The sequence below is a fragment of the Arachis hypogaea genome, chromosome 17, assembly GCF_003086295.3.
Source record: "Arachis hypogaea cultivar Tifrunner chromosome 17, arahy.Tifrunner.gnm2.J5K5, whole genome shotgun sequence".
Taxonomy (NCBI): Eukaryota; Viridiplantae; Streptophyta; class Magnoliopsida; order Fabales; family Fabaceae; genus Arachis; species Arachis hypogaea.
This window is the reverse complement of record NC_092052.1, coordinates 48,829,955-48,902,043: the sequence shown is the minus strand read 5'-3', so window position 1 is coordinate 48,902,043 and position 72,089 is coordinate 48,829,955. Positions and strand designations below refer to the sequence as shown.

General features: G+C 36.3%; 3 protein-coding genes, 2 long non-coding RNA genes and 1 other non-coding gene across 10 annotated transcripts; all 6 read left to right on the top strand.

Moving 5' to 3' along the window:
- Positions 1 to 4,112: 4,112 nt before the first annotated feature.
- LOC112763271 (protein FAR1-RELATED SEQUENCE 5-like) lies at positions 4,113 to 6,374 on the top strand. Its single transcript, XM_025808987.1, has one exon. The coding sequence runs from the start codon at positions 4,113 to 4,115 to the stop codon at positions 6,372 to 6,374; it is 2,262 nt and encodes a 753-aa protein (XP_025664772.1).
- Positions 6,375 to 14,870: 8,496 nt separating this feature from the next.
- On the top strand, positions 14,871 to 17,343 carry LOC112766803 (probable polyamine transporter At3g13620). The gene has a single exon (XM_025812698.3). The coding sequence runs from the start codon at positions 15,256 to 15,258 to the stop codon at positions 16,627 to 16,629; it is 1,374 nt and encodes a 457-aa protein (XP_025668483.1). The 5' UTR covers positions 14,871 to 15,255; the 3' UTR covers positions 16,630 to 17,343.
- A 9,012-nt stretch (positions 17,344 to 26,355) lies between these two features.
- On the top strand, positions 26,356 to 29,927 carry LOC140180954 (uncharacterized). 2 transcript variants are annotated; one of them, XR_011875241.1, is made up of 4 exons: positions 26,356 to 26,653; positions 28,023 to 28,062; positions 28,550 to 28,671; positions 29,652 to 29,927. It is a non-coding gene; the product is annotated as an uncharacterized lncRNA (long non-coding RNA). The 2 variants fall into 2 exon arrangements; XR_011875242.1 differs by having other exon boundaries at positions 26,414 to 26,653; positions 27,966 to 28,062.
- A 1,758-nt stretch (positions 29,928 to 31,685) lies between these two features.
- LOC112765386 (uncharacterized) lies at positions 31,686 to 35,186 on the top strand. Of its 4 annotated transcripts, none has more exons than XR_003183716.3 (5): positions 31,686 to 32,042; positions 32,146 to 32,242; positions 34,266 to 34,380; positions 34,546 to 34,647; positions 34,769 to 35,186. XR_003183716.3 is itself a non-coding variant. In XM_025811286.3 (4 exons), the coding sequence occupies exons 1-4, from the start codon at positions 31,805 to 31,807 to the stop codon at positions 34,561 to 34,563; spliced, it is 468 nt and encodes a 155-aa protein (XP_025667071.1). In that variant the 5' UTR covers positions 31,686 to 31,804; the 3' UTR covers positions 34,564 to 35,186. The 4 variants fall into 4 exon arrangements, 2 of the variants coding, with proteins under 2 accessions (XP_025667071.1, XP_072078950.1); XR_003183717.3 differs by having other exon boundaries at positions 34,546 to 34,639; positions 34,769 to 35,115; XM_025811286.3 differs by having other exon boundaries at positions 34,546 to 35,186.
- LOC140180953 (uncharacterized) lies at positions 33,381 to 33,895 on the top strand. Its single transcript, XR_011875240.1, has 2 exons — positions 33,381 to 33,516; positions 33,730 to 33,895. It is a non-coding gene; the product is annotated as an uncharacterized lncRNA (long non-coding RNA).
- Positions 35,187 to 65,349: 30,163 nt separating the features above from the next.
- Positions 65,350 to 65,456, top strand: LOC112768310 (small nucleolar RNA R71). Its single transcript, XR_003185745.1, has one exon. It is a non-coding gene; the product is annotated as a small nucleolar RNA R71 (small nucleolar RNA).
- Positions 65,457 to 72,089: the final 6,633 nt, after the last annotated feature.

Below are 72,089 nucleotides of genomic sequence, written 5' to 3'. Positions count from 1 at the left end.
CCTTGCTATCTCTGGATTATGACTTAAGCATAAGACTCTGTATGGTAGGGTGTTACAGTGGGTGCTAAACACGTGTGCACTCCTTCAACCCTACGCACTTTCCTAATGAAATAACACATACATGGTTGGTATTTATACCAAACATAACAATGAATCAATGATAATGAGAAAATACACTATAGTTAAACTTGACCTCACCAATATTTGAGATTCTGTCGGAGGGCAACACAGAGACTCCAAGGGCATCCTGTTGTATGTTACCGGCAATGCATATGGTACTTTAATCGGTCCGATTCTATAACTCAGTACTCAACACTTCTGCGAATGCTGTAATTCTTCACACCCAACATTACTGCATCTCTGCTCTTGAATTTGTGGCCAACCCGAAATTCCACACCATCGTCTAAGTTGTAATCGTCTTCACCCATGTTGGAAAATGGAGTTTTCTCGTACATCGCCTCCAAATCCAATGTATGATAGTTACTGGGCATAGCTAATAAGCCACAACTAGATTTGGGACAGGCAGAAGATACCAAACTGATGATTCGACCAGCGTCTCTGGCACAAACTCCTCCTCATCGTATCTTCAGAAGAGCCACTATCATTTCTATCCGCAACATACTCCTTGTCGGAGTCCTCACCATCCATGTCTATGTCTTCCACTGGACTAGCAACGTGTAGCGGTGGTAGTGCGAGAGGTGGGATATCCTACACAAAATCCGAATGGCCAGACCCACCACCACCAAAATCGCCGACCTCCGCAGAAAACTCTATCACTTGTTCTACCATGATTCTCTCATAAATATCAAACATGAGGCGCACATGCTCATCGCCATGGAGTCAAAATATACGAAATTGAAAAATTCCATTTCCCATAGGTGCTAGCAACCTATACCCCACCCTTCCAATCTCTTTTCTCCTACTACCACCAACACTATTCAATATCAAACTCTTCAACTCAGAAAAAGAACTTACTCGCCGAGTGCGCAACATAATGGGATTATCAAACTCAAATATCACTTCAGTATCACTGTTTTTCATATGACAATTGGAATACACACTTACAATCACATATCCATTACTAATAGACATTTTGTCTTATTTTTTGGAAGAAAAACGAAAGAAAAGAAGTAAAATATTTGTGAAGAATGCAAAGAGTTGCACATCCTTTTATAACTCTTAAATATTTGTCGTAACGTATCTCGTTTACAGTGTAAATGTCATAACTTATCTTTTATTTTGTTTATCGTGTAAATGAAATAAAAATGCACGTATCTCATTTGAACTGTAAACGAAATAAAAATGCACGTATTTTATTTGAACTGTAAACAAAATATGCATGTCTCCTGTATATTATCATACATCGTTTATAATATAAATAAGATACGTGTATTTTTATTCGTTTACAAGATAAATAAAATAAAAGATAGAATAAATTTTTGTAAAAATACTATAAATTATATATTTTAGTAAGTAAAATATTTTTTATTTATTTAAAAAATTCTTTTATTCAACACATTTCTGTTTTTACGCACACACCGTATGCTTGTCAACCAAAAAAGAAAAAGAACAAGAACACACCATATGCGTGCCTCTCTGATTGACTTTTCATTTTTTAGTTTTTAACACTAATAATGAAACGCCAACTATTAAAATCTCCAAACTCTCACAGTCCACACCACAGTCACCTAAAAAAAAAACAAGGTCCGTTTCGTCTAAGTCTCTTTTTGTTTCGTGGCTTAGGATTCGGTGGTCCCAAAACCTTTGGACCACTTAATGGTTCCATTAGAAAACATGTTTTTAGAGTTTTTTTAACAATTGCTACATAGTCCTTGAACTAATTTTAATTATAAATTAACCCCATATATTTTATTTAATTATAGAAACTGTTTTTTATTTTATAAATTATTATTTTATCAATTATCTATTATATTTATTAACAATCAAATACAAAAACAACAATCAATTATATCCTCCATTGATCCTAATAAAGCTTTTGGTCATTCCAATCGATTAAAATATTAAATTTGATCTCGTGACGTTCGTCCATGGCTTCCAAATCGTGTTTCCTTGAAATTCAATCGATTGGTTTATCAAAACAATCGATTGAATGATAACTCAATCGATTAGATTACAGTGTATCACAAAACAATCGATTGAAAGTTATAAGGTAGAATGGTTTTCGTTTAAACCAATCCATTGTTTATACTTTTCAATCGAATGAATGCCTCAAAACAATCGATTGTTTTTGTTACTCAATTGATTGAATTCACGAAAACAACATGAATTTGTCAAATACAATCGATTGGAAAGTGATGACATTAAAGTTTTAGCCAAATTCAATCGATTGGTAATGTAATCCAACCGATTGGAAGGTGATGAAGTTGAATTTTTTGCCAACTTCAATCGATTGGTAATGCTACCCAATCGATTGAAATGTGTCATGCGACTATTTCAATCTTGTTATCTTTTTAGAAATTATCTTATTATTTATCTATCTTATCTTTAAAATTCTATCTTCAATTTTTGCTGTTTTATTTTGATGTAGATAAACTAATCTTATCTTTTCCTTAATATTAACATTATAAATTGGTGAATAATCCATCACTAATTATTCAATCCCACCATTGAAATCGTATATCATTTTCTTTGATTATAAAAAAATTAATTATTTTTCTTTGGAACATCCATCTGCTCAATATCCAATTTTTTTATTTTTTATCCGTCTATTTAATATCCACTATTTCTTCATCGTTAATCACCGTTGTAGCAATCAGCAAAGGTCCAATCAAGTTTTTCATTATAGTGTTCAAAAAATAAACCATCGTTTTGATTACAAAATCGATGTCAGTGAATAGAATCTCTAATTTTGCAATTATTCATATCGATACTTTATTCGTGAAATTATTTGTGTAAGAAAAAAATATTTTTTTATCTTTTATTAATTCATAGAAATTGAGAAATACTAAAAAGTAAATAGATGTTATTATTTTTTATTATTAATTAATTAGCTAGCAATCAGGGACGGACCTAGAGGAGGCGAGTAGTGGCCCGGACACCCCAAAATTTTAAGAAACTATACTTATCTATAACAATTTATATTAGGAATACAGAGAGTTGGGTGTCGATTATTTTTTCCTATTTTACCCCATGACAGAATGATGTAACTGCTTGTTAAGATATTCTTATTGGATGTAAATTATTGTTACAAATATTTTTATTAAGATATGTTTTGAAGGAATAAAAGTAGAATAGTTCAATAAAGATTAATATTCTTAAAAAATAAATTTACACTAATAATTTTTCTCTTCAAATTATTAGCGTACTTTTCTAATATACTCTAAGTACCTACACAATATATAATATCAATTAGCGTTCAAATTTAAGTTCTAATATTGTTATTAACGAGAGAGGTTTATTAATTTTTAAAAAAAAATTTACATACAATAAGTTTTGTATCAATATATCATGATTCATTTTAAAAATAATATTTATTCATCTAAGTTATAGAGTGTCTTGAAAAATCATATTTAAATAATTTTTTTATTTTTTAACTATTTTATATTTTTAGATTAAAAACTTTGTATTTTTTTATTCAAGCTTTATTTTTATATTTTATTTTAATTGTCTTATTCAAAACTATTAATATGAATTTTTATTTTGTAGGATAAATAAAAAGATGAGATTTTTTTAATAAATTAAATTATTAAAAAACTTACTTATTATAAAAGAAGTTAAGTATACTTCTTGATTATAAGAATACATATAATTCACTTTTGAATGTAATCACAATAAATATAAATTTATTCATTTTTTTAAAATTTACATTAATTATTAAAATTATAACATAATGAATGTACTCCTATACAAATTTATTCTTATTTTTGTGCTTTATTTTAATTTTGTTAAACAAAAAAGTTTAAATATTATTTACTTTTAATTTTTAACTTTTACCACAAATAAAAATATATGACTTTGTGTGTATTAAATAATTTTTTTCATTGGACATTTTTAAGATGTCAGGTATATTTACGGACACTGAGATGAATGAGCAATACCAGGAGGACGATGACTTTAACTAACAAGAAGAGCTAGTAAGTGACCAAGATATGATGGATGAACAGAATGAATTCGAACAAGATTTCAGAGATGAATTTACTGAGGGAGCATTTTTTTCTGAATCTGATATGTCAGAAGATATCCTTGAAGCCGCTTATGCGGTTGACTCCGTGCAAGACATTACAACTTTAAAATTTAGTGAGAATTTTGCGGAGGAAATTGGCAAATACCACTTTTCTACTTTGCAGCTTGCATTTGATTTTTATATGAAGTACTCAAAGTCGAAGGGCTTTAGTGCAAGGAAGAGCAAGACCTTCAAGAATAGTACTGGCAAGATTTACAAACAAAAGTTTGTATGTCATAGGCAAGGATTCAGGATGAAGAAATATTACACGATGGAAAAAAGAAAGAAGGAGCCTAGATTGGAAACAAGAACTGGATGTGAAGCCCGAATGGATGTTAAATTTGTACCAGAAAGTGGAAGGTGGCATATCTTTTATTTTTCTGACGAACACAACCATGATCTATTGGATACACAATTCAGTGCTATGTTGCCTGCCCACAAAAAAATGTCAGAGGCAGATATTATGCAAATGATGAACATGCTAAAGTCAGGGATTAGCACCTCACAGATATTTGGTCTTCTAGCTAGTCAAGCAGGCGGGTACGAATTTGTTGGCTATGGTCCTAGAGATATGTACAATGAGATTGCTCGGCAAAGGCGTCAAATTCCTGGTGATGCAGCACGAGTGTTGAAGAAGTTGGAGGATATGCGGTTAAAGGATCCACAATTATATTTCAAGGCATGTCACGATTCAAGAGGTTTGTTACATAATTTTTTCTGTTCTGATGGGATTAGCCAACTAGACTACCGACTCTTCGGGGATGTTATTGCTTTTGATGCTACGTACAAGAAGAACAAGTATAGTTGTCCATTAGTCATATTCAGCGGGGTTAACCACCACAACCAAACAATTATTTTTGCTGCTGCGTTAATTGCGGACGAAACTACTGATACATATATTTGGCTCCTGCGTCAGCTCATGTTTGCAATGAGGGGCAAGACCCCGACCTCAATCATAACTGATGGGGCCATGGCCATTAGGAATGCAGTAAGAGATGTATTTCCCGAAGTTAGACATAGATTATGCGCTTGGCACCTTATTCGAAATGCAACTAGCAATGTTGGAAATCCATCGTTTACATCTAAATTCAGAAAAATCATGTTAGGAGACTACGAAATTCCCGTGTTTAAGCGTAAGTGGGTTCAGCTTATTGAAGAATTTGGCATTGAGGATAAGCCGTGGGTGATCAACATGTACGAAGAGAAGCATATGTGGGCTACTGCATATCTAAGAGGAAAATTCTTTGCTGGCTTTAGAACTACATCAAGATGTGAAGGTTTACACTTAATTGTGGGAAGGTATGTAGGGTCGCGGTATGATTTGACAAGTTTTGTAGAGCATTTTCAAAGGTGTGTTGCATACATGCGCTTTAAAGAATTTAATGCTGATTATGAATCTACACGTGGGGTGCCCGTCATGCAAACTTGTATAGAGCTGCTAGAGAGATATGCTGCTGAGTTATACACTCATGAGATATTTCTTTTCTTTCGGCCATTTCTCTCTAGAGCTGGATCAATGCGGGTGCTAAACATAGATAATACTGATGATTGCATAAAGTACATTGTGTGTAAGCATGGGAGGCCCGATTTTATGTGGACCATTGATTTTTGTCAAGAAGAAATGATCTTCATGTGTACCTATTTAAGAATGGAGTCATTTGGTATTCCCTGCGAACATATTGTGAAAGTTATGGTTGACAGAGACATCTGTGAGATTCCCCGGTCATTGGTATTGGATAGATGGACAAAAAAGGTTACATCAGCACTCAATGATCCAAGTGGGTTCACCAGGGATGCTGTTGTTCTTAGTCGTCAAAGTGCCTTGGTGGAATTTTCTAAACAATTGGCTGCTGTTGCTGCTAAAGTACCAGAGAGATATGAAGAGACACGTGACATAATTATGGGATTGTACTCATCTTACAAGGCTGCAGACGAAGGCACTAATCAACCTCAGTCAGGTGTAGCTAGAAGTAGCGATCCGTATGTGCATCAAACCACTGGAGGCTCAGGACAACCATCTAAGAAGAAGAAGCGGCAACGTTGTAGTGTTTGTCAAATGGAAGGACATAAGAAGACAACATGTCCTTGGCAAAAGGACATTGACAACAATGTTACAGAAAATGAAGCTAACGGTTCGGACGATGGCGACATGTGTACCGAAGTGACGGCTAAGTTAGATAGTGATAATTAGCAACCTCCATAAACTTTAATATTTTTGGGTAGAAAATCAGTTCTGTATTTGTATTTTTTTTTTCTCACTATATTAATGAGATTTTATACATTCTTCCAATAGTCGTGCTTATACTTTCTAGATGTAATAATTGTCAAATAAATACCGGTTAGCGATAACGGGTAAACTGCCCCTCTCCCTTTTCGTTCACTCTCAGTCTCACTCTCACTGGCAAAATCCCTAATTTTCAGGGTTCTGAAAATCGGCCCGGACAGACCGGTCGAACAGGTTTAACCGCGAACCGGTTAAGCACGCGGTCCGATCCTCCTGTAATAACTGTTGGAGATAAAACCGCTGGATAACCGTTAAATCGAATGAGAACCGGTTGGTTGGGTCGAACCGGTTGAACTGTGAACCGCTATAAAAACTGATTCAGACAAATGTTAAAACCATCAATTTCCAAAACCACAATTAAATCGTCGAACCGGCCAGTAACCGGTCGGTCGAACCAAACCGTGACCCGGCCGGTAATTTGAAAAAGGAACAAAACGCTGGCGTTTCATTGTGCTGCACACTGACTAACCCTACCCAGACTCCATCTTCGAGATTCCAAACTCAAATCCAGATCCAGAACGCGCATCTGCCTCAGATCTCAGTGCCTCTCTCACAATCAGTCCAGGCTCCTCTCTTCGAGCTCCTGGTCGTTCGTCCAGCCACCGCCTGCTACCGCCACCGTCGGAACTTCGATTGGCCACCGCATGCTCCCTCACTTCCCCTCCATCGCGCCGCAGCCATCGCTACCTTCCTTCCCTTCCATCGCGCAGCCATCATGCGAACGTGGAAGCCTCTGTCGCGCAGGTTCCCCACTTCTCCTCCTCTTCCTCATTCAGATACAGGTATACAGCGCCCCACCCCCAAAACAGAAACCCTAGGTTACTCCCCCACTGCCGCAAGGGTCTCACTCAACACCGCCGTTGCGCTCAGGCACCATCGTGTCTTCGTCCGGTCGTCTGCGGCTCCACGCTTCTTCCTCATTCAACAATTGGTGCGTCTTCCTCGAGCTCACGAAGGCAATGGCTTCATTTTCTTTTTTATTTTTTGATCTGTTTTTATTATCTTTGCTCAGAACATTGATTCAATGATTTTTTTTGTGATTCTGCTAGAACATTGATTTTTTTTGGATTCTGTTAGTGCTACTCAAAATAAAATTTAAATCATCGATTAGCTCTGCTCCTGCGCTGTATTATACTATTTTCTTGTTTGGGATTGAATCATTGAATATTTAGTTAAATTAGCTCAGTTAATATTTGTTAAATTTAGACTGATTTAGTTGTTAACCTTGCTTTAGTTCTCAAGTTGCTTGCTGCTTCAATTTAAAGGGATTGTGAATTTTGGTTTAAGCTATGATTGAAGTTTCCTTCGTTTGGGTGTTCTTAGATGTTTCTTTCTTTGTTGCTTTGTTTTAAATGTTCCTATAGGTGTTGTGTTGTTGCTGTGTTTTAAATGTTCCTTTGACTCTTTGTTGTGTTGTTGCTGTGTTATATTTCTTTTTCTTGAATATTTGTATTGATTTGCTGTCCGAGGACCTGCACACCGACTTGCATTCTTGCAATGAAGCTTTCCATGTTAAAACTGTTTTTGCATACAAAATGAATGTGGTTTGATAATTTCTAATTGATATAACTTATTGTGGGATGAGCTAGAGATTACTTTGAAGGTGTTGGGAAGGAAAGGAGGTTATTGAGCAATTGGAGAGTTGATAGTGCTAGCCTTTTTTTTTTTTGCTATTAATCATTGTGCTGAACTTGTTAAAATTATTTCAATAAAATTTGGCATTGGTTGATCCTGGTTTAACTGTCTAATTTTGAGAATTTGTTGCATAGCGTATAGCCTCACTGTTTCCTTTCTAACTTCGATGATTAGTTTGCTTTCGATTCTTTTCTTGTTGCTGTTTGCATATGATTTCTTATAACTGTAAGATAATTTTGGGTACTTTAAGTTAACATCTATTTATTTGTTTTAGAGTTGGTCCAATGGAGGATAGCCAGGAAATTGAGGAGCAGGTGCAGGAAGAAGTGATTTCAAACAATGAAACTGAAAAGAAGCAGGGAACTCGTGATGAAATGCTTTCGCAGTACAGGTGATGTGTTAGGCTTGTCATTTTAGTGAATCTATTTGGTTCTCCATGTTCACGTAGTAGGATCTATTTGTCATGGAATCTATCGTATTTAGTAGAAATTGGTGGCTGCTGCTATTTTTAGCTTCTCACTTGTTACTGATTCAATGATTTATTTTTGTTTTGTTTTTGGTTTTGATTCACTGTTAGTGTTGATATTTACTGTTGTGTCTGTGATATTTTTGCAGTTTGATCATAGTATGAGGGATAAGATTAGTGAAACTGAAGGTGGAGGACAAATGTTATGTAATATTGTAATCATAATTTGATTAATCTAGCTTTTTAATTATAAATAGTATTTGTTATGATTGTTCCTTATTTTATAGAAGTTGCATCTACTATGTGATCAACTATTGTAATCATTTTTTGATTAATCTAGCTTTTTAATTATAATTTTGTATCACTGTGTGATCATATTGTTCATTATTTTTGTTTGAATTAATTAAAAAAACCGAATAGTTCTAACAAATAAATATGCAATAACTCATAAGTATTATAACCAAAGTATTATAATCTATCTAACAAATAAATACGCAATAACCAAAGTATTATAATCTATCTAGATTACTACTATTATCTTTATATCTCATAAGAACTGTGCATATTCCAAAACTCCTGGACCGATGCTATAATCTGTGACTTCTTATGGTTGATCCGACTCCGGAGTATATGCACCGCAGTTATCATGCGAATATCGTGATCCTCAAGCTACAATTTATTCATTATAAATTAGTACCAAAAAATAGGGATTAAATATTAGAGAGTTGTTTTATAAATGCTCACCTTATTGTTACCATTTGGCTTGAAATCATAAGTCATATCCATCCACTTCATCACCCAAGTTGTAGAGTTCATGCTTGAGGAACATTGAGGTATATCTTCTGGTCTTTTAATTTTGTAGTCATGAAATTGTTTATTATACTCTTGAATGCCATCATCCTTGTAAAAGTTCGACGTGATGACTTGCTCCAGTACGTGTGTCTGAGTTCATTTTACTGGTTAAATAATAAAAACAAAATAAGATCTAATAAGCTTATATAAAATTTTTCACGGACTTACTAGTGTCCTCATAACACGTTCACGATAGCGAATTCTGTCATCATTAAAATGGGTGTCCAGGTGATAGATTGTTCGGTCGCAAAGCGAGATTACCATTAGATACCAGTGGTCACCCTCTTGAATAGGAACATATATCTAGACCATAAAAATTTGCCCCTCAGTTATGTATGCTAATGATGAAAAACTATATCCAACAATGAATATTAAGAAAAAATTCTTACAAATTTTAAATCAGCAGTAGGTTGCATAAATTTATAAATATAGTCTTCCATCTTCTTCTTTAAATCTGTCTTGCTGAAGACATCCACCTAGTTCATTAATGCAAACCAATATAGTCTTTAGTACATGATAAAGTATGGTTCTATATCAGCATTACATTTGTAACTTATGATAAATGAAATTATCTTGTCAGGGGTTATAGAACATACCACAAATCTCGGTGGAAGTTGTCATGTTGTCTTGAAACTTATATCAGATTGTATATCAGTGCAGTTCAATGCCGCTAATTCAAGAATCTGAATCACAATCCAAATATATTACGAGATTATGCCCAGAACCGAACATAGATTAACTAATAGATTACTTGTGTACCTTATCAGTAATGGGTTTGTCAGGTATGAAATGTTCAAAGTCTGATCTAGTTGCTCTGATTGTATCTGTTACGACAAGTTCTTCACTGTATCAATTAAAAACCGAAACACATTAGACTGGCCCTCATTCATCGACAACAAAGATAATATCAAATTAACTTACGATGGATCTAGCGATGCTGAAAATATATATGCACATGTCTTTATCTGATCTTCCAAAAGACGCATGGTTGGAGTTGGCATAAATTGACACTGCATTGACTACAAATTTTAATACAAAAGTATTAGCAATTCATCACTAAACGTAATAATTAGCAGTGCCTATAAGAAACTAGATAATTTAAGTGGTAATTACGTTGGTAATGGAAAAGAAATAAACAGGTCTTCTATAGTCTTTTGTGGGTTGGCTCAGTGCATAAGACGCCTTCGATTTATTAACTGATTTGGGCTCAATCTTTGGCTTTCTAATTCCGCCTGGGTGAGTGAACGGTAATTTTTTCTGCGTCCCCATAATGCTCTTACCCTAAGAAAAAAATAGTTTCAGTATATTCTTATTATCATGTTAAGAATATATTACTCAAATAATAAGAGTTATGAAATTTTACTACACATGCATATACCTTTGACATATTTTTCTTTTTTGATGCGGATCTTATAGTTGGGGATACTGGTTTGTCCATATTGATCTTGATGTGGAACGGATCATCGTGAGTGAAAGACATATGATCCAGTACAGTAAGATCATCCTCATCGTCTGATATAGCCGTATGAATATCAATAGCCGAACTCTTAGCCTTCAATCTTGAGATTGGATGTGTGTTTTGTATAGAGAGCTTGGTCGGAGTCTCGGAATCATTGTTCAGACTGAGTTGTGATATCATTGTCTCAATGCGGCTTATAGATTCAAGGATTTTATCAATTATTTCGTCCCGAGCCATGTTTACAACTCTCATTGACTGCAAAAAAGAATGGTAAAAAAGGTTATAATATATAAATTATTTTACATAATATATATTAATTACTGTTTGTCACATCAAATTACCTTCATGCTAGAGAGGACCTTATCCACTTTACTAGACAAGTCTTGAACTTTATTTAGATCCTCGCTTTGAATAACATCATCATTAATAACTTGGTCATCCTGTAGAAAATAAAAAAAATAAAAGTTTAAATTACTCGTAATACATTATACTAGAAATTAAAAACCCATTAAGTCTTACCTTAGCACTAGGAATTATAGTTCCAAGTTGATCACCAAAATCAACTTTGATAACATCACAGTCCAGTGACATATTCTGTGTGTTACATGCATCATTGGAGACCCCCACTATATCTTCGTCAGAAGGAATATCCATGATTATTATCAACGGAAGAATATATTACGAGTAGACTTGGTTGAAAGGCAAATACTTAAAATAATTTGTTAGTGTATAAAAAATTAGTCGGATTGAACACATATATATACCCAAAAAAGATAACAAAATTTTAATTCTATCTTTTTAAAAATTTTTAAATCAACCGAATAATCTTAAAACTGTTTAAGATATCTTATCTTTTAATTAAAAACAAATACATTTCAAATTTTAAGTTAATTTTTATTTCCAATTTAAGAAATTAAATTTGATCAATTCATATAATTATATCTTATCTATAATTATTTTTAAGTAGCTAAATACTCAAATAATAATAATAATAATAATAATAATAATAATAATAATAATAATAATAATAATAAGATTAGACGCATCAGATTAATAACTAAATAAAACAAGATTCAAAACTGGTAGATAGGCCCACCAATCGATTGAAATAATAAAAGAGGATACTTCAATCGATTGCACTTAGAAAACAATCGATTGAAGCAGTAACTAAATCGACTCCAATCGATTACAACAACAACACAATCGATTAAATGAGAGGTGTGTGTATTATTCAATCGGTTGCATTAAAATCTAATCGATTGAAATAGTATATATAAGAGTACTCCAATCGATTTCACTGAATATTCAATCGATTGCAGTAAAAAAATCAATTGAATTAGCAATTGAGGGTACAACGATCGATTTTACTACCAAACCAATCGATTGGTTTCCATACACACTTGATTGCAAGCATTCTTCAATCAATTTAATACAAGAACTGATTGCAGCTTAAGTTCCTAGATTTACATGCATAGCTAAGATGTTTTTGGGTACTTTAACTTCTTTGAATAATAAGAAAGTTAGATTGCCATAATACTTTAAAAACAAAATAAGCTGATCAATAACTTATGCTTCTGTTGCAATAGTAGCAGCATCAAACATACCTAGGACTCTCAAAAGTGAAATGACACAATGAACAATAATATCTGGGACTCTCAAAAGTGAAATGACACATTTCATGATACAGTGAAGATAACACCTAGATTTTGTCCTACATTTTTTTTAACTCAAAAATATTAACTCCCATCCAAGCATCAATGGAGATCATAGGATGATGTGGAGTTCTAGATAACAATTTCTTCATGGTCCAGGCCTTGGGATGATGCCCCTTGGGTTTGTGATGCCCAGATTAGTGTATAGAATATCAATTGCTTCTCCTTGACGATTAATAGCTTCCGTTTGCCTGTCTTGACGCTGCCTCATATCAGCAAATTGCTCCTCTATATATACTCTCATGCTTCGCAATTCATCCATCAAATCTTGCATTGTTGGCGAAGGAGGGGGTGGTGGTGGGGGTGTCTGTGGTTGTGCTTGCACCTGGTCTTGTAGTTGTCCTTGGGCCTGAGGTTCTTAGGCATCCGGATCTCTTCCCATCTGTCTTAGAGTGCTATCATCAATCTTGGCTACATTAGTCAAGACGACACTTTTCTCTTCAGTCAAGTCAATTCCAAGCCATTTGAAAATCTTGGTCCAATGGCAAGCATATCCTAAACCAACACTTGATTTTCCTTTCTTCATTTCAAGCATATGATGAACCATAAAATAAGGCCAGTTTATCTCCTTTCCAGTCACCATAGCCCAAAGCACTAGAATATCTTCGTTAAACAAGATTCCATGATTATGTTTTCTTGGAATCAACATGTATGAAAACAAATACATCAATATACGCTGCTCATTGCCCAACCCACTGCAACTTATATTATCTCTAGCATCCATGTGTGGATTCTCATATTGTAAACTCTGCAAATCAACTAATCTGTTGTATTCACCCCATTCCTCATCTGCTGCAATACCTCCAGTAAATTTTGCCACGTGATAAACTAGACTCCATTGTTCAGTTAGTTCTTGCAAAGTAACTCTATAATGCTGTTTCCCTAAATCAAACTCAATCAGCGGCATTACCTCCTCACCCTCTTCATCAGGTTCAGGAACAACATAATTTAAAGTACTATAAACAGCCCTAACCAAGTGCGGGTAATAATCATCCCTAGTTTGTACAAAATCAATTAAGTACTGTGTTTGCAATACATTCTACACCAAATTATAATGTCTATCCTGAATGAACTCGGTTGTTATGTATCTGGGAGGAACAATTGTCCTGGACTCGAACTTCATAGTTGTTCAATGCCCTGCGAGACAGCAGCCACCTTGCCATGTAATGGGATGAAGCAATTAGTCTGGCGGGGGCAGAGCTTTCTCCCTCAACCCTGCCTCTTTTGGCGTTCTTAGTTCTGGCCATTATGGGGATACTGGTTTTGTGGGTTTTGTAGGGATTTTGATGAGGGTTGGAATTATGTATGTAGTTTGGAGTGGATGTGGGTGAGAATGGAGAAGAAGAAGACAGAAGCTTTCTGGATTTTAGAGAGAGGAGAGAGGTGTAGAAATGGCGTTCAAATGTTTAAAAGGGGGAGAGAGTGGGTGTGAATACGCAGGGTTATCTGCTTTAATACATAGCACGTTTTAAATTTCAATCGATTGGATTACATTAACAATCGATTGAATTTGGCAAAAAGTTCAATGTCATCACTTTTCAATCGATTGGATTGCATTACCAATCGATTGAATTTGGCAAAAAATTCAAAGTCATTACATTTCAATCGATTGAGTAGCATTACCAATCGATTGAAGTTGGCAAAAAATTCAACTTCATCACCTTCCAATCGATTGGATTACATTACCAATCGATTGAATTTGGCTAAAACTTCAATGTCATCACTTTCCAATCGATTGTATTTGGCAAATTCATGTTGTTTTCGTGAATTCAATCGATTGAGTAACAAAAATAATCGATTGTTTTGAGGCATTCATTCGATTGGAAAGTATAAACAATCGATTGGTTTAAGCGAAAACCATTCTACCTTACAACTTTCAATCGATTGTTTTGATAAACCAATCGATTGAATTTCAAGGAAACACGATTTGGAAGCCATGGACGAACGTCACGAGATCAAATTTAATATTTTAATCGATTGGAATGGCCAAAAGCTTTATTAGGATCAATGGAGGATATAATTGGTTGTTGTTTATGTATTTGATTGTTAATAAATATAATAGATAATTGATAAAATAATAATTTATAAAATAAAAAACAGTTTCTATAATTAAATAAAATATATGGGGTTAATTTGTAATTAAAATTAGTTCAAGGACTATGTAGCAATTGTTAAAAAAAACTCTAAAAACATGTTTTCTAATGGGACCATTAAGTGGTCCAAAGGTTTTGGGACCATCGAATCCTGAGCCTTGTTTCGTTAGTTTCCCACACTAATAACACAACACAAAATTAAGTTGAATTAGTCTAATAATTAATTTAGAAGAGTGCTAGGGGCCAACAATTTTTGTGAATTGTAACCATCAAATTGTCATCAATGATGGTTTTAATGGTGTGAGATTGGTGTAAAATTTTATCTAATAACTCACTTTTCTTTGCTGATTACATGCTGGCCAGAATTTAACAAAATTGCTGGCCCTAAACTTTGCTATTAATTTATTAGTCTGTTAAAATAAATGTTGAGAATTTATATTTTATTTTTTACATATAGTGATTTATAAGCAACGAATTAATTATAAGCGGCAGATTAATTTTTGATATGACAGAATAAAAAATACCACAAAAAAAAAAAAAAAACACAACACAGTTCGGTGAACCTTTCACAATGAGACGAGAAGAAAAAGAGGAACACCTTCCCTCTTCTTCCACAACCACCGCTAAGATCCCCAAGAAGCTCACCCTCGTACCTCTAATATTCCTCATCTACTTCCAGGTCGCCGGTGGACCCTACGGTGAAGAGCCCACCATCAAAGCCGCCGGCGCACTCATAGCCCTCCTTGGCTTCCTCATCTTCCCTTTCATATGGAGCGTCCCGGAAGCCCTCATAACCGCCGAGCTCACAACCGCGTACCCGGGAAACGGTGGCTTCGACTTGTGGGCCGAACGGGCCTTCGGGCCCTTCATGGGCTCAATGATGGGCACATGGAAGTTCCTCAGCGGCGTCTTCAACATCGCTTCGCTCCCCGTCCTCTGCGTCGACTACATCCAGAAGCTCTTGCCCGTCTTCTCATCCGGCTGGCCCCGCCACGTGGCAGTCGTTGGGTCCACCCTTGCCCTCTCCTTTCTCAACTACACGGGTCTCACCATCGTCGGATACGCCGCCGTTTTGCTCGCTCTGGTTGCCCTCTTCCCCTTCGTTCTCTTATCTCTCATCGCCATTCCCAAGATTCAACCTCACAGGTGGCTCAGTTTGGGGCAGAAAGGAGTCTCGAGAGACTGGAATTTATATTTCAACACACTGTTCTGGAATCTGAACTTTTGGGATAACGTTAGCACTTTGGCAGGGGAAGTTGATAAACCGCAAAAAACTTTCCCTTTGGCTCTTCTCGTTTCCGTTATCTTCACCTGCGTTTCGTACATCGTTCCATTGTTTGCGGTTACTGGAGCTGTTTCCGTTGACCAGAGTCAATGGAAAACAGGCTTCCATGCCCAGGCTGCGGAGATAATTGCGGGGAAGTGGCTCAAGATTTGGATCGAGGTGAGCGCAGTGCTGTCAGCAATTGGGCTTTTCGAGGCTCAATTGAGCAGCAGCGCTTTCCAGGTACTTGGAATGGCTGAGATCGGCATCATTCCGAGATTCTTCCGTGTTAGGTCTAAGTGGTTCAACACTCCGTGGCTGGGGATCTTGATTTCAATGGTGATAGCACTTGCGGTTTCTTCCATGGACTTCACTGACATTATTTCTTCCGATAATTTATTGTGTAGTTTGGGAATGTTGTTGGAATTCGCTTCTTTTCTTTGGCTGAGGTTGAAGTCACCGAATCTGAAGAGGCCTTATAGGATACCCATGAAGTTGCCGTTGCTGGTTCTCGTGTGTCTGGTTCCTTCGGGGTTCTTGGTGCTCATAATGGTAATAGCCACTAAGACTGTTTACTTGGTCAGTGGTGTTATGACTGTGGCTGGGATTGGTTTCTTTTTATTCATGAAATTGTGCAAGACAAAGACGTGGGTTGAGTTCAGTGACGGGCCAGTTTTATAGGAAGAAGAAGGAGGAAGTTCCGTACGGACTACTACATATAAAGAAATATAAATAATAGAAATAAAATAAATAAAATATAAATAAAAGACACTATTATCAGTATTTATCAATATTATTATCTTAAAATAATAGAGAAGATTCATATATATGAAAAGAGGTCTGCTACACATACAAGCCTTTCTTGCTTACAAGCTATACAAGTTGGTCTAAGTCCAAGAAAAAAGCACGCGCATCACTCCCTTAAAATCGAGCGTTCAACACACGCGTTCATTATGCTGTACTCTTCTTCTTCTTCCTTAATCAAAACACAAAACGTCAAGATTCAAGCGACATTCAAAACAAACTACGATTCTGAAGACACGTTACTCCTCGTAAAGAGTAGAAGAAATCAAGAAGAAAAGATATAAATCTCCATCAAAAATTACCAGAAAAAAATGAAGAAACATTACTCAAGGTACTGTTTTACTGTTCTTCTAGGTTTTTTTTTCTAGATTGTCTCTGCCATGTGCCTCATCCTTAACCAGCAAAACATTAAAAGATTTCAAGACTGTCTCCCTCATGTTTTGGGTGTATTTCTTAAATCCTTTGGATGTATTTCTGTAATCCTTTGGGTGTATTTCTGTAACCGTTTGAGTATATTTCTGTAATTCTTTCTGTAACCGTTTGGGTGTATTTCTGTAATCGTTTGGGTGTATTTTTGTAATCTTTTGGGTGTATTTCTGTAATCGTTTGGATGTATTTCTGAAGTTTCATTATCTTCAAAACAATTTCAAAGCTTGATTTCAGAAACCATGAAAATCGAAAAAAAACGAAGCAAGAAGAAGATCCAACAAATTTGGTAAGAAATTCGAAAAAAGAAACGAAATCTTTTGAAAAATGGAAGTTATATATTTGCGCGTTAATTGATTTGAATTAATTTAAAAGTCTGTTAAAGAGATTTGTAACATAAGCAGCGCGTTTAGTGGGTTTCGTTCTCTTCAGACTTGTAAAGCTTGTAAGCGGAAAACACTTGAATGTAGAGATTAATCCATACGAAAAAGATCGAATTTATTTTTTGCATATATAAAGAGAGAGAACAGTGTTTTATGGATTATGCTACCTGTACACTAAAATCAACACATTGATGTACAAATAGTATTTTTGATGTTTTATATATGGTGTTTGTTTCAGTACGATGATAAATTCATACGTACCGATACGATAAAATTGTGAACAAATTAGAACACCATACGTGCATTATATTTACCACGTCAACAATTAATTTTTTTGTTTTAAATATACTAGCAGCTCAACAAGCACTACCGTGCCTATTTAGCTGCCTTTTTATTGTTTTTAAAAGATTAATTTTTATATTTTTATTTTTAAAATTATAAATTTTATAAAATAATTTAAAAAGTAAGAATAAAAAATATTTAAAAATAAATATAAAAATTTTATAAATTATTTGAATTTTAGAACATATAAAATTTATAAATTTAAATTAAATAAGATATTAAAAAAATTATTATATTATTATTATGTGTAACAAAATCAAGATAAATATTTATAAAGTAATTATTTCTAAACATTATATAAGTTTATTCATTTATTTATTCAGCAGTGTTTAATTTGAAATAAAGATAAAATATTATATTTAAATTATTTTTTATCTTCTTGCATAATTCTAAATTTTATATTCAATTTATTAAATTATTTTTAATTTTACTACTTTCTAAAATTATTAATTTATATTTTTATTATATTTTTTATTGTATCACACACTATTATTTTCTCTTACTATTATTCTCTACTAACGGCTCAAGACGCACTACCGTGTCTGTTCAGCCGCTTTTCTATTATTCTTAAAAGATTAATTTTTATATTTTTTTTAAATTATGAATTTTATAAAATAATTTAAAAATTAAGAATAAAAAATATTTAAAAATAAATATAAAAATTTTATAAATTTTTCAAATTTTAGAACATATAAAATTTATAAATTTAAATTAAATAAGATATTAAAAAAATTTATTATATTATTATTATTATGTGTAATAAAATCAAGATAAACATTTATAAAGTAATTATTTATAAACATTATATAAGTTTATTCATTTATTTTTTTAATAGTATTTAATTTGAAGCAAAGATAAAACATTATATTCAAAGCATTCTTTATCTTCATGCATAATTATAAATTTTATATTCAATTTATTAAATTATTTTTAATTTTATTACTTTTTTAAAATTATTAATTTATACTTTATTATATTGAGGACGGCGATGCGTAACGCTCACTGGAAACCGAAAGGAAGGTTCTCCCATAAGACGGCGATGCGTAACGCTCATAGAGGGGACGTTGGCTGAGATAAGGACGGCGGTACGAAACGCTTGTCTCAGGACCAGTGTCGGAAATCGGGTAACAAACCGACACATGAGCTCATGACCTGTATAGGACTAGGCATACATCATACTTGCTTGCACATATTTGTTTGTGATTGTGTGTGCTTGTGATTGGGTTCTATGTTTTGTAATTACTGAGTTAGATTATACTTTGTTCACTGTTGTTACTGACCGAAAACATAATGAAACAAACTTAACTTCTAACCCCGACCCTACTAAGAACTCCCCAGTTTTTACCACCTATTTCCATCCCTTTCAGTTACAGGTGCGAAGGTTTACTGCGGAGCTACAGGAGCATAGAAGATTATATTTATGAGTTGAGTTGTTAGAATTTATTTTCCCCTCGTCATTTATTATTTTGATTTTTAGAGGGGTAGAATTTGTTTTGAGAATCCTGAAATAAGTCTATATATTTAATGCTATGTGAATATATAAATACTTTTGTGATTAAGTGATTGAAAATAAAGTCTCCTCTCTTCTTTTCAATTAACGTTTCGGTTGATATTTGCGAAGATTCAATATTTAATAAACATAGTATATAATTAAAGAAATAGAGGTAATTAGCACTTGGACTTTTAGTACGATCATGATATGCTAAAAATTAGGGTGTTACATTATACGTAGAATGCAATTATGTGTTATGATTAAATGATAAAGGAACTCCCTACTGGAGAAGAACCAAGTGTTCTATTGAAACCAAGGTTCTGAGAATCGGACCAGTCATCAAACCGCTCTAGTCACTGGTTCATTGGTTCATTGGTCCAACCGGTCCAACTGGTGGTTCAACCAAAAAAATCATTTTAGAATATAATAATTAATAAATTATAAATAGACATCGTAAAATATAATTATAGTATAATATAAATCTTAAAATATCTTCCAAATTTAAAACACTACATAAACTATCATCAACCAAATCCATATGATCTTATTAAAATATAAACTCAAAAGTTAAATGGTAAATCCCAACATCATAATTTATCAATAACATATCTAAATACTATTATCCATAACTGAAATTAAAAAAAATAGATACGAAATTAAAGACCAGCCACAGCATAATGAAAACTAAAAAAATCATTGACAAGACCATATCTGAAATCTGCGTACAACATTCAGCACCAAACAAACCAAAACACTAGTAAACAAATCAAATCCAGCAACTAGTAAAGTAGCAATTACAAACAAATCAAAGCAAGCAATTATTGCTCCATCAACAAATAGATTCAAAACCAGGGCAATTACAGATCCATCAACAAATACATTCAGAACTTGGGTAATTAAAAACAAATTAAATCCAGCAATTATAGCTCCATCAACAAATAGATTCAGAACCTGGGCAATTACAGATCCATCAACAAATACATTCAGAACCTGGGTAATTAAAAACAAATCAAAGCCAGCAATTACAGGAACAATAAATTTGAAAACAGAGAAAACACAAAAACACTAACCTGGGTAATTACTAATTACAGATCCATCAACAAATACATTCAGAACCAAAATTCAAATCAAGACCGAAGAAGAAGAATTGAAGAAAAACGGAACAAAATCAATAATCAGAATTAAAATCACAAGTTCAAACTTTGCAATGTGAAATTAACAACATTCAAACTTTGCACACAATTACTTTCAAGTTGACATAATAGTGATTAATCAAATAATAGCTTAAGTGGATCTATACCTTATTTTTCTGATACAGCTACAATCACTAAAATTTTTATAAGTTAATCCCCTGTTTAGATGATAAGTACAGTTTATTTGGTTATAAAAGAGAAAAGGGTATCATAGCAATTTCTATTTTTCGTAGAAACTTGGAGAATAACAAGTTCACTGGTTTAGTTCCCAATGAACTCCTTAATAGATCAAAGAAATTAAAGGTTCACTATTATTGAGGCATGCATGCTTAGTTAATAGCAAATAGTCAAAAATCCAAAGTCTAAAGTTTCTAATGACTAGTAATCAAAGATATTCTTAATTCTTGATCTAATTTTAATCATTTTTTTAATTTGAAAATGCTATTGTGGGGCAAAATCCATACCTATGTAGTTCTACATCATCATGCAACCAACACATCAAAACAATTGAGAAGAAGAAAAACCATGTACCTATTCCTGTAGTAGCAATGTAGCATTAGTTGTTGGGGTTTTGGTGCTTCTAATAGTTTCTGCAGCAGCTATGATCTTCTTAGTTACCACAGTCCACGGAGCCACCGCGAGAAGCCATATGAAGTGGGGTTGAGTAAAAGAAGACAACGTCGGACACCAAGCTCGAAGAAGAAGCTGCAATTGGTGATACCGTGAGAGTGAACAGGGGAGACTTGGAGCACGACCATAATGCAGCGAACGATGGCAGTTTGGCAGTTTCTCACTTCCTGCGGCGTTGGCCCCTGAGCACAATAGACAGCGGCGGCGCTAAGTCTCTCCTTACGGCGGTGGCAGAGGCTATAACTGTAAGACCCAGAACTTTTGAAAAGTCTTATTATGATCAAGTCTCAAATCATACGGTTATTTATAGCCTTAATTTCAGAAATCACTTTATTAAAGATAATTAAGGCAAGTTTTGATTTATGGGATTTGAGATAAGTTATGATTATTATCCAATTTCACAATTATTGGATTATTTTCTATATTCAGAGTATAAAGTTGGTAGTTGTGAGATAATAAGGATTTCTATATGATTTGGATTAAACAAGTAATATTTTCAATATTAATACTGCTACTTTGGAAAATAAGGGATTTAATTATATTACTCCTAATTATTTGATTTGAATATTTTATTGAAAATAATTTGTGAAATTGGTGAGCAAATAGTATTTTTTTATATATAATTAGTGTTGGATTTAAATTGGGTTTCAATTACTATATTACCCTATTTTTAAGTGAAATTACTAAAATGTCCCTAACCCTAATTTTCAAAATAAGGAAACCCTAACCCAGTGACCCGTACCCGACCCGGTTCCCTTCACCCACACACACACACACACACAGCCGCAGCAGCATACCCTTACCCCTTTCATCCCCTTTTCCCTAACACAGCAGCAACAGCTGCAACACGATGCAGAGGAAAGAAAGGGATAGGAGGAAAACGGGAAAGAGGAGAGGGGAGAGGGGAGGAACGACGCTGGCGAGGAGCCGCTATCACCGCCGCCGCATCGTCGCTGAGTCTCGAAGGGAGACCGTGTCTGGAGCTGTCGTCGTCAAGTCACCACGAGCCGCCGATCGCACTCCAGTTCAGCCCGCCACCGCCGCACCGTCTGCGCCGTCGCCAGGGAGAGTGGGACCGAGGAGAAGGTTGGTCTGCGAGTGATGGGTGTCGTGGGCTTGGGGGCCGTTGCACCTTCATCGCCACCGTGCCCATGCCGTGTCGCTGCCGTTGCCCTCACTGCATCGCCGCCGTAGAGCTCGCAAGCGTGGAGGAAGCACAGCGCCGCCGGCTTTGTCGTACTTCCGCCGTCGAACCTGTCCCTACCGCCGCTGCTGGCCATACGCACAGAGAGAGAGAATGTGCGAAAAAGGAGCTGCCGCGGGGTTGCCGTCGCCACCACAAGGCTGGGCTCGCCGCTGTGGAGGGTTGCCCCCTTTCCCCCACCGTCGCCGAAGATCCATCACCGGAGCTGCTGGGCTTTCCGTATGTTGCTGTGGTGTCACCGGAGCTTCAGGCCACTGCGCCGGCCGCCAGAGACCGCAGCTGAAGCCTCTGGCTTCGTGGGTTCTGATTGTTGTAAGTTACTCGGCTGTACGCCATTGTCGGAACCGAGCCAGATTTGCCGGTAACTGCTCTCTCCTTTCTTGAATCTGTTCCATTTCTATGTTTGCTCCGCTATTCTGATTTTGTTGGTAACCCTGCTGCCTTACCAAACAGAATGGTGTTACTGCAGCTAGGACGGTGCACAGGTCCCTGATTCTATTATGTGTTACTCCATCGTTCTGTTTCCAATAGCTGTAGTAGGTATTCTAATCTTGATATCATTACCGCTATTATTTTTGCTGTGGATTAGTGAGAATTCTGTGATATTGACGTGCTAGGGTCGAGTTTTGGTAATCGCATGGTTGGAATAAGAGTCGTTCCTGTTGTTGTGAAAGTAAATGGAACTGTGTATGCAGCTACCGCAGAATGCGAACCGAAAGAGAAAGAGTTTATGTCGCGTAGTTAGATTGCATTTGAGGTAGGGGCGCTTTCCGAAAACTATAGTTTGTTATTGGAATTATTACATATGGATACTGATATGAGATATTGTGTATTTAGTGATTGTATCTGCCTTATGTATTATTTGATTGAGTCGAATGATTATGGATGTTTGTTTGGCTGAATTGTTGTGCGGCTTTGTGAAATGTAATGTTTTGAAGTGATTCTTTAAAGATTTGAAATCTGAGTTTAATCCGTTGAGGATTGATTTGATTTGAGTCAATTATTTGATGATGTGGAGAGTCGAATGCACTTTTGAATTCAGCCTGGTTTATTTTAATTGACTTGATCTTGGATAAATGATTTGTTACTGAACCGTTTCTTTAAAGCTTTGGAAATGAGTTAAATCGGTTGATATTGAGTTGACTTTGAAATGGTTTTCTTGAGATATGCCACTGAGGCGACTGTTGGATTTAGCTTGCTTTTGAATTGATTTCTGGATTTGAGCTGTTGAAAAGGAATGAGAAACGGTTTAGTTGGGACCCGAACCGGGTGGCAAAAGTCCAAGTTTTAGGGGAGGTGCTGCCGAAATTTCTATAAAATCTGAGTCTTTATTGAAATGTTGTCTGGAAAATGATGAGTTAAAGACTTCTGCTATTTTATTTGAATTATCAAGAAAAGGATGATTCATGCTTTTGAAACGAGTTAGTAAAGAGGAAATTGTGATTTAGTCTTGCTTCTTAAGAAAGGCATTGTATCTCTTTCGAGAGAAAGTTATTTAGATGAAACTTGTGTTTTAAAGCTGTTTGAATGCGAAAAGGGTTTATGCCTTTGAATTTGACTTGGGGGTTTCAATTAAAGAAGTTTCAATGACTTTGAAAGAACCTGAATGTCTATTGACAAGTTTTATTTTGAAATGTTGTGAGAAAGGTTTTAAGTACTCTTTGAATTCTGAATCCTTGCAAGACTAAAACAATTTTAACATATGAAACGTTTTAGAATTTGTCATGAGGGTTAAAACTGGTTTTGCTTAAGTAGAGGAAACGGCTTTGAAGGAAGTAAATGATTACGTGACTCGGTTTGGCTTGGATCCTATTTTATTACTCAAATCGGAAAGCCAATGTTTTAATGATTTTAAATGAATTTGGCGAAATGAGTTATGCTGTTCTCCCCTAAAGACTTGGGACTCTGGCAAGAAACTTTTATTATAAAATCCCATTGTTGGATGGGTGATTTTGAATGTTCCCAAAATGAATCTTTAACTTTCCATGGTTTTGGAAGTTTTGGAAAGAGAATGCCGAGAGTGGCTTTGTTTTAAAAAGGGAACTCACTTTGAGTAAATTTGGCTTATGAGCCTGAGATGATTTGAGAAATGAGATCTTTAAAGCCAAGGCTAAAAAGAGTTGAAATTTGATTTCAAAGTGAAATGGCTTGAGAAAAGTGATTTATGGCTTAAATGCCGGTTTTATGAATTTGATGATGTTGAATGGTGGAAGTGTTGCTTTGTTGTGAGCCGAAATGGCCGTGTATGCTATTGAACTATGGCTGATTGCCGAATGAGTTGTGAGCCGTATGGCTGATTATGAATTATGAACTTAAGCCGAAGGGCTGTATTTATTGATAAATTGGCTGGTTCTGGATTGAACCGTGAGCCGGATGGCTGAGATGGATGGTGATCCATGGTTGAGTATAAATGCATGTATGCAATCGAATGAATTGTGAATTTAAGCCGGATGGCTGAGATGAATGTTGTATGCGAGTATGCTTGTGTTTTCTCTCTGGTTGTAAGGGTGACAGGGCACCGATACCCTCTAATGGCGACAGGGCGTAGATACCCTCTAATGGCGACAGGGCGCAAATACCCTCTAATGGCGACAGGGCGCAGATACCCTCTAATGATAATAAAGCGCAACAGAGAGACTGTGTCCGGGTTAGCTACCGGACACGTCGGGTTGGCTTGGTAACCGACAGATGATATCATCAGCCACTAGGGACAGGCATGCATCATATGCATTTGTGTGACATTGGTTGGGTGTGCATATTATACTTGGTTTGCCTATGTGATTAATTGCTAACTGTTCTACTTGTAATAACTGTTTGTTTGTGCTTGCATCCTTCTATTTGTGTTTGCTACTGGGACTCTGTTGGACTGTGGTGATTGGTTGCTGGTTGGATTGTTTGGGCCTAGGGCCGTGGTTGGAATGAGGTGAACCGATGGTTGATTTCACTTTTGTGTTTCTGGTTTGGAATAAAATTATGAAAGGCTATTTTGGTTCTGCATAGATAAACCGTTTTGAAAGGCTTTTGAGTTTTTGAGAATTGAACCGTTCTTCTTTCCGAAAAGATTTCCGACTTTACTTTTATTGTAAACCGTTGTTTTTGAAAAGAGGCATAAGACAGTTATGAATCACTGGTGCGGTTATCTTCACGTATCCTATTATAGTAATTCCCAAAAACCCTCTACTGAGAACCCTTTCGAGGATGATGTTCTCACCCCCCTACATTTTTCCCCTTTCAGGATATGGGCGCAGAAGTTACGAAGAGCTTATTTAATTGTTGTTGTGATGCTCTGTATTGTTTTAGTTATGATTTACTGCACCCTCGCCTTTATCTTGATATAATCTGTAAGAGGGATAGGAATTGTATTGGATTATGTTTGTAATATTATTTATATATATTTATGTATATATATATGGATGTACTCTTTATGAGTTGTTGTAAGTTGAATGGTATTTATGGAGGTACGTTATCGAACGAAAGTATTTTTTTGGGAGCGGTATTGTGGTTTAAAGTTTTAAATAGGCTCATATTTTAGTATTAAGTAGTATAAGTGTCGTCGTAATGTCCGAGCTATCAGAGTCGCGCAGCCGGAAGTGTGAACTTTGGTAGTTAGAGTGTTACAATAACCTAGGGTTGAGAGTTGAGAGAATAGAGAGTATGAGGAATTGGAGAAATCAGAAATGGCTTGAGGAGGAGGAGGTTTTTTTTATCCCTAGGCACAGAACCTTAAACGGCGACATTTCATTAGAATCGGCCGGGTCGTGGTTTGGTCTAACCAGCTGGTTCTCAACCGGTAGAGTTGTTTTTGGCAGTGGACTGAACCGTATTAGAGTCTGGTTCATGGTTGGACCGGTTCAACCGGCTGATCCGATCCGGTTTTTCAGAACAATGATTGAAACTCCCCTGATGAGAGAAACACTCTCCCTACTGGAGTATGTTGCCGTCTCACAAATTTAACTAACTTGTACATATAACTTTTTAACCGTCAGTAATGTGGAGTATTGCCAATCTCTCTCTTTTTCTTACTTTCTATTTCTTCCAAGAAACTCAAAACCCTGTTCGCGGCCGTTTGAGAATAGAGAAGATAACACCGCAGTCTTGACCAGGTACCAATTCGGGCGTTCGCTATCCGCCGTCTCCGTTCTCCGTCCGCCATTTGCCGCCCGTTCTCTTCCCCTTTTTTGCAAGTGCGAACCCTAATTCCGTCTGCAACTTCTTCTATGCTTGTGCAATTGTGCGTTTGATACTATACTCAGTTTCTCTTCTTCTACTATGTCCTAAAATATGGATTTCCTCTAGTTTTGTGCTAATTATTAGTACTCTCCTTTTTCCTTCGTCTCATTTTGATTTGAAATAATTTAGTGCTAATGTTGCTTGTGTTTTTCAACTTTTCATTGATTATTCGTGTTAGAGCTCATTCTTTGTATCTTATTATATGCTAAATTGTTTTGTTGGAAGCTTTAAATTCTGTTTTCTTTAAAATTCATTTTAATTTACTAGCACACAACTTGTTGGATGAAATGTTTCAACTAGAATTCTGGCTGATTTGATGTATTTCTAATTAGAAGGACAGATAAGAGTGCAATTGATGCACTAATATGCAATTATATTGGTCCAATGTTAAGAGTTACATGGTTAATTAAGTGATTCTTGTAATCTTATTGTAATGTGTATTTTTTAAACAACATTTTTAAGTGTTGTAGTTTATTTTCTTCTTTTTCCATGTAGCATTAATGCAGGTGATCTAAATCAAGTAATTTAGTGATTAATTATGGGATGAGTATAAATCAATTAATTTGCAGGGAATTTGATATCACCTTGGTATATGCTTTCTAAAGTATGTTATCAATCACTCTTATTACTATTATATTGTGCTCAATGCAATAATATTGTAGGAAGCATTTTCTCTCTGATTCAAAGTCATTGATGCAGTCACTTACTGGAAACCTCTTTACTTTCAAAAAAGAAAACATGCTAATTCTAGACTTGCATTTACCTGATTTGTTGGTTTTATGTATATCTCTTTGCATACGTATATTTTTATGAAAATTATTTGAGGCATTGGTATAATGAACCCCACTTGTGTGAATATAATTAACAATTATGTGTCTTTTATTGTTTTAACTTGTCGAGTGGTAAGAACTCGATGTAATATAATAGATATGCACTAAACTCTGTGGTGACCTTTGGCACTCTCTTAGTTCTAGTGGTTGTATATGTTTGAATGCAAAGTAATTTTATTCCTTTATGCATTTTTTTGGTTAATTATTTATCTACTTTGTGGCGTGTTGCTAGGATTTTCCTGTTTATGTTCTTTTACCATATGTTCTTTTTTTGCTAGGATTTTCTCTTTGATTCCCTTGTTACACTTGCTTCAATCTTCTCATATTGCAAGAAATCATTAGGATCTGTTTGGTTACTATTTTTATTTTAGTGTTTAATGTCTCTATATTTTGTGAAATATAAAAGTGAAATTGGTCATATTAATAAATTTGTTTTCTGTTTTTTCTTTTCAATTCTTTTCATTTTTTATTTTAAAATTTCAGTTGAAGGAGGTGAATGTTTTGTGATATTATTGTATGTTTGTGGTGTCATCTGTGCAGACAATGACGAACATATTTTGGTTTTGGAAGACTGCCAAGGGTATGTTCAAAGCTACTACAAAAGCAAAACACACAAAAAGAGCATAGTTCATCTTACTGTTATGAAAATTCATAGACCAGTGATACTACTTAGCTCACTACAAATGTGTAGACATTTGATTTACTCAAATGAATTATATCCTTAATGACAGATTCTAATCTGAATAATTCTCTTAGTTCCCTGTATTGAAGGAAAGAAACATCATTTGCAAATTGATAAGAGAATAAGAGAAAAAAAAACTTTTTTCAAGGACTTAGAAGAAACCACAAAAAGAAGAAAAAAACTAGTAGTAGAATAAGAGATGAAATGTGATATATGATTAGACATAATATTAAATATTATTTTAATCTTTTTTTGCATTGGTTATATAACAAATGTGTGATATACTTATAGTTTCTTTAGTTTCTTTTCACATCTCTTTTGACACTTAAGTCATTATTCTTGAATTATTTCAATAACTCCTGATTTTTGTTGGCAATTCATGTAGTTGTTATGACATAGAGAAGGACAAATTAACTTTCACCAAAGTTCATGAATTTCTTCCAAACAAAATATATCATCATGGTTGCCTCAAATCCTTTTTCCAAATAACCAAGTGGAAGGCCAGAGGTATAATTTATTTTATGCTTGATATGTTGTGCTGTGTAGTAATTTTTTATCTACTAGATTTTTTTTCACAATCAGATTTTATACAATAAATATGTAGTAATTAACTATAGCTCTCGTTGCTTCATGTTCTATAAAGATGGAAAAATGTGCATGCTGTTTACTTTTCAATCTTTATCAAAAGTTGATTTTTCAAGAAGGGAAAAAATGGTGCTTGTGTGGTTGGATACACCACATAATCAAGCAGTGTATGATCTTGTGGACAAATTAGGTCCGTATTTAGTTTTTGTAATTTGTGCCATTAAACTTAATTGCTTTTTATATTTTGGTTAATAATATTTCTTAATTTTTATTGAGAAATAAGATAAATTTTCTCATATTCATTTTTAAATATCATCACTTTTCAGGTAGCTCAGTGGTGAGAGTAGTCTTTTTATCGTTCAGTCGGTACAGTTAATAAAATATATGTATTTAAGGTTGAAATAGAATCTATTAAACTTAAATAAATAAAAAAAGAACTAGTGAGATGAGATCATATATATGTTAAGGTTAACTTGCAATTTCTTTTAGGATTCTGGTTGTGTTATTACACATTGTGCCTTAGCATCATATTGGAGCAAGAAGCTAGGGAAGTGTGATTTAAATGCTTATTAGGTACTAATTTTAATTATATGTTATACTTGATTTTATAGACTTGCATGCTAAATGTGTGGACTGATAATGGTGCTATTGTTGCTGAAAATTCTGATTCTTGATAGAGAATGAATTATAATAATTGTATGTAACTTTAGGTTCTTAAAAGTGAAGTCAATCTGAATTTCTATGAAGTAGGATTAGGTTCTTGTTGTCACATTTAATATTTTGTGCATTCTATGAGTATCCTATATCCTGGAAAAACAAAACCTCTATGTCATCAGTATTTTACTTGGGATGAAAATTCTAATCTATATTTGTTATTGTTAATCTAATGATGCTTGCAAAAGGAAATGGGTGAAGGCACTTTAGCTGTTTAGCATATGTAAAAAGCATCTAGACTATGTTCGAGGTATGGGCTTTGGTGTTTGTGCTTCTCAAGTCTTACTCAAGAGAGCCTTTGCAATCTGCTACTATTGTTAGACCATCAAGAGTCATATATCATATATTTGCTTAGCACTTAGATATATGAATTGTTATTGATGCAATACTTGTATTGTATATGGCAATACTTACTCTTTGTAGATACTTGAATTATGAATCTGATGAACAGTGAATTAGATCTATGATTGTGTAAATGTTTTGATGTAGAAGGTTCTATTGAGAAGGAGAACTTTGATATTGTAGTGTTTGTATACATTTAAATTATTATTTATAATAGAAATAATTTATGTAATAATTAAGAAAAGAAAATTCAAATGTTAGAGAGATTAGTGACATTTCAAATTGTCGCGAAATACATTATTAAAAAACACCCTAACAAACGTTTTAAACTTTCAAAAGTGTCACAAATAATTAGGCGATACTCTTTACCAACGGTGGTCCAAAACCGTCGTCATGTCACCTGGCGATGCTCAAATCGATGACGCTTTTTTAATAGTCGTAAAAAAAATTTAGCAATAGTTAAAACCATCGTTAAGCATTAAAAAAACTGTCGTAAAAATGTTTTGTTGAGTTATATCAGATTTTGTAATTAAGTCCTTATCATGATAGAAACACTAGAATTAACAAAATATTCGGTTAAACAAAACGAATATGCTTAACATTTGACTGAATATTCTGTATAGTTTAACAGAATATTTCGTTAATTTTAATGCTTTTGTCACGGTAAGGATTTAGTTACAAAATCTGATATGGTATAGGGACTTAATTGAAAAGAAAAAAGTATAGGGACCTAATTGAAAATTCGATGAAACTTTAGGGGCCGAAAGAATAATTAAACCAAATTGTAAACATTTCAAATTCGACTAGTCTCAATTTATTGAAAATTAGAAACATAAAAATTGTTATTTTATGACCTACAAATAATAAAATAATAAATAATAATAAATCAATCTCAATTCGTTGATTATGTATGTCATATGTTTGAATTGTTGGTGTTATATATATAAAATTATAGATGTTGAATTAGAGATATTTTAATAATTCTACTATACAACTCATATTATACATAAATACTATGTTTTAATAATAAGTTGATTTTAAACCATTATTATATTGTGACGGATTAAAACTAGTCACTAAATATAGAAAACATGTCACAAGATTTAGTAAGTTAGTGACAGTTTCAAATTGTTGCCAAATACATAATTAAAAAACACCTTGGCAAGCGTTTTAAACTTTCAAAAGTGTCACAAACAATTTAGCGATGCTCTTTACCAACGGTGGTCCATAACCATCGCTATGTTACCTGGTGATGCTCAAATTGGTTACGCTTTTTTAACAGTCGCAAAAAATTTTAGCGACAATTAAAACCACCGTTAAGCATTAAAAAAACCACCGTGAAAATGCTGTTTTGTTGTAGTTATATCAGATTTTGTAATTAAGTCCCTACCGTGATAGAAACACTGAAATTAACGAAATATTCGATTAAGAAAAACGATTATGCCTAACATTTGACTGAATATTTTTTATAGTTTAACAGATATTCTGCACTACAAGAAAAAGGCCTATGGCCATGCTTTTTTCTTGCCACGCTTGCGGTCAATGGCCACACTTTTATTAAGGTGGTGATTGATTATAAATTTGACCACGTTTTTTTCTTGCTACGCTTAAAAAGCGTGGTAAAAAAGGTCTATTGCCACACCTTTATGAGGGTGACAATTGATTCGAGATTTAGCCACACTTTTTTTGCCACGCTTAAAAAACATGGCCATAGAGAGAAACAGGGACGCTTTTAAAGCGTAGCAACAGAGTTTTGTTATAGTAGCATTTTAAAAGCATGGCTGTTTCTTGTAACATTTTTGACAAGCTTTAAAAATGTGGCCAAAAGATTTCAAAAAAAAAGTTTAATTTTTTTGTGTCATGTCGTAACAAAACCCTTATTTCCCATTCCCTTGACCATAATTCACGCAGTAGCAACGCCTCCCTCTCTCCCTCATTTTCTTCATTCGAGCACTCCTCCTCCATCTTTCTCACACAGACACGCAGGAAGGTAGCATCCATGGTGGCTTCGCCGTCGCTCTTCTCCTCCTCCATCCTTCTCACACAGGAGCAGTGGTCGTTCTTCGCTGGCGCTCTCACTCTCGCTCCCAATAACACTCGTTGGTCAACCTCTCTCACAACCCCTCTGTCGGTACTCCCTCCGCCGATGCTCCCTGCACTAGCACTCCTTCCGTGTCCCTCCCTTTGGGCATCAATCTTCAACAACTTCAATCTCTTCCTTCAACTCTCCGATCACCGTTAATTTCTTCCATTCCCCTAATTTTTTGAGCAATGTTGGGGCTCTAGTATAATTTTGGATTCTGATTTTCATTGTTGTTGTTGTTGTTGTTGTTGTTGCAGATTATGGAGTGAACAATGAGCGTTACATTTCTACCCTTGCAACCAAGGGCATGGGTCACCTTTTCCGCAAGGGGACTGGTGGAAAATCATCTGTTAGGTACACACTTGATTCCTTCATTTCTCTTGTTGTTTTCTTTTTGTTAATGTTTGTTTCTTTTTGGGTATATTTATTTCGTTAGTTTAATCATTGTTACCCGAGATCCTGAGTACACTGAATTGAGTGAATTCCGATAAATCTGGTTCACTGTAGGTTTTTTCAATTCCACTTGAACTAGCTAAATTTTGGTGATTTTGTATTTTATCATCTTGTTCATTCATCGTTTCAAATAAAAAACCCTTTTTTTCTTCAAAGAAGTTGTTAGTGGTTTAAGAATACCTAGGGAGAAAAGAAAATCATTGTTGGTTGAGGAGCTGGTAACATTTTGCAGGTGAAAATGTTTAGGTAGCTGGAGGGGAAAACAATAAAAGGAAGAGAGATAAAAAAAAAGGAGAAATGCCCTTAAAGTACTATTTACAAGAGTTTTAAGCTTTCAAGTGAGGTGTTCCTGGGATGAGCAGATGTTCATATATTTTAAATTTTTAGTATTGTTTGCGTGCAGTGGCAAGTAGTATGTTTTTCATGTTTAACTTTTGAAGAAGGACTACACTGTCTACATATTGTATATAATCTGTGGCATTATGAATGTTTGGTAGGATATGTTGGAAGGTTTGTAATTTTGAAATAAAACTCCATAGTATGAACTAAAGAATATATTTAATGTGACCTTGATAGAGTAAGGATATCTTATGGAGAAATAAAATCTTCTAATTGCTAAAATTCTTTAGGTTAGATGAGATTTTGTGGTTTAACTTCTCTTTTGCTGATTATTTTATACTTTTGGTTAATGTTTTGGAAAAATTTGATGTGATTCTAAAATAGTCTTGTTAGATTATACAGGTTCTAGGTAGTGAAACTGATGCTTGAAAACAACTCTGTTAGCAGTGGCATTATTGCTATAGTCTTTGGAGCAACTAGGAGATGTTCTATTTTGTTAGTTCTTCCTTATTCTAGTGTTGTGTTTAGTCTGTAATTTTTGGATTTTTGTTTGGTTTGATGTTTGTTTTTATACAAATGGAGAAAAGTTATTGAGGATTATACTGTTATAAGCGTGATTAGTTCAGAAACCCGACATGGCGGTGTAATGTTTCATTTCAATTAAATAAGCATGCATTAAAAAATGAAGATAAAGGCTATGCTCAGATATAGCTATGATGGCTCCTGAGGAGGTGTTCGAAGGCAAGGGTAAAGGAGTTTGCACCATAGGCATATTGCACCTGTATTCAAATTAATATAAAGCGCAGGAAGTATTGACTAAAGCATTAGATGAAATGGTAATGAATTTCTCTCTCTCTTTCTCTCTTTCTCTCTCTCTCTCTCTCTAACACACACACACATTCGAAGGCAACGGTAAATGAGTTTGCACCATAGGCAGATTGCACCTGTGTTCAAATTAATATGAAGCGCATAAAGTATTGACTAAAGCATTAGTTGAAATGGTAATGAATTTCTCTCTCTCTCTCTCTCTCACACATACACATTCGAAGGCAAGGGTAAAAGAGTTTGCACCATGAACCATAGGCAGATTGCACCTGTGTTCAAATTAATATGAAGCGTAGAAAGTATTAACTAAAGCATTAGTTGAAATGGTAATGAATCTCTCTCTCTCTCTCTCTCTCTCTCTCTCTCTCTCTCTCTCTCTCTCTCTCTCTCTCTGAACTTTCTTAAATTTATAATTCTCCTTTTCCTTCAATGACAAAATGTTTAAAAGAATACAATGAAAAAATGAAAGTTGGTTGGTTTCTTCATACTCCTTTTCCTTCCTCGAAAATACATAGGACTCTGCCATCAAGAATAGAGCTATTGAGATTTGTACTTGTTGTTGACTTGGTGGAGTAAGTTATTTTTACATCTCAGTGTTGTTAAATTTTTGTTATTTATTAATTTTCTGAAGGCAAAAATGTCAAAATAAAATTAATTGAACTTTCTTATCTATTTATTATTTGAGGCTGTGTATCTTATGACTTCCAAGACCCATGTCTTTCTATTGTGATTTTAATATTTGTATCTTCCTGCATCCCAGATTCCATACTTATGATTATGCCAGACACTTTGTAAGTGCTTGTACTCGCATTCTTGGGCTTGAAGGGACATCTGAAGGAGTAGAAGATCAAGGAAAGCTAACTCGTGTGGCTGCGGTAAAAATTCTTATGTTTTCTATCTTTTCTATACATCTCACAGCATAGCTAGAATATCTATTCTGTGGAATGTTCATTTGCATTAAATAAATACAAATGAATATGTACTCACTAATTTCCTTCTCATGATGAACTTTTTTATTTTTTGGGAGTTTGGAAATTCAGTTTCCGTTTGGGATTTGATTCTGATCGATTTTTCGAGCCCTTGAACTCCCTGTAGTCCAAAAGAATATGAAAGAACCGAAAGAAAGATTTGCAGGTAGAAAGGTGAAAGCTTTATATGCCAAAAATAGTTTGGAGTTGATGCAATCATTCCTTGATTTCCATGTTTGCTTTGCTGATAAATGTGCATAATTTGAATAACTTTATGTTATAATCTAATAATAAGGTAATGTTGGGCATTGATCGTATTGATATGATAAAAGGAATTCCGCAGAAGATATTGGCATTTGAAAAGTTCCTTGAGGAGAACCCACGCTAGCGTGATAAAGTTGTCTTGTTGCAAATTGTTGTACTAACTAGGATAGATGTTCCTGATTGTATGTTTCTTCTTTGGGCATGTTAGTTATTACCTAAATTGTATTTATCAATTAATTTATGTTGTAAATGTAAACTGGAAATAAACAAAAAATCCTTTTATTTTCTTTTTTTTCCCTCCTGTATCTTCTTTTTCTTAGCATATCAGTATCTTCTTTATCTTGTATTTGAGTATTAATGTATAAAACAATTATAGCATACATTATAGCAAAAATTATACATGTCACTAATTACTATTTGATTTGTCTTGTAATAAAAATTACATACTATATTTATAGGTTTGGTAATAAAAAAGACTAAAAATTTATATTGTGCAGTGATGAAGGTAAAGTCAGAAAAAGGTTTTTTTTTTTTTTAATTTGATAATGCTATCTCCACGCTTTAAAAGTGTGGCTGTATCTCTCGCTATTGCGTATATCTCGCTATCACCACGCATTAAAAGCGTGGCCATATCTCCCACATATGGCCACGTTTTCAAGCGTGGCAATCTGTAAAAAGCGTGGCAAAAAAAGCGTGGCGATAGAGCAACTGCCGCGCTTGCAGATGTGACCCTTTCAAAAGCATGGTGGTAGCTCAAAAAGCGTGGCGAAAAGCTATCGCCATGTAACACCCTACCACATAGAGTCTTATACTTAAGTCATAAAACAGAGGTGGCGAGGTTTACGACCTCTAAAAATAAAATTTTGTACATATAGTAGTATGAAAAGGTTTATAACTAGGAGTCTTTGTAGAAAAATGGGTAATTCAAAACCGTTAAATCGAAAAGCGCAACACTCTGATCGATAACGTAAACGAAACAGATAAGAATAAGCTAACATGAGGAGATATACAAAAGAGTGTCAACAATATTGATATCAAGGCTCAGGACTCGATTTGTGAAGATAACCGGCCCGAGCATACTAGAGTATACATACATATGTAGTAGGAAATCCCAAAAGAACCCAGAAGACAAAATACAAAACCTGTTTCTCCAAAATAACCTTTAAGAGGAGTTAATACAAAATATATATAATAGGCGGAGACAATAAGTATCTAAGCAAGTATATAAGACCAAAATAAAATCCCAAGAGCTAAGGATCTCCGCCAAAAGGAAGTCTCCCACATGCCTCGGCGAGGAGCCTCACGTCCTACATCTGAAAACCACAAAATCTGCATGGGTGAGAACCAGAGGTTCTCAGCATGGTAACAGTGCCCAAATATCTAACATGTAATATCCTGGGAAAGCCAAAGGCAATACTAGAACTTCCAGTTGTAATCAAAACGTATAAATATACTAAACCATGAGAACTGTAAAAGTAGGCAACTAACTTAAGGGTCTTCAATCTAACTACATATCTCCTTTCCAAGTCCTTCAAACCTCCTAATGAGCCGAATTCACTCCCCATATAAAAATGATGAATCCGTTCTTTTGACAAGCGCACCAAAATTATCGTCAAGTAATAACCCACAGTGGAGTGGGATCGTATCCACAGAGATTGGTAATTTTGTACAATTTTAATCAATTGGTGAATTAGTCAAGCTAAACAGAATAGACTGTGATTGCAGAATTGTAAATGGACAGAATTATAAATGACTCAAAAGTAAAGAAAAGCAGTAAAGTGCAGAAATAGAAATGGCAAGAATGTAAAGAGCAGAAACTTAAATGACTTAATTGTAAATGGGAATGGAAATTTGCATAATATAAAGAAAGTGGAAGATAAGAATAAGGGAATTCATTGGGATCAGGAGATGTTGTCTCTTTGGATTAAATCCAGCTCATATCCTCTTCAATAATGCAACTTATTGACCTCTTGGCAATCATGATTGATTGAGCCCCAATCCCTTGGTGACTCAATCTCTCAGATCTTGATCAATAGCCAATTCCTTGGTCTAATTGCTCATGAAGAGAGATATGCTTGGTCCCTGACTATACCACACATCATCATAGGTCCAAGTAGAGGGAGGATTATATGTCACCATATCCAAACACCAAAACCCAGATCCTACTCAAGTGTGAGAAGGAATTTCTAGCTTGGTTTCATGTTTCCTTTTCCAAGGTTCCCATGAAACCCATTTTGCATTTAATCTCTTTTCCAAGATAATTGAACACTAGCATTAAAACGAAATTCCTTCTAGCGAATCAAAGAGAAGATGAAAAGAAGAAGAAATTAACTATCATTAATCCATCAAGTACAACAGAGCTCCCTCTCTCAATGAGAGGAAATTTACCTACTCATAGCTCAGAGAAAAGTACAAAAGATGGAGAAGATGATAAAGTAAAAAGGTAAATCTAACTAAAAGTTCTACTCCACAACTTAGCTTTCCAACTGCTTAACCCCCTTTTTCAGTATCTTTTGGGGGTATTTATACTACTCCTAGCACTAGAAAAATAAAGGAATTACAAAAGTGAAAAGAAAAATACAATTTGGAGGGAAAAGAAACTCAATAAACGTGATCTCCCAGCTGGTGTGTGGCTGGCGCTTCAGTGGCGTGCCACGCCCACTCTGAATCTGGCTTGGCGTGCCACGCCCAACTCTTCAAGTGGCACGCCTTCCTTCATTGGCCTCCCTGGCGTGCCACGCCTTCGAGCCCAAGTGGCACGCCCAGGGTTCTTTAAGCACTTGTGTAGCCTGGCATGTGGTGCACGAAATTACAATCACACTTTTGCAACTCCGTACCACTAACCAGCAAGTGCACTGGGTCGTCCAAGTAATACCTTACGTGAGTAAGGGTCGATCCCACAGAGATTGTTAGCTTAAAGCAAGCTATGGTTAGCTTGTAACTCTTAGTCAGGATATCAATTATAATTATCAGTTGACTTGCAAATGAACAAGAGAGCATGGATTAAATAATACTTATTATGCAGTAATGGAGAATATGTTGGAGTTTTGGAGATGCTTTATCTTCTGAATCTCTGCTTTCCCCCTGTCTTCTTCTTCACGCACGCAAGATTTCTTCTATGGCAAGCTGTGTGTTGGTGGATCACCGTTGTCAATGGCTACCATCCGTTCTCTCTGTGAAAATAGTCCAAGTGCGCTGTCATCGCACGGCTAATCATCTGTCGGTTCTCACTCATGCTGGAATAAGATCCATTGATCCTTTTGCGTCTGTCACTACGCCCAACCCTTGTGAGTTTGAAGCTCGTCACAGTCATCCAATCCCTGAATCCTACTCGGAATACCACAGACAAGGTTTAGACTTTTCGGATTCTCAAGAATGCTGCCAATGGATTCTAGCTTATACCACGAAGACTCTGATTAAGGAACCCAAGAAATACTTATTCAATCTAATGTAGAACGGAAGTGGTTGTCAGGCACGCGTTCATAAGTTGAGAATGGTGATGAGTGTCACGGATCATCATATTCATCGTATTGAAGTACGAATAAATATCTTAGATAGAAACAAGCATGTATGAATGGAAAACAGAAGTAATTGCATTAATTCATCGAGACACGGCAGAGCTCCTCACCCCCAACAATGGAGTTTAGAGACTCATGCCGTCAAAGAGTATAAAATTTAGGTCTAGAATGTCACTTGTTACAAAATAAATCTCTAAAAGTTGTTTAAATACTAAACTAGTAACCTAGGTTTATAGAAAAATGAGTAAACTAAGATAGAGAGTGCAGAAATCTACTTCTGAGGCCCACTTGGTGTGTGCTGGGGCTGAGACTTGAGCTTTATACGTGCCTAGGCTGTTTCTAGAGTTAAACGCCAGGTTGTAACCTGTTTCTGGCGTTTAACTCCAATTTGTAACCTGTTTCTGGCATTTAACGCCAGAATGCAACATAGAACTGGCGTTGAACGCCAGTTTACGTCATCTATCCTTGAACAAAATATGGACTATTATATATTGCTGGAAAGCCCTGGATGTCTGCTTTCCAACGCAATTAAGAGCGTGCCAATTGGACTCCTTTAGCGCCAAAAAATCCATTCCGAGTGCAGGGAGGTCAGAATCCAATAGCATCAGCAGTCCTTTTTCAGCCTGAATCAGATTTTTGCTCAGCTCCCTCAATTTCAGCCAGAAAATACTTGAAATTATAGAAAAATACACAAACTCATAGTAAAGTCCAGAAATATGAATTTTGCCTAGAAACTAATAAAAATATACTAAAAACTAACTAAAACATACTAAAAATTACATGAAATTAACCCGAAAAAGCGTATAAAATATCTGCTCATCACAACACCAAACTTAAACTTTTGCTTGTCCCCAAGCAACTAGACAAATAAAATAGGATAAAAAGAAATCAAGAAGCAATAATATCTCAGAGTTTTGAGTGAAGCTCAGATTCTAATTAGATGAGCGGGACTAGTAGCTTTTTGCTTCCGAATAGTTTTGGCATCTCACTTTATCCTTTGAAATTCAGAATGATTGGCATCCATAGGAACTCAGAATTTAGATACTATTATTGATTCTCCTAGTTTAGTATGTTGATTCTTGAACACAGCTACTTTATGAGTCTTGGCCGTGGCCCTAAGCACTTTGTTTTCCAGTATTACCACCGGATACATAAATGCCACAGACACATAGTTGGGTGAACCTTTTCAGATTGTGATTCAGCTTTGCTAAAGTCCCCAATTAGAGGTGTCCAGGGTTCTTAAGCACACTCTGTTTTTGCTTTGGATCTTGACTTTAACCGCTCAGTCTCAAGTTTTCACTTGACACCTTCACGCCACAAGCACATGGTTAGGGACAGCTTGGTTTAGCCGCTTAGAGCAGGATTTTATTCCTTTAGGCCCTCCTATCCACTGATGCTCATAGCCTTGGATCCTTTTTATTACCCTTGCCTTTTGGTTTTAAGGGCTATTGGCTTTTTCTGCTTGCTTTTTCTCTCTCTCTCTTCTTTCTCTCTCTTTTTTTTTGCGCAAGCTTTTGTATTCACTGCTTTTTCTTGCTTCAAGAATCAATTTTATGATTTATCAGATTATCAATAACATTTCTCTTGTTCATCATTCTTTCAGGAGCCAACAATTTTAACATTCATAAAATTCAATATAAAAAACATGCACTGTTCAGGCATTCATTCAGAAGACAAAAAAAAGCATTGCCACCACATATAAATAATTAAAATTTTCCTTATTAAAAACTCGAAAAAAAATATTGCCTCCTTATTCTAAAAATCTGCTATTTTATTCATGTTTGGTGATGATGAGAAAAATAAATTATAGCTTAATTGGAGATAAAATCAAAATAGAGATACTAATTACTAATACTCATATATGACTTCTAAGGTAAATTTCTAATAAGACTAATTATCACAGAGTTAAGGCTAAGATTAGAACTCAACAACCTTGAATTTGGGAGGTGGATGCCTCTTTAGTCTGTGGAGTGCTTGGCCCTTCAAGAGATAGCTTCTGGCGCTTCAGTTCCTTTAGTTCGCGCCCTTGCTCTTCTTGTTCTCTAAGCAGTTTGCAGAGCATGCTGTTTTGATTTTGCTGTTCTTCCTTCAGTTGATCCACAGCTTCTTGCAACTTGGTGACAAATGCTGCTAGGCGCTCCTAGTATTCAATTTGAGGGATTTCCGGGAGGAACTCCTGTGCTTTCCTCTTGATGGGGTTGTCCTGCACTTGTTGTCCTTCCATAGAATTTTTGGTGATTGGTTGCTCAACTGAGATATACTCATCTACTCCCATTTTACCCCAGCATCTTTACATAACAGAGAGACCAAGCTTGGATAAGCCAATTTGGCATCTTTGGAGTTCTTGTTTGCAATTTTGTAAAGCTCACAAGAAATCAACTGATGAACTTCCACTTCTTTTTCCAGCATAATGCAATGAATCATCACTGCTCTTCTGGTGGTGACCTCAGAGCGGTTGCTAGTGGGCAGTATAGAGCGCCCAATGAAGTCCAGCCAGCCTCTGGCGACTGGTTTGAGATCTCCTCTTTTGAGTTGGTTTAGGGCACCCTTTGTGTTGGTTGTCTATTTGGCTCCAGGGAGGTATATGTCCTCTAGGATTTTGTCCAAGCTCAGGTTTAGTCTCATCATTCTCCTATTAAAGGAGTCTGGGTCATCTTGCAATTGAGGCAGCTTAAAGATCTCCCTTATTTTGTCAGAGTGGGTGTGAACAATCTTCCCTCTGACCAGAGTTCTATAGTCATAGAATGCGGTTCTAGCTATTCTCTGCCTGTCCGTCTGCCACAGATTAGCGTAGAATTCCTGAACCATGTTTCTTCCTACCTTTGTTTCAGGATTAGCTAGGACTTCCCAGCTCCTGTTTCAAAGTTGCTCTTGGATCTCCGGATATTCGTCTTCTTTCAGATCGAATTTAACTTCCGGGATCACTGACCTTAGACCCATTATTTTGTAGTAATGGTCTGAATGTTCTTTGGTTAAGAACTTCCCTTGATTCCAAAGTAGTTTTGGAATATTCTCTTTCTTGCCTCTTGAGTTGGTTTGTTTTCCCTTAGGAGCCATGATCTTAGTGGGTATTGGCTTAGTGATCACGGATAAACACACCAATCTTGGAGGTTTGCTTGTCCTTAAGCAAAAGAAAGGAAAGAAGAGGGATATGAGGAGAGTCAAGTCCGAATTGTGAAGGTGGGGGGGAGGCTGAACTAGGATTTAAAGGGAAGGGGGTGGGTTTTGAAATTTTTTGAAGAAGATATGATTGAAGATATGATTTGTAAAAGATAAGTATGATAGGAAAAGGATGCACTTTAAAATTTAAAAGATATGAATAATATGAAAGATATTTGAAAAAGATAGCTTTATTTTGAAAAAGATATTGTGAAGATTTGAAAAAAATATTGATGAGTTGAAAAAAAATTTGAGAAGGAAAAGAGATAGATTTGTTTTGAAAAAGATTTGAAAAGAAGTTGAAGAGGATTAAAAAAAAAGGTTTATGTTTAGAATTAAGATACATTTGATATCTTTGAAAAAGGATTTGAAAAATTAGGATTTGTAATATGTTTATGCAAGAAATCATGAATTGAAACATGAAAAGTGAAAAAACTTTGAAGTGAAAACGAAATTACCTACTCCCCACAATCCTGGCGTTAAACGCCCAACTGCTGCATGTTTTGGGCGTTTAACGCCTAGTTGGTGCTTGGTCTGGGCGTTTAATGCCCAGCTGTTGCTTCTAGCTGGCGTTAAACGCCAGAAACTCCTTTGTCACTGGGCGTTTTTCTGAACGCCCAGGATGCTGTAAATCTGGCGTTAAACGCCCAGAAGCTGCTTCTTTCTGGCGTTTAACGCCCAGATGGCTATCTCTACTGGTGTTAAACGCCCAGTAGATGCTTGATAAACCACTATTTTATGGTTTATCTTGTGCTCAATTGAGTGATTTTTATCTACTCTTTACCCACTTATTCATACTATTTGCATGGTTTTACATTTGCCTTCCTAATTATGTGCTTTGATTGAAAACATGCTTCTTTGGTCTTAATTTTAATATATTTAATCCTCTCTTATTACCATTAGATGCCTTGATATGTGTGTTAAGTGATTTCAGAGATTACAGGGCAGGAATGGCTCAGAGGATGGAAAGGAAGGATGCAAAAATGGAAGGAATACAAGAAGTTGGAGAAACTGCTAAGCTGTCCAGCCTGACCTCTTCGCACTCAAACGGCTATAACTTTAGCTATAGAGGTCCAAACGACGCGGTTCTAGTTGCGTTGGAAAGCTAACGTCCGGGGCTTCGATTTGATATATAATATACTATAGTTCTCCTGACGCTAGGCGACGCGACCGCGTGATCCATGCGGCCGCGTCACAGTGACGGAAATCAGCGCAGTTGAATTCGAGACCAGCGAATTCTGGGCTGTTTCTGACCCAGTTCTCGGCCCAGAAAACACAGATTAGAGGCTATAAAGTGGAGGAATGCATCCATTCATAGAGAGGCTCTCATAATTCACAATTTTAGGAGTAGATGTAGTTTTTAGAGAGAGAGGTTCTCTCCTCTCTCTTAGGATTTAGAATTAGGATTCTTTTCACTTCATGAGTATTTCATCTTTTGCGATCACAGGTTCAATGTTCCTTTTATTTATTTTTCTAATTTAATTTATGAACTCTTCCATGTTACATTTGATATCTTTATTAGTGCTAATTTGAGGTATTTTCAGATCTATGATTGCTTTCCTTTATTTAAATAATTTAGATTTTTCCCTTTTGGCTTTAGTTGATTTATTGGTAACGCTTGAGCTGTCAAATAAAGGAGTGGTTGAAATTGGGAGTTGCTCCAATAACTCTAGTCTTTCCATAGGAATTGACTAGGACCTGAGGATTAAGCTAATTAATCCACTTGATTTACCTTCATAGTTAGAGGTTAACAAAGTGAGATTAAAACCCAATTCTCATCGCAATTGATAAGGATAGGACTTCCAGTTCTCCATACCTTGCCAAGAGATTTTATTGTTATTATTTTATTTTACTTGTCATTCAATATATTCCCGCCTTACCTCCTAATAAACCCCAATTTACAACTCATAACCAATAATAAGAACATACCTCCCTGCAATTCCTTGAGAAGACGACACGAGGTTTAAAATACTCGGTTATCAATTTTAAAGGGGTTTGTTACTTGTGACAACCAAAACGTTTGTACGAAGGGATTTATGTCGGTTTAGAGACTATATCTACAATGCGACTGTTTTTATGATATTCTTTACTGGCAAAAATTCTAACGTCAAAATGGCGCCGTTGCCAGGGAATTGCAAACGTGTGTCTTATTATTGGTTAATGTAAATATTTGCTTTTTACTTGTTTATTTGTTTTTATTCTTATTTTTATTTTTGCTTTTTCGTAAATTAAGAGGTTATTGGTTTTTATTTAGTTATTAAAAATTTTTTTTTTCAAAAATTTGTTCTTAGTGTTCATCTTGATCTTCAAGTTGTTCTTCACGTTCATCTTTACCTTCAAGCTGTTCTTAGTTGTTTTCTTTGTTTTGATCTAAAAATTTGAAATTTGGTGTCATTTTATTGTTTTTCTCTTTCCTCATTAAATTCAAAAATAGTTTTAATTAATTTTTTTCGAAAAAAAAATTCAGATTTTTATTTTTAAAATTTTTATCTTATCTTATCTTATTTCAAAAATCAAATTTCAAAAATTCAAATTTCAAAAATTCAATTTTCAAAATTTAATTTTCAAATTCAAAATTTAAATAACCTTTTAATTTAAATTTATTTTTATTTTTGTTTTTAATTTTTTTTATTTGCTACTATGAACTCTCATCCCTTTGGCTATGAGTCTGGTTACAATAATGTTGCAGGAAGAAGAAATTACAATGAGAACAGGCATCAAGGTTGGAACAATCAAAGATGGGAGGAGCCACAAGGATTTGATCAACCCTCATGGCAACAACCACCTCCAATGGACTATCAACAACCACCACCATATGCCTATGAACCCTTTCCTCAACACAACTTTGAACTACCACACTCACAAGCCAACTACCACCATTCACCTCCATATGACCCTAACCCTCAACCACCATACCAACCACCTTATGAGCCATATGAACCATATATAGAACCACCCCAATTCCAATCCAATCACTCCCAACCACCACCACTTTCTTTTGTATCATGTCCAAGTCCGGCAACCCGAGAAGCAGAGGATCGCCTAAGGAAAACAGTAAATAAATTTCAAACAACCATTCAACAACTGGCGCAAGTATTAATTCAATGGGCTTCAGGGCACTTAAATACACAAGGATCAGCCACAGCCCCATGTGGACAGTCTAGTGAAGAGCGTAGCATGAAGGAGATACCAGAAACCCCAGTGGACAAGACAGAGAATGAATTCGTACTAGAACAAGTAGAAGAAGTTGTCATTGTTCAAGAAGAAGAGTTGGTTGAAGACTTAGGAGATGCAGAACCTCCATGGGAAAGTCCAGTCATAGAACCCCCTTCCAAGATGTTTGAAATTGATGCTAAGGAGGGTGTACAACCTCCAAGGCATATCACAGTTGAAGACTTAGAAGAGGTTGATCAAGAGATGCAGACTCAAGAAGAAGAAGCACAACCTCCCATGCCCTTGGAAAGCAATGAAGAGGAGATTGAATTGAAAGAGAGCTACCAAGAGGAAGAGGTTGAAATTAAAGAAGCTTGCAAAGAGGTGGTAGTTATCAGAAAAGAGCACAAGGGAGTGGAGCTTGCAATTTCATTAAAAATACCTCCCCCTAAGTTGCCATCATCCTTCACAACATTCAAGTGGGTAAAATTCATATCCCATAGATTTCTAATCCCACTTGAATATGGGCTACTGGAGACGGATGGTCAACTTAGAGCTCTTTGTGGCATTAAGAGTAGGAGGAAGATGGCTAGTGATAAGAATTGTCAAGCAAGGTTCATCGTGGTTGGAAGCTTTAAGTTCAAACGCAAAGGTTGGTATAAAGCTCAACTGAATGGGTCTAGGAAGCTGTTTGGTCGCTGCAGTGAGAATTCAAATCACCTTTCACCCGACTGGAAAAATGCAGATCGAGACAAAAACGGGTGTAAAAGTAAAGTTTGGGATCCTGGAATCTGTTCTGGCATTTGTCACTCCGGGAGCCTAAGAATCTGTTTGAAGCTTCTTAAGGGCTTTACATGCTTAGTTTGGGATCTCGGAGGACACTGGAATCACAAACATTGGTGGAGATTTCTGGATGAATACAAGCATAAGCCACCATAACAGGGAGCTCACCAAATGTCCAACTTAAGGACTTTAACTAAAAGTGCTAGGTGGGAGACAACCCACCATGGTATGATCGTTCATTTTTCATTTTTATTTAGTTTTATTTGTTTTCAAGTTTTATTTTATTTTATTGAACCTGGAGTTTTGCATCACATTCATATTAACACTGCATTTTGCATCTTTTCAGATTAAAAAAAAAAAGCGAGCACGCGACGCGACCGCATCAGCGATGCGTCCGCGTCGCAAGGAAATGGGAGAAAATATTAATATGAACAGAGAGTTTCGCAGGAGCAGCGCTGGAGGCGTGCCAACGGCACAAATTACCCCACGCGACCGCGTTGCTAATGCGACCACGTCATATGGGAATAATGGCCTCCCACGCAACTGCGTGCCCCACGCGGCCGCGTGACCAGGATTTCGACGTCAAAAGAGTGCATCGCTGAAAGTTGAGCTGGAGTTGGGCTGGACCCGTGCTAGTAGCACAAGCCCTGCAATGCGAACGCGTCACCCACGCGTCCGCGTCATATTGGAAATAAGGCCACCCACGCGATCGCGTCGACCACGCGACCGCGTCACCCTGGATTTTGGCAATACTGAGTTTTGAACAGAGAGTTGTGCGACCACGAGGCTGCACTCGCGCCACTAGCACAAATCGAGTCACGCGATCGCATGTCCCATCCGTCCGCGTCACCCAACCTTATCGCGCACCACGCGACCGCGTCACCCACGCGACCGCGTCGCCAGCGTCGCACACCTTAACCTCATATGCCAAAATATCTTGTCTTTCTCTTCCCCAAATCCTATTTTCTCTTTTCCCTCCTTATTTCTTACTTACTTCTCCTCTCTTTCTTTCCCTTCTCATTCTTCTTATCTTTCATTTTATTTTACTTCATTTATTTGCATATTTCATTCATTGCATTATTTTCACTGGTGTTGGAATTTTATTTGGGTCATTGTGGATTATTGCATAATTATTTGACAATTATATATTATTTTTTTAAAGGATGCTTGCATGTTCAATTTAATACTTTCAAATAGCTTATTTACCATACATGCTATGTGTTTGTGAAAAAGCCCATATGGCATTATGCACTTCTCTATTATACTTTATACTATTTAATGCTTGCTTTTCATAAACTCCCTTTACTATTTTAATTGAATATAATTGTCAATACAAATATGGTAATTTATTACAAGTAATGCTTGGTCTATGCTACTCATGCACTTTTCCGGCATGCCAATAAACACCCTGCATCCACTTATCTTTCGATGCACTGGCTATTTTTCATTGCTGGCTTTTCACATGTACTCGAGAGCATGTGTTAATGTCAATTACATCCTAATGTGCATCCATCACCACTCTTCCATTCTCTTCCTTGCTATATATCTATTTGAATTTAAGTTACTTTCTCTTCCCTTCTTCAGGATGGCCACCAAGGAAGGAAAGGAGAAAGCTACTCCCAAACCGCCAGCAAGGAAAGGAACAAAAAGAGCCCTAGCTGAGGAACCACAACCCCCATCCACTTGCACATCTTAGCATGCACCGAGGACGGTGCAATCTTTAAGTGTGGGGAGGTCGATACCGATCTCCGTGGGTTAGTACCTTCCTATCTCAAACACAAATGTTTTATTTTTTACTTGTTAGTTGTTGCATTTGCATATTTGATTGCATGTTTATTTGATTTTGTGTATTTAGTTACTACTTGGTTAAAGTAATAAAATTCTTTTTAGGACCCTATTTTTGAAAAATTTCACTAATTTAAAATGAAAATTTTTGTGTTTAACTTGTTTGAAGTTGTATTTGGAACACGGTTTTTGAGCCAAAGAACACACAACCTGTGAGATTTTGAGCTTATTTACATGGTTACATTATTTAACCATAAATATTATTCTTGTGTGTTTTCTTCTTTATGATTGTAATCTATACTTTGTTTCAGTCTATATGTCCATTATTTAGTGTATTTACATGCTTGCATATGATTGAGGCCATTGTTTGATTTTAGCTCACTTATCCCAAATAAGCATACCCTTTAAATCACCCTTGTCAGCCACTTTGAGCCTTTTAATTCCCATTTGTTCTGTATTTTACCACATCACTAGCCTTAAGCAGAAAAACAAATTAAATATCCCAATTGAATCTTTGGTTAGCTTAAGATAGAGATTGTGTATCAACTAAGTATGGGAAAACTGTGGGAACATGGGTTAATAAGGGAATGTATCATGTTTCTAATTTATTTGAATATTGGGAATTTGGGAACCTACTCATGAAAAACCAAAATAGAAAAATAATGGAGAATCCATGTGCATTGATAAGTTATGTTTGCTTTTATGATTCAAATATATATATATATATATATATATATATATATATATATATATATATATATATATATATATATATAAATGAATAAATAAAGGGACAAAATTACTCCAATATTAAGTTTAATAAAAGATCAATGCACATGTGATAAAAATTAAAGAAAATTTGGTACATGAGTATGAGAATTATACAAAAATAGGAATTATGGGTAGCTAGGCATGAATTTAAAAGTATATAGAGTATATGTATATTAGGTGAGAGCTTAGGTTAATTAAAGATTCATATTATAGCTCACTTGGTCATACATATACCATTACCTTTACCTCAGCCCCATTACAACCTTGAAAAGACCTCATGATGTTTGCATTGGTACATTAAATATTTGTTGATTGGGTAGATGAAGAACAAGGTTTAGAAAGCATGACTAGAGAAGAGTAGAGTGAATTACCCTATACACTTGAGAGATTAGAGTGACATACACTTCCTGTAAGGGTTCAGTGCTTGATTCTATATTCCCTGCTTTCAGGAGCTATCTTCTTACAAGTTTACTTGCTTTTTATTGTATGATTTGAATTAGTGAAATTTGAATTACTTTTGTCTTGAAGAACTTATTTACTCTTAACCAAGTAGGTAGAAGCATTCTGCATTTAGTTGCATTCATAGGTTGCATTTCATGCATTCTACCATTCCTCTTCATCCTTATAGCTTCTCTTGAGCTTAGCATGAGGACATGCTAGTGTTTAAGTGTGGGGAGGTTGATAAACCATTATTTTATGGTTTATCTTGTGCTCAATTGAGTGGTTTTTATCTACTCTTTACCCACTTATTCATACTATTTGCATGGTTTTACATTTGCCTTCCTAATTATGTGCTTTGATTGAAAACATGCTTCTTTGGTCTTAATTTTGATATATTTAATCCTCTCTTATTACCATTAGATGCCTTGATATGTGTGTTAAGTGATTTCAGAGATTACAGGGCAGGAATGGCTCAGAGGATGGAAAGGAAGGATGCAAAAATGGAAGGAATACAAGAAGTTGGAGAAACTGCTAAGCTGTCCAGCATGATCTCTTCACACTCAAACGGCTATAACATTAGCTACAGAGGTCCAAACGATGCGGTTCCAGTTGCGTTGGAAAGCTAACGTCCGGGGCTTCGATTTGATATATAATATGCTATAGTTCTTTTGACGCTAGGGGACGCGACCACGTGATCCATGCGGCCGCATCGCAGTGACGGAAATCAGCGCAGTTGAATTCGAGACCAGCGAATTCTGGGCTGTTTCTGACCCAGTTCTCGGCCCAGAAAACACTGATTAGAGGCTATAAAGTGGAGGAATGCATCCATTCATAGAGAGGCTCTCATAATTCACAATTTTAGGAGTAGATGTAGTTTTTAGAGAGAGAGGTTCTCTCCTCTCTCTTAGGATTTAGAATTAGGATTCTTTTCACTTCATGATTATTTCATCTTTTGCGATCACAAGTTCAATGTTCCTTTTATTTATTTTTCTAATTTAATTTATGAACTCTTCCATGTTACATTTGATATCTTTATTAGTGCTAATTTGAGGTATTTTCAGATCTATGATTGCTTTCCTTTATTTAAATAATTTAGATTTTTCCCTTTTGGCTTTGGTTGATTTATTGGTAACGCTTGAGCTGTCAAATAAAGGAGTGGTTGAAATTGGGAGTTGCTCCAATAACTCTAGTCTTTCCATAGGAATTGAATAGGACCTGAGGATTAAGCTAATTAATCCACTTGATTTACCTTCATAGTTAGAGGTTAACAAAGTGGGATTAAAACCCAATTCTCATCGCAATTGATAAGGATAGGACTTTCAGTTCTCCATACCTTGCAAAGAGATTTTATTGTTATCATTTTATTTTACTTGTCATTCAATATATTCCCGCCTTACCTCCTAATAAACCCCAATTTACAACTCATAACCAATAATAAGAACATACCTCCCTGCAATTCCTTGAGAAGACGACCCGAGGTTTAAAATACTCGGTTTTCAATTTTAAAGGGGTTTGTTACTTGTGACAACCAAAACGTTTGTACGAAGGGATTTCTGTCGTTTTAGAGACTATATCTACAACGCGAGTGTTTTTATGACATTCTTTACTGGCAAAAATCCTAACGTCAATGCTCTTTTTGGGCGTTTAACGCCCAAAATAGCTCTTATTGGCTTTTTTGCACCAGTGAGCTTCTTTTTGCTGTTTTGTATTCTGAATCCTTCTGCAACCCTGTGAACTTATGCAATTGATTCTTTCCTTGAAGATTATTTATATTAAACCTGTATAAATAAAAAAATAAATAAGAAAAAGTTTTGCTAATGGCTGGGTTGCCTCCCAGCAAGCGCTTCTTTATTGTCTTTAGCTGGACCTTGCTGAGCTTTTAATCTAGCCTCAGCCTTGAGCACTCTTGCTCAACATTGCCTTCAAGATAATGCTTGATTCTTTGTCCATTAACAATGAACTTCTTATTAGAATCAATGTCATGAAGCTCCACAAAGCCATATGGTGACACACTTGTAATCACATATGGTCCCCTCCACCGGGATTTCAGTTTCCCAGGGAATAGCTTGAGCCTAGAGTTAAACAGCAGAACCTTCTGTCCTGGTTCAAAGACTCTAGATGACAGCTTTCTGTCAAGCCACCTTTTTGCTTTCTCTTTGTACAGCTTGGCATTTTCGAAAGCAGTGAGTCTGAATTCCTCTAGCTCATTTAGCTGGAGCAATCTTTTTTCTCCGGCTAAATTGGCATCGAAGTTTAGGAATCTGGTTGCCCAGTAGGCCTTATGCTCCAGTTTCACGGGCAGATGACAGGCCTTACCATACACAAGCTGGTATGGAGAGGTCCCTATAGGAGTTTTGAATGCTGTTCTATAAGCCCACAAAGCATCATCCAAGCTTCTCGCCCAATCCTTTCTACGGGTACTTACAGTCCGTTCCAGGATTCTTTTTAGTTCTCTATTAGAGACTTTAGCTTGCCCATTTGTCTGTGGATGATATGGAGTTGCCACCTTGTGGCTAATTCCATACCGGACTATAGCAGAGTAAAGCTGTTTGTTGCAGAAGTGAGTGCTCCCATCACTAATTAGTGCTCTAGGGACACCAAACCTGCTGAAGATATGTTTCTGGAGGAACTTCAGCACTGTCTTAGTATCATTAGTGGGTGTGGCAATGGCCTCTACCCATTTGGATACATAGTCGACTGCCACCAGAATATAAGTGTTTGAGTATGATGGTGGAAAAGGTCCCATGAAGTCAATACCCCATACATCAAACAACTCAATCTCCAAGATTCCTTGTTGAGGCATGGCGTAACCATGAGGCAGATTACCAGCTCTTTGGCAACTGTCACAGTTACGTACAAACTCTCGGGAATCTCTATAGAGTGTAGGCCAGTAGAAGCCACATTATAGGACCTTGGTGGCTGTTCGCTCACCTCCGAAATGGCCTCCATATTGTGACCCATGGCAATGCCATAAGATCTTCTGTGCTTCTTCTCTAGGCACACACCTACGGATTATTCCGTCTGCACATCTCTTAAAGAAATAGGGTTCATCCCACAAGTAGTACTTTGCATCAGTAATTAATTTTTTCTTTTGTTGCCTGCTGTACTCCTTGGGTATGAACCTTGCAGCTTTATAGTTTGCAATGTCTGCAAACCATGGTGTTTACTGAATGGCGAACAAATGCTCATCCGGAAAGGTTTCAAAGATCTCAATAGAGGGAAAGGACGCCCCTTCTACTGGTTGTATCTGGGACAGATGATCAGCCACTTGGTTTTCTGTCCCTTTTCTGTCTCTTATTTCTATATCAAACTCTTGCAGAAGCAACACCCATCTTATGAGCCTGGGTTTTGAATCCTGCTTTGTAAGTAGATATTTAAGAGCAGCATGGTCAGTGTACGCAATCACTTTTGATCCTACTAAGTATGATCTAAACTTGTTAATGGCATAAACCATTACAAGCAATTCTTTTTTTGTGGTTGTGTAATTTTTCTGGGCATCATTTAAAACACGGATAGCATAATAAATGACATGCAGAAGCTTGTCATGCCTCTTCCCCAATACTGCACCAATGGCATGGTCACTGGCATCACACATTAGTTCGAATGGTAATGTCCAGTCTGGTACAGAAATGACTGGTGCTGTGACCAGCTTAGCTTTCAGAGTTTTAAACGCCTGCAGACACTCTGTGTCAAACACAAATGGCATGTCAGCAGCTAGCAAGTTGCTTAGAGGTTTTGCAATTTATGAAAAATCCTTTATAAACCTCCTATAGAATCCTACATGCCCCAGAAAGCTTCTGATTGCCTTAACATTGGCAGGTGGTGGTAATTTTTCAATTACCTCTACCTTAGCTTGATCCACCTCTATTCCTTTGTTCGAAATCTTGTGCCCAAGGACAATCCCTTCAGTCACCATAAAGTGACATTTTTTCCAGTTTAAAATCAGGTTAGTCTCTTGGCATCTTTTTAGAACCAGTGTTAGGTGATCAAGACAGGAGCTGAATGAGTCTCCATATACTGAGAAGTCATCCATGAAGACTTCTAGAAATTTTTCCACCATATCAGAGAAAATAGAGAGCATGCATCTTTGAAAGGTTGCAGGTGCATTACACAGCCCAAATGGCATCCTTCTATAGGCAAATACTCCAGATGGACATGTGAATTCTGTTTTCTCTTGATCCTGGGGGTCTACTGCAATTTGGTTGTAGCCTGAATAGCCATCCAAAAAGCAGTAATAATCATGACCTGCTAGTCTTTCTAGCATCTGGTCTATGAATGGTAAAGGAAAATGATCCTTTCTGGTGGCTGTATTGAGCCTTCTATAGTCAATACACATGCGCCACCCTGTAACTGTTCTTGTAGGAACCAGTTCATTTTTTTCATTATGAACCACTGTCGTGCCTCCCTTTTTGGGGACAACTTGGACAGGGCTCACCCAGGGGCTATCAGAAATAGGATAAATAATCCCAGCCTCCAGTAACTTGGTGACCTCTTTCTGTACCACTTCCTTCATGGCTGGATTTAGCCGCCTCTGTGGTTGAACCACTAGCTTAGCATCATCCCCCAATAGGATCTTGTGCATGCATCTAGCTGGGCTTATGCCCTTAAGGTCACTTATGGACCACCCGAGAGCTGTCTTGTGTGTCCTTAGCACTTGAATTAGTGCTACCTCTTCCTGTGGATTTAAATCAGAGCTTATGATCACCGGAAAAGTGTCACCTTCTCCCAAAAATGTATATTTCAGGGATGGTGGTAATGGTTTGAGCTTGGGTTTTGGAGGTTTTTCCTCTTCCTGAGGAATTTCCAGAGGCTCTTTTATTTCCTCTGAATCCTCCAAATCAGGCTGAGCATCTTTAAAGATGTCTTCTAGCTCTGATTCGAGACTCTCAGCCATGTTGATCTCCTCTACCAAAGAGTCAATAAGATCAACTTTCATGCAGTCTTTTGGTGTGTCTGGATGCTGCATGGCTTTGACAGCATTCAACTTGAACTCATCCTCATTGACCCTCAAGGTTACTTCCCCCTTTTGGACATCAATGAGAGTTCGTCCAGTTGCTAGGAAAGGTCTTCCTAGAATGAGAGTAGCACTCTTGTGCTCCTCAATTTCCACCACTACAAAGTCAGTGGGAAAGGCGAATGGCCCATCCCTGACAATCATGTCTTCAATCACGCCTGATGGGTATTTAATGGAGCCATCAGCAAGTTGGAGACATATCCTGGTTGGTTTGACTTCTTCAGTTAAACCAAGCTTTCTGATAGTGGATGCAGGTATTAGGTTGATGCTTGCCCCAAGATCACATAAAGCTATCTTGGTGCAATCACCCTCTAATATGCATGTTATCATAAAGCTCCCGGGATCCTTAAGCTTTTCTTGGAAGCTTTTCAGAATGACTGTACTGCATTCCTCAGTGAGGAGAACTCTTTCAGTTTCTCTCCAATCCTTCTTATGACTCAAGATCTCTTTCATGAACTTGGCATAAGAGGGTATTTGCTCAAGTGCCTCTGTAAACAGAATCTTTATTTCAAGAGTCCTGAGATAGTCTGCAAAGCGAGCAAATTGCTTATCCTGCTCCTCTTGGCAGAGTTTTTGAGGATAAGGCATTTGGCTTTGTATTCTTCAACCTTGGTTACTGCAGGTTTATTTCCTACAGAGGTGGTTAGAGAAGCCTTTTTAGAGGAGTTGTTATCAGTACTTGTGTGTGTCTGATCCCTCACTGGCGTTTGAATGCCAGGGTTGGAAGCTGGATTGGCGTTGGACGCTAACTCCTTACCTATTTCTGGTGTTTGAACGCCAGAACTGAGCTTCCCTTGGGCGTTGAACGCCAACTCCTTGCCTGTTTGTGGCGTTTGAACGCTAGAACTAAGCATAGGTTGGGCGTTTAACGCCAGCTCTCCACCCTTTTTTGGCGTTTGAGCGCCAGACTTATTCCTCTCTGGGCTCTTACTGTCCTCAGAGGGATTTTGGGTAGCAGTTTGTTCATTTCTTGGCTTCCTGCTGCCTTGAAGTGAGGTATTTAATGTTTTCCCACTTCTTAATTGAACTGCTTGGCACTCTTCTGTTATTTGTTTTGATAACTGCTGTTCTGTTTGCTTCAACTGTACTTCCATATTCATATTAGCCATTCTTGTGTCTTGTAGCATTTCTTTGAATTCGGCCAGCTGTTTTGTTAGAAAATCTAGTTGCTGATTGAATTTAGTAATTTGTTCTGCCGGATTGAGTTCAGCAGTTACTGTTTTAGCCTCTTCTTTCATGGAAGATTCACTACTTAGGTACAGATGCTGATTTCTGGCAACTGTATCAATGAGCTCTTGAGCCTCTTCAATAGTTTTTCTTATGTGTATAGATCCACCAGCTGAGTGGTCTAGAGATATCTGAGCTCTTTCTGTAATCCCATAGTAGAAGATGTCTAATTTCACCCACTCTGAAAATATTTCAGAGGGACATTTTCTTAGCATCTCTCTGTATCTCTCTAAGGCATCATAAAGAGATTCATTATCTCCTTGTTTAAAGCCTTGGATGTTCAGCCTTAGCTGTGTCATCCGTTTTGGAGGAAAATATTGATTCAGGAATTTTTCTGACAGCTGTTTCCATGTCCTTATGCTAGCCTTAGGTTGGTTATTTAACCACCTCTAAGCTTGGTCTTTTATAGCAAATGTAAATAGTAATAATATGTAGATATCCTAATCTACTTCCTTATCATGTACTGTGATAACAATTTGTAAAAACTGTGCCAGAAACTCTGTAGGTTCTTCTTGTGGAAGACCGGAATATTGGCAACTTTGCTGCACCATGATAATGAGCTGAGGATTCAACTCAAAGCTACTGACTCCGATGGAGGGTAGACAGATACTACTCCCATATGAAGCAGTAGTGGGGTTAACATATGACCCCAGAGTCCTTCTGGACTGTTCATTTCCACTTAGGTCCTTGATGGAGAAAGGGAGATGATGTGGATTTATTTTATTTATTTTATTATATTAAAAAAAATTTTCGAAATAATAAAATAAAATAAAATAAAACTACAATAAAAATAAAAATAAAGGAATTGAAAATATTTTATGAGGATTTTCGAAAAAGTGAGGAGAGAGAGTGGTTAGGATATTTTTGAAAAAGATATAATTTTTAAAAACTTGACAACTAAGATATGATAAGAAAAAATTTTAAAATTGAAATCTAAATTTTCTTTTTTGAAAAAAAATTCGAAATATTTGCTCAAAAATAGTTAGAGAAGATTTTTTTTATTTTTGAATTTTATGATGAAAGAGAAAAACACACAAAAGACACACAACTCAAAATTTTTAGATCTAATGCTCCTTGTTTTCGAAAATTTTGGAGGAAAAACACCAAGGAACACCAAACTTAAAAATTTTAAGATCAAGACACAAGGAAGACTCAAGAACACTTTGAAGACTCACAAGAACAACAAGAACATGAAGATAGAACACCAAACTTAAAATTTTTAGAAAACCAAAATAAAATTTTTGAAAACTAAAGAAAAATTAACAAAAAAACACCAAACTTAAAGTTTGGCACAAGATTTAATCAAAGAAAAATTATTTTTGAAAAAGAGATTTTAAAAGGGAGATAGCTAATTACCAAGAACATAAGCACAATGCTCTAGCCAATTGAGCTATAAATTTAACGTGTTTTAATAAGGTATTTAATAAATAAATTTTTTTTTTGAAAACTGATATTTTGAAAAAGCACAAGAAAAACAAGAAAAGACTCAGAACAAGAAAACTAAAGATCAAACAAGAAAAATTGACAAGAACAACTTGAAGATCAAGGAAGAACAAGAACATGCAATTCGAAAATTGAAAGACAAAGAAAAGCATGCAATTGACACCAAACTTAAAACATGACACTAAACTCACGGAAAAACTAAAAATCAATAAAGAAAAATAATATTTTTGAAAAATTTTTGAAAAGAAAATAAAAGACTCTGACCCAAAAGACAAAATTTTCCTAATCTAAGCAACAAGATGAACCGTCAGTTGTTCAAACTCGAATAATCCCCGGCAACGGCGCCAAAAACTTGGTGCACGAAATTACAATCACACTTTTGGAACTCCGTACCACTAACCAGCAAGTGCACTGGGTCGTCCAAGTAATACCTTACGTGAGTAAGGGTCGATCCCACAGAGATTGTTAGCTTGAAGCAAGCTATGGTTATCTTGTAACTCTTAGTCAGGATATCAATTATAATTATCAGTTGACTTGCAAATGAACAAGAGAGCATGGATTAAATAATACTTATTATGCAGTAATGGAGAATATGTTGGAGTTTTGGAGATGCTTTGTCTTCTGAATCTCTGCTTTCCCCCTGTCTTCTTCTTCACGCACGCAAGATTTCTTCTTTGGCAAGTTGTGTGTTGGTGGATCACCGTTGTCAATGGCTACCATCCGTCCTCTCTGTGAAAATAGTCCAAGTGCGCTGTCACCGCACGGCTAATCATCTGTTGGTTCTCACTCATGCTGGAATAGGATCCATTGATCCTTTTGCGTCTGTCACTATGCCCAACCCTTGTGAGTTTGAAGCTCGTCACAGTCATCCAATCCCTGAATCCTACTCGAAATACCACAGACAAGGTTTAGACTCTCCGGATTCTCAAGAATGCTGCCAATGGATTCTAGCTTATACCACGAAGACTCTGATTAAGGAACCCAAGAGATACTCATTTAATCTAATGTAGAACGGAGGTGGTTGTCAGGCACGCGTTCATAAGTTGAGAATGGTGATGAGTGTCATGGATCATCATATTCATCGTATTGAAGTACGAATAAATATCTTAGATAGAAACAAGTATGTATGAATGGAAAACAGAAGTAATTGCATTAATTCATCGAGACACGGCAGAGCTCCTCACCCCCAACAATGGAGTTTAGAGACTCATGCCTTCAAAGAGTACAAAATTTAGGTCTTGAATGTCACTTGTTACAAAATAAATCTCTAAAAGTTGTTTAAATACTAAACTAGTAACCTAGGTTTATAGAAAAATGAGTAAACTAAGATAGAGAGTGCAGAAACCTACTTCTGGGGCTCACTTGGTGTGTGCTGGGACTGAGACTTGAGCTTTACACGTGCCTAGGCTATTTTTAGAGTTAAACGCCAGGTTGTAACCTGTTTCTGGCATTTAACTCCAACTTGTAACCTGTTTCTGTTTCTGGCGTTTAACGCCAGAATGCAACATAGAACTGGAGTTGAACGCTAGTTTACGTTATCTATCCTTGAACAAAATATAGACTATTATATATTGCTGGAAAGCCCTGGATGTCTACTTTCCAACGCAATTGAGAGCGCGCCAATTGGACTTCTGTAGCTCCAAAAAATTCATTCCGAGTGCAGGGAGGTCAGAATCTAACAACATCAGCAGTCCTTTTTCAGCCTGAATCAGATTTTTGCTCAGCTCCCTCAATTTCAGCCAGAAAATACCTGAAATTATAGAAAAATACACAAACTCATAGTAAAGTCCATAAATATGAATTTCTCCTAGAAACTAATAAAAATATACTAAAAACTAACTAAAACATACTAAAAATTACATGAAATTAACCCCAAAAAGCGTATAAAATATCCGCTCATCAGCGTGCCATGCCTTACTTCAAGTGGCACACCCAGGCCTTTTTAAAACCTTGGATAGCCTAGCGTGCCATGCCTTCGAGCCCAAGTGGCACGCCCAGGCCTTCTCCCTCTTCTTCTTGCTTCTGGAAAGTTGAACTGGCATGGCACGCCCAGGGTCTGGCGTGCCATGACCATTATGTGTGGTTGGACTTCCTCTCTGGAAAACTGAACTAGCGTGGCATGCCCAGGTTCTGGCGTGCCACGCCCATTTGTGTGCTTGGCTCCTTCGCTGGCGTGCCATGCCCAGAACTCAAGTGGCACGCCCAGGTCTTCTCTTGGTTGATTGGTGATGATGGCGTGCCACGCCTGAGACTCAAGTGGCATGCCTGGGTAGAAATTGGTAGCTGGCATGCCACGCTTTCGATACCAAGTGGCACACCCATATGGTTGGCCTCCTATCTCCCTCTCTAGAACATATAACTATCATGCCACGCCCATTATTCCTCTTGGTTCCAGTAGCTGGCGTGCCACGCCCAGCTTTCAAGTAGCACGCCCAGGTGAGAATCTTGAGCTGGCTTGCCACGCCTTCGATACCAAGTTGCATGCCCAGCCTTTGCTTTGGCCTCCTTGTACATTGGCCCGCCACAATTACATGGTTAAAACGGCGATTTTTGAATTAGGTTAAAATAGCAGTTCAAACCGCCGTTATTTCCGAATAAAACGGTGCTTTTGGTTGGTTAAAACGGCGGTTTAAAACCGCCGTTATTTCCGGATAAAACGGCGCTTTTCTGGTTGATTAAAATGGCAGTTTAAAACCGCCGTTATTTCTGGATAAAACAGCGCTTTTTGATTGGTTAAAATGGCGTTTTATGTTGGTTAAAACGACAATATTTATTGTTGAAAAATGGTAGTATAAAACCGCCATTTTTATCGAGTTAAAATGGTATTTTAATTGTTTAAAATTGTAGTTACAAACCACCATTTTTACCGGAAAAAAGTGACATTTTTTATTATTTAAAAAGACAATTTTAACTATCATTTTTACTACGTTAAATGAACAATTTCTTGTTTAAAATTTCACAATAACAAAAAATTATAACCCATAAACAAAATATTATGTAACTCAGAAATAAAGTATTAAACATAATATATAATATTTTAGTATTGAAAATAAAAAAATAATAACTCCTATACAAATAAAGTATTAAACATAACATGATTTTTTAATTCTAAACATAACATGTAGCTAAAGATACATCAAATCTCCATCATAAAAATCATGAATTGTTGAATTATGATGGCTCCACCTAATAGATAGTACCCTTCGAATTCGTATATCTCAATAGGCTCCTCTGGGCGAGGAACTAACTTCGCTGTTTCTTTTACCTTGTAGCCTGAAACCAAACTACCAAAACTTATCAAGAAATGAGAAGGACAAATATTTTGTTTATTAAAAAAGAATTTGTTGAATATCACTATACTGTGATATCGGATGAGTATTTACAAAAAATATTCCAAACTATATATACAAATGAAGACAAAGTAATGGGCTAATATAAGATCTTTAAAGTGCAGATACTCTAAGGAAGATTAGAAATTTAGCATACACTTGCCAATCAGCGAGAAAAATAACTCTATTTAACAATTGATCTAATATTTTGATATGTGCAAAAATAACAGTCCATTTAGAAATCCCTCAATAAAATCAGGTCAAAAAATATAAGCACACAAGTTATGGTTGAGGTTGTAACACACTGCTTTGTATTTTGACCACAAATTATATTGAATTGACACAAAATGTGAAATTATGAATCACTCTATTATTCAGTAGAATCCTTTTGCATTCAAATGATGAAAATAAGCTTTCTTATTTATGATTTTCTACTTTATTTAAATGAACTTAAACTTCACAAATTGGTAGCAATGAAATAGATACATAGCTACTGGCACTAGCTTAAGCAAGGAAAAAGCAATACCAAAACTCTTTAATGATCAGAAAAGTAAAACACTTAAGCTAGTAAAGTGATTTTTACATTTTTCCAACTATTATACAGAACACTGTAACCTATTCCAATCCTTAGTCCTAAGGAGATCTTTACCTACCCTATAAATAATTGATGTTATCCATTGAAGAAAATTATATGCATGTTTTCTCATTCTTTTGTTTTCATTGTAACACTCAAAAGAGCAATGTTGATATAATCAATAAAAATAAGTCTCCTTCTAATAGTTACAACCCAATAAACATAGTGAGAAATTAGAAAACTTACGTAATAGACCAATTTTGGCCAAGAGATCTTCACTCTTCATCAATCCCACAATCTTCATCAGAAAAAGAAAAGAAGATGTTGAATTTAATTATGTGGCACACCTTGAAAGATTCATTGTCTGTTTTAAAATTTATTCCTGGAACATACTTTAGCCACATAGAAAATCCTCTATATACAACAAAAAAATAATAAATAAAATTAAATTAAATTAAAAATTATAAAAATTAACGAAAGATTTAAGGACTCCATCTCCTTAAGCTTTTCTTATTAATCTTATTTAAAATGGTCATATGCACTTAACACATTAGACAATTCCTGCACCGAAAGAAGAACATATAGTTATTTCAAGTAAGAACCAAATACAATAAAATGAAAAAAAAAATAATGGATGCATGTGCTTTTTTCATTGAAACAAAACAAAATTAAATTAAAATTAAAATTTTCTTACAGCATTGTGAACTAGTGTGATCAACTCTTGCATTGTCTTTTCTGCCTCTAGCTTATGGTCTTTATTGCTCAAGACACCCACACCTAATCTGAGGTTATTTTCATAACATAAAAATAGTAATTAAAAGAACAAAAACACAATAAAGAAGACATTAGAATCTAGTAATGTAATGTATTGTATTGTATTTTAATGCAGCAATGTTCTTAAGGCTCACAGACAACTCTTCCATGCAAAATCATAACCAAAGTTTGCATCTTTAATAGAATATAGTTTCTTATTGTTTTATGCAAGACACCCAACAAAGAAAGCATACAACTATCATATCACTAGTACAATCAATGAATCAGTATCTTATGTATGTCTCTATGTTTCTAAATCTTCACAATAAGGATAATGAGAAATCGAAAAGCATACTGAAATAACATTTATACATTTATATGCATCATATTTGCAATTAAATAAAAGAGTGTTGTATTGATTCAATTTCAATATAAGCAGTGTCTTTATATATTGGTCCACTTAAAGTTTCATGTCAAAATAATAAGTTATTTTATTACCAATTTTATAAATGATCGAAGACATGAAAAAAGATATGTTTCTTTAGTTTTATTCAGCTTGCATAAATATGACAAGATTAAGAAGTTTAAGTGTCCTCGCAAAAATTAAACAAGTCTTGATGAGAAGGTAAGAAAAATGAACTTACAATCTCACATTGTAATACATGCAAGGGAGTCCTATCAAGAATATAACCCAATGTCCAGCTATAAGATTGGTGATGCAGAAGATCCCTTGGATGATGAATTCGGGCAAGAGGAACCTAATACATTAAAAAGCCGACATTAAGTAAAATATTCATGTCCATGATTCAAAATTCTTTCATCATGTCTTCTGGTTGGCATGAACATAAAAAAGAAGAAGAAAGAAACAACATATCATCTCTGAGTAAGGAAAATAAGATAAATAAGTGATAAGTAAGATACAAACTACAACCTAGCCATTTCAACAGCCTCAAGATCAGTGCCTCGAAAAGCCCCATCAAGCTTTGCCTTTGCAAAATTCCTTGTTATCCTGTTAATTCTGATTCCTTCTATTATGGTGTCAAATGGATTCTTAAGTCTTCGTCCTTCTACCTCCTCTTTGGTATACGTAACTCCTCTCGTTACCTTATTATACAAACTGGAACCAGGAGGATCTATAAGGATGCACTTGATCCCTGGATTCTTTTCTTGTTGTGCATAAAACTAAAATGTCAAGCAGGGTCCATAATCAGAATCGCATTGTTGCAAAGGTGACGGTAGAGGAACGGGATATGAACCTAAAGAAAACTGCTAATACCAGACACAATGCCACTAATGCCTGCTGCTACATTTTCTTTAGATGCCCTTCTAGTGATCTTTGTGAGTAATTGACACTAGTCTTACTCTTTCAACAGTTGTCCCAAGGGCTTCAATTATTTGAGACTGAAATTTTGATTCCAATACAGTAAATAAATTGTTTCAGTAATAGTGGGGAAGCTAAGAAGAAACATGGTTAAACTAAATTAACTTGATAGACAAAAACTTCACTTTGTCAAGATTAATCTAGCAGTTCTATAATGACATGCAAAATGTTACAAGATAATGACTCCTAATAGTGTATAATTAGCATGCTTAACTAGAATAACAAAAGTACCTACCTTCTCAATGGCGGCGTCATTGGGTATAACAACGTGGGATTTTCATGCGAATGCAGGAGCAACCATGGCAATGCTAATGGAAGTGCTACTAGCACTCCCTTCAGTGATTATTCCACCTGGACTTAGCTGGCCAGATTCTAAGGCCTGCATAATCAATCATAGAGAATTTAATATGCAGTGAAAGACTTTTAATTCACACCTAATTTGTCACAAACTATGAATTTATCTAAAAATTTTATTCTAAATAAAAATCCTAAAAAGCACTAAGATTTGTACCTCTAGAATAATTAGATGACTTGAACATCTTGTCTTAATTACAGAAAACAGCAAGAAGAACCAAGTAGAAACTGGAAACTTAATTCACAGAACAAACTTCTTTCATATTTTATTTCCAGATTCAAATCTAACATAACATATAAGTTTTAACATAACATAGCACTCCTTCTCAACCTCATCCATCAGTCTCATACTCATGCACCAAAGAATCAAAACCCTAATATCGTACCGCGAAATCAAAACTTGACTTGACTAGTTGATTTCCACAATATCATGGGGTATAACTGTAAATTTAGCGAAAAATGAAAAAAAATAAAGAGCACTTACTGTGAGCAAGTGAGATGAGCAGTTCTCGATCTCATCGATCATGTCACGTGCATTTGCCAGGGCTGGCACTGCCTCCATGATTCTGTTGGAGATGCATTCTGAAGAGTGGAAGATTGATGGTTTAGAAGTTATAGTAAACTCTCGTTGCAAGTATAGTTACTAAACCAAGCAATCAACCTTTCTTACAAAAGTTTTGGTTGTCACAAGTAACAAACCCCTTTTAAAATTGATAACCGAGTATTTAAACCTCGGGTCGTCTTCTCAAGGAATTGCAGGGAGGTATGTTCTTATTATTGGTTATGAGTTGTAAATTGGGGGTTATGGAAGTAAGGAAGCAGTATGTTGAACAAAAAAATAGTAATAATAAAATAATAATACTGTAAAATAAACTCTTGGCAAGGTATAAGAACTGGAAGTCCTATCCTAGTTATCCTTATCAATTGTAATGAGAATTGGATTTTTCTCCCACTTTGTTAACCTCTAACTATGAAGGTAAGTTAAGTGGATGAATTAATTCTGATTCCTCAAGTCCTAGTCTTTCCTTGGGAAAAGTCAGAGTTAGTGGAACTCGAATTAATTCTTGAAGAATTCCAATTTTCAATTAACAATGAGTTTGATAACTCAAGAGTCTCCAATGACTCAACCCAAGCCAAAAGGGAAAAATCCAAATTATTTATATAAATAAAAGAAAGCAATCATAAGTCTGAAATACCTCAAAATATATTAAATAGAAAATCAATCTAAACATAGAGAGTCATAACAAAATTGAGAAAAGAAATAAAAGAACATTGAACCTGGGATTGAGAGTCACTCCTAAAACTAAGAGAAGTCCTAAATCCTAATCCTAAGAGAGATGAGAGAACCTCTCTCTCTAAAAACTACATCTACTCCTAAAATTGTGAATGTGAAAGCCTGTTTTTGAATGGATGTATTCCCTCACTTTATAGCCTCTAATCTGTATTTTCTGGGCCGAGAACTGGGTCGAAAACAGCCCAGAAATCACTGGAGAAGAATTCAAATACGCTGATTTCCGTCACTGCGACGCGGCCGCATGGAGCACGCGGTCGCATCACCTAGCGTCAGAGCAACTATAGCATATTATATATCAAATCGAAGCCCCGGACGTTAACTTTCCAACGCAACTAGAACCACATCGTTTGGACCTTTATAGCTAAAGTTATAGCCGTTTGAGTGCGAAGAGGTCAGGCTGTACAGCTTAGCAGTTCCTCCAACTTCTTGCATTCCTTCCACTTTTGCATGCTTCCTTTCTATCCTCTGAGTCATTCCTGCCCTATAATCTCTGAAAGTACTTAACACATATATCAAGGCATCTAATGGTAATAAGAGAGGATTAATAATAGGCAATTTAAAGGCCAAAGAAGCATGTTTTCAACCAAAACACATAGTTAGGAAGGCAAATGTAAAACCATGCAAATAGTATGAATAAGTGGGTAAAGAGTTGATAAAATCCACTCAATTAAGCACAAGATAAACCATAAAATAGTGGTTTATCACATTCGCGTCGAGACAGTTCTCTCCTCATGAACATGTGGTAAAATTCCACCACCTCTGGCACCCTCCTCAACAAGAACAATAACGCAGAAGATAAATCAAAGTAAATACACAATAAGAAAAAAGAACAGGCATTCTCTATTTCTTCCTATTAGAGCATGAACTAGATCTAAAAGTATGAAGAGGAAAGAAAAATCAAAAGATGAAGTAGATCAAATTAGTAATTAATAATTCACAAAATAGCAAAACCAAATCACAGAAGCACAATTGGAGGCCAGCAACAACGGCACCGCTTGTGGCGGTGGCAAACTTCAGATCGAAGTTGAAGAACCAGATCATAGAAGCTCAATCGCAGGCAGCAATAACAGCGTCACTTGCAGCAATGTGAAGATGAATCGTGACGGCAAACCCTCAGATCAAAACTGGAAAACTAGATCAACAAAAATGGCTTCCTCGCGTGGAGATGAACAACGGCAATTTTAGGGTTTCGTATACTCTCCCTCTCACATGTTGAAAAGCATCACTTGCTTTCACTCTCATATTCTCTTTTAGTTTTATAAAAAAAAACATTAAAACAATTGCAGTGGCGGGTATAAACGCCAAAATGTAGCGCTTTTAACAAGGATATTATGACATAAGAGAGAAATGTTAAAATAAACCAACAATACGGCAGTTAAGTAACATTGCCGTAATATTAGTGCCCTTTTAATCATATTTTTTTGTAGTGATTGAACTGAGCTCCATTATTCCTCTCTTTTGAGTTCTATCTGAAGCATAGAAATACTCATTCTCAGCCACAGTTTCAATGACATCTATGACTTCTTCAATGGTTTTCTTCTTATTGAGTGAGCCTCCTGAAGAATGATCTACTGCTTGCTTTGACTCATATAACAACCCTTCATAGAAGATGTGTAGTTGTACCCACTCATTGAACATATCCGGTGGGCATTTCCTTGTCAAATCTTTGAACCTGTCCCAGGCCTCATAAAGTATTTCACTATCTTGCTGTCTGAAAGTTTGCACCTCATCTCTTAGCCTGTTGACTCTCTGTGGAGGGTAAAATCTTGCTAGAAATTTGTTCACAACTTCATCCCATGTTGTTAGGCTCTCCTTGGAAAATGCTTCCAACCACTTTGCTGTCTTATCTATGAGTGAGAAAGGAAACAAAAGTAGCTTGTAGGTGTCAGGGTGTACACCATTGGACTTTACAGTGTCACGAATCCTCAAGAATGTAGTGAGATGTTGGTTTAGGTCCTCTTGGGCTCCCCCTCCATATGAACAATTATTCTGGATAAGTGTGATGAGTTGAGGCTTCAACTCAAAGTTGTTAGCATGGATTGTTAGTTTGAGGATGCTGCTGCCACAGTTTCCTGGATTTGGGTTGATGTAGGAGCCTAAGACTCTCCTCTCCTGCCCAACATGATTGCCAGCATCCTCTCCAACATTGTTATGCACTTCTTCCTCCATAGTGGTTCTCAGATCTTCCCCCACTACTTTCTCTCCAACTATGCCTTTGCATCTTGCTTCCCTCCTTAATCTAAGGAGGGTCCTTTCAGGTTCACTATCGAAGGAAGATGAAGTTTCTCCCCTTCTACCTGTCATACATTCAATAAATAGCAAGCAGAGGGCAAGTGAAGGAATCACTCTTGTCAAGATTAGTGGTTAGCTTAGTTGATGCAATTAATCAAACAGTTAGAAGAATGGAAATATGAACAATGAATAACTGAAATAATCAAAGTAAAAGGAAAACAGAATGGAAAGAAGAAAAATTAAAGAACTAAAAGAAAAACATCAAGGTAATTAAATTGCTTAATCTAGCTCTCCAATCAATTTAATCATTGTCAAATTCAAACTAATCCCCGGCAACGGCGCTATAAAACTTGATGAGCCGAATTCACTCCCCATATAAAAATGATGAATCCTTTCTTTTGGCAAGCGCACCAAAATTATCGTCAAGTAATAACCCACAGTGGAGTGGGATTGTATCCACAGAGATTGGTAGATTTGAACAATTTTAATTAATTGATGAATTAGTCAAGCTAAACAGAATAGATTGTGATTGCAGAACTGTAAATCGGCAAAATTATAAATGACTCAAAAGTAAAGAAAAGCAGTAAAGTGCAGAAATGGAAATGGCAAGAATATAAAGAGTAGAAACTTAAATGACTTAATTGTAAATGAGAATGGGGATTTTCAAAATATAAAGAAAGCTATAAAGAAAGTGGAAGATAAGAATAAGGGAATTCATTGAGATCAGGAGATGTTGTCTCTTTGGATTAAATCCAGCTCATATCCTCTTCAATCATGCAACTCATTGACCTCTTGGCAATCATGATTGATTGAGCCCCAATCCCTTGGTGACTCAATCTCTCAGATCTTGATCAATAGCCAATTCCTTGGTCTAATTACTCATGAAGAGAGATATGCTTGGTCCCTGACTATACCACACATCATCATAGGTCCAAGTAGAGGGAGGATTATATGTCACCATATCCAAACACCAAAACCCAGATCCTACTCAAGTGTGAGAAGGAATTTCTAGCTTGGTTTCATGTTTCCTTTTCCAAGGTTCCCATGAAACCCATTTTTCATTCAATCTCTTTTCCAAGATAATTGAACACTAGCATTAAAACGAAATTCCTTCTAGCAAATCAAAGAGAAAATGAAAAGAAGAAGAAATTAACTATCATTAATCCATCAAGTACAACAGAGCTCCCTCTCTCAATGAGAGGGAATTTAGCTACTCATAGCTCAGAGAAAAGTACAAGAGATGGAGAAGATGATAAAGTGAAAAAGTAAATCTAACTAATAGCTCTACTCCACAACTTAGCTTTCCAACTGCTTAACCCCCCCTTTTTCAGTATCTTTTGGGGGTATTTATACTACTCCTAGCACTAGAAAAATAAAGGAATTACAAAAGTGAAAAGAAAAATACAATTTGGAGGGAAAAGAAACTCAATAAACGTGATTTCCTAGTTGGCGTGTGGCTGGCGCTTCAGTGGCATGCCATGCCCACTCTGAATCTGACTTGGCGTGCCACGCCCAACTCTTCAAGTGGCACGCCTTCCTTCATTAGCCTCCCTAGCGTGCCACACCTTCGAGCCCAAGTGGCACGCCCAGGCCTTCTCCCTTTTCTTCTTGCTTCTGGAAAGTTGAATTGGCGTGCCACGCCCATTATGTGTGCTTGGACTTCCTCTCTGGAAAACTGAACTAGCGTGGCACGCCCAGGTTCTGGCGTGCCACACCCATTTGTGTGCTTGGCTCCTTCGCTGGCGTGCCATGCCCAGAACTCAAGTAGCATGCCCAGTTCTTCTCTTGGTTGATTGGTGATGATGGCGTGCCACGCCTGAGACTCAAGTGGCACGCCTGGGTGGAAATTGGTAGCTGGCGTGCCACGCCTTCGATACTAAGTGGAACGCTCATATGGTTGGCCTCCTATCTCCCTCTCTGGAACATATAACTATCGTTCCACGCCCAGGGTCTAGCGTGCTACACCCATTGTTCCTCTTAGTTCCAGTAGCTGGCGTGCCATGCCCAGCATTCAAGTGGCACGCCCAGGTGAAAATCTTGAGCTGGCGTGCCACACCTTCGATACCAAGTGGCACGCCCAACCTTTGCTTTGGCCTCCTTGTACATTGGCATGCCACACCTAGATGCTCAAGTGGCACGCCTAAGTGAGGGTAAAAGCTTGGCGTGCCACGCCTTCGATCTCAAGTGGCACGCCCAGGCCTTTTTTGCCTTCAACCTCTTCTCTGGAATCTTGTACTAACGTGCCACGCCATGCTGCTCAAGTGGCACGCCCATTCATTTGTGGCTTTCTTAAGCTTGGCGTGCCATGCCTGACTCATCAAGTGGCACGCCCAAGTGACTTTTGAAGCTGGCGTGCCACGCCTTCGATACCAAGTGGCACGCCCATGGCTCAAGTGGTGGACGCCCCTTTAGTGGCCTTCATTGTTGTTCTCTGGATAATTGTACTAGCGTGCCACGCCCATGTATTTGCTTTGAGAATCCCCTCTAGACTTCAGTACTGGCGTGCCACGCCCAGCTCCTTGCGTGCTACGCCAGTGCATTTTTGTGGCGTTTGCTCCAAGTGGCACGCCAGTTTCACACGCCCAGCTTGTTTTGTTGTTTTCTTCCCCTTTTTGATGCCTTTTTCACCTGAAATTTAGCACAAACTTATTTCAAAGCAATGTACTATAATATTCATCAAATAATGCATGAATTGCAATGATCAAATGAGATTATGCTCTTTTATGGTCCTTTTTATGCAAGAAAAAAGGGTAGATGATGCAAGTCATCACCTCCCAACCACAAATAGTAAAGATATGCAAACACAAGTATATCACACAAGAAATGCACAAGTAGGAAGCAAGTAAGACAATTAGGTAATTAGCAAGTAATGATGCAATCAGTTAGGCATTCCAAACAAATCACATATAATGCATATGATGCATGCCTGTCCTAGTTGCTGATGAGTCTCATCTGTCAATTGCAAAGCCAACCCGACGTGTCCTGCTAGCTAACCATTGGACAGAACACCAAACACAGAGCAAGTGGGACAACGTCACAACCCTTGCATCTTACCGGCGTACCCGGAGCAGGGGACAACTTCACCCTACCTCTTACCCAGGCAGTATTACATTCTCGGCCTGGAGCAAGCGGCAACAAAACACAGCCCTTGCATCTTACCCGGAGTCACATACAAAAACACACTTTCATTATCATTACCACCCATTCATTCATCCATTCATTCTCAATTCATACCCGGAGTAAGTGGGTAATACCACTGCATCTTACCCGAAGTTCTCGCCTCTTACCCGGAGCAAGTGGTTAGCACCACTGCGTCTTACACGGAGGCACATCACAGTAAACTTCGATTTCATTATCTTTATAATTCATTCACCTCAGCCAACTGGCTTGAAATCATAATCCATGATCAGCCACAAGCCATCATCTCATACACAGCCATTCGGCTCATCTTATACGCAGCCATTCGGCCATATCATACACAGCACTCCACTGTCCTCCTAAACATCTCATATCATCTGTATTAACCATAACTCATCATAATATCCCCTTTCTTCCTCCACAAGTTACTCCCTTCTCTAGCTTACTCTCATTCAGTAGGCATTTTACATCAATTTAAGATTTAGGGAATGAAATTGGGAGTTTATAAGTGTGAAAGAATATCTTGGAAGGTTACAAGCTTGCTGGGAATGCGAAATACTTGAAAACAAAATTTTAGAAAAGGAATGGGTCGCGTGCATACGTACAGGAGTGTGCATGTGCACGCCCAGAAGCATTTTTAAACGTGTGCATACGCACAGGAAGCAAAATCTCCAGGGTTGAGTGCACGCACAAGGTGTGCTAGAGCCACCAACTGCATGTCATTCCCAACGTGCACAGCGTGCAAAACTTCCTTGGCCATGTGCGCGCACAGAGCATGCTAGCGCTCCCAACAGCAACCTCATCCCCGCGTGTGCATACACATAAGGCTGTGCGTGCGCACAGGCTCAAAATTCTGTGTAGTGTGCGTGCGCACAGGGTTGTGCGTATGCACACAACCTAGAAATCACAAATTCTGCAGAAGTTGCAGAATCCAGATTTTTGGCCCAAACTTCCAACGATCATATCTCCTTCCACAAAATTCGGATTTCCACCAAATTTAAACCATTTTAAAGCTTATGAAATTATCTGTCAATTGATATAAAAATCATCAAATTTCAAAAACAATAGCTTGAGATATGATCCACTGAAGTTCATAAAGATCCCATTTTTACCAAAACTCATAAACTCCCCATTTCAAAACATACACTTACCAAATCCATCAAAATCAACCCAAAACTCAACCATTCTGACATTAACCATTCCAAACCTCATTCAATCATCAACCCATCAATTACACCATTTTTAACCAATATCTCAATTTAACAAATCTCACATCATAATCACCATTTCATATCTCAATTCCCAAAATAAACAATCAATTTCATCAATCACCATATATTTTCACATGTCAATATCATACTCCAAAAATATGCTCATCAACAAGAGCTTCAACCTTTTCATCAAATAAACATATCAATCCATGTATCCATATCAATCCAATTCATTCATCAAATATAACATGTCACAACCCACCAAGTTCATGCATAATAACACAATTTACATCATTCATCAACTACCTCATTATTTCAAAACCCTATCCTAAGGCCACTAGCCTACGTTTTCACACCACATTACATTTTAGATACAGGAAACCGAAACCATACCTTGGCCGATTCCCGTTCCACCTGGAACACCTCTAATATCAACCTTCCAAGGTTTTCAAACTCCACCAACAGATTTTCCCAACACAAAGCTCCTTTCCAAGCTTTTCAAAACCACCAATCAAGCTCCAATACACACATATATAATGCCTAAGCCATAATATCACATCAAAACACAATAACTAAATATCCAATACCTCAAATTCAACACTTTCACTAGGGTTTGAGATCCCTTACCTTACCCAAGGATCAAAGAGGCAAGAACAAGCCTTCCCTTCAAGTTAATTTGATCCTACAATATAAGGAGCTCACAAATTTCAACATTTTTGCCCAATAAATTTGAAATCAAGGGATGGAATTTGAAGAAGAAACTATAGCTTACCTCAAGAATGTTTGTGTAGATTTCGTAGAGCTCGACGCCGCGGTCGCATGGCCACATACGGTGCGTCAATCGGAACTCTGAATCAAAAGTTATGATCAATTGAATATAGAACAAGGGTTTTGGAACTTCTCCTCTTTCCCTTGGTGTTCATCAACGTGTGTGTGTTGCTTGGAGGAGAGAGAGTGCTGAGCTCTCTAATAAAATAGGGCTTGGCTGGGCCATTGGGCCCAACATGGGTCTAGTTGGTCCGGTTTGGCCTGTTCGGCCCAATCTTGTGCCGATTTCTTTAAATTGGTGTCAAAATTCTCATTTTAATTTTCTCTATCACATTAAACCATAAAAATCTCATTTCTCACTTTCTAGAATATATTTTAATTTATGGGTTAATTAGTCATTAATTAACTAGATTTTACACGCCACGCTTTTTTCAATTTTTGCCACGCTTTAAAAGCGTGGCTATAGAGGTGTTTTCTTATAGTGCCATTAATTTCAATATTTTTGTCACAGTAAGGACTTAGTTACAAAATCTGATATGGAATAGGGACCTAATTAAAAAGAAAAAAGTATAGGAACCAAATTAAAAATTTGATAAAACTTTGGGAACCAATAGAATAATTAAACCAAATTGTAAACATTTCAAATTTGACTAGTCTCAATTTATTAAAAATTAGAAACATAAAAAAATTGTTATTTTATGACCTATAAATAAAAAATAATAATAAATTAATCTCAATTCGTTGATTATGTATGTTATATGTTTGAATTGTGGGTATATTATACATATAAAATTATAAATATTGAATTAATGATATTTTAATAATTCCGCTATACAACTCATATTATATATAAAGACTATATGTTATAAATAAAAAATAGAAATAAAATTTTAAATATAATTATTAACCGATCAAATTAAAATCAATAAATAAGTATATATATAAATGTAAATAAAAAAATAAAATAATTTAAAATTATGATTTATTCGCACACGTGAGATAATTTAAAAAAATTTATAGTTTA

Bases quoted from the DNA above. Each gene is read 5' to 3' on its own strand.
- LOC112763271 (XM_025808987.1), top strand. From the start codon at position 4,113: ATGGATGAACAGAATGAATTCGAACAAGATTTCAGAGATGAATTTACT.
- LOC112766803 (XM_025812698.3), top strand. From the start codon at position 15,256: ATGAGACGAGAAGAAAAAGAGGAACACCTTCCCTCTTCTTCCACAACC.
- LOC112765386 (XM_072222849.1), top strand. From the start codon at position 31,805: ATGGTGGCTTCGCCGTCGCTCTTCTCCTCCTCCATCCTTCTCACACAG. The intron at 32,043-32,145 runs GTTAATTTCTTC...TTGTTGTTGCAG, and splicing joins CCTTCAACTCTCCGATCACC to ATTATGGAGTGAACAATGAG. The intron at 32,243-34,265 runs GTACACACTTGA...CCTGCATCCCAG, and splicing joins GGTGGAAAATCATCTGTTAG to ATTCCATACTTATGATTATG.